Raw genomic sequence first — 72,089 nt, 5'->3', positions numbered from 1 at the left:
CATCACAAGTATGTGACAACCTCCAGCTCTCTCCCCATCACAGGTGTTTGACCGTCCCCATCTCTCTCACCATCACAGGTGTGTGACAGCCCCCAGCTCTCTCCCCATCACAGCTGAGTGACAGCCCCCATCTCTCTCCTCATCACAGGTGTGTGAGAGCCCCCAGCTCTCTCCCCATCACAGGGGAGAGACAGCCCGCAGCTCTCTCCCCATCACAGGTGCCTGACAACCCTAAACTCTCTCCGCATGACAGGTATGTGACAGCCCCCAGCTCTCTCCCCATCACAGGTATGTGACAGCCCCCAGGTTTCTCTGCATCACAGGTGCCTGACAGCCCTCAACTATCTCCGCATTACAGGTATGTGACAGCTCCCAGCTGTCTCCCCATCACAGGTCTGTTACAGGCCCGTGCTCTCTCCCAATTACAGGTGAGTGACAGCCCCCAGCACTCTCCCCATCACAGGTATGTGACAGCCTCCAGCTGTCTCTGCATCACAGGTGCCTGACAGCTCCCAACTCTATCCCCATCACAAGTATGTGACATTTCCCAGCTTTCTCCACAGCACAGGTATGAAACAGCCACCAACTGTCTCCGCATCACAGGTATGTGACAGCCCCCAGCTCTCTCCCCATCACAGGTGTATGACATTCCCCATATCTCTCCCCATCACAGGTGTGTGACAGCCACCAGGTCTCTCCCCATCACTGGTGTGTGACAGCTCCCAACTCTCCCCACATCACAGGTATGTGACAGCCCCCAGCTGTCTCTGCATCAAAGTTATGTTACAGGCCCCATCTTTCTCTGCATCACACGTGCATGACAGCCCCCAACTCTCTCCGCATCAGAGGTATGTGACAGCCCTCAGCTGTCTCCACATCACAGGTATGTCACAGCCAGTAGCTGTCTACGCATCACAGGTATGTCACAGCCCCTAGGTTTCTCCCCATCACGGGTGTTTGACCGTCCCCCTCTCTCTCCCTATCACAGGTATGTGACAGCCCCCAGCTTTCTCCGCATCACAGGTGCCTGACAGCCCCCAGCTCTCTCCCTATCTCAGGTATGTGACAGCCGCCAGCTGTCTCCACTTCTCACGTATGTGACTGCCCCCAGCTCTCTCCCCATCACAGGTGAGTGACAGCCCGCAAGTGTCTCTCCATCACATGTATGTGATAGACCCAAGCACTCTCCCCAACACAGGTATGTGACAGCCTCCAGCTGTCTCTGCATCACAGGTATGTGACAGCCACCAGCTCTCTCTGCTTCACAGGTATGTGACAGCCCCCAGCTCTCCCCCCATCACAGGTGTTTGACAGTCCGCAGCTCTCTCCCCATCACAGGTGTGTGACAGCCCCCAGGTCTCTCCCCATCACTGTTGCATAAAAGTTACCAACTCTCCCCCCATCACAAGTATGTTACAGCACCCAGCTGGTTCCCCATCAAAGGTATGTGTCAACCTCCAACTGTCTCCGCATCAGAGGTGCCTGACAGCCCCCAACTCTCTCCCCATCACAGGTATGTGACTGCCCCCAGCTGTCTCCACATCACAGGTATGTGACAGCCACCAGCTGTTTTCACATCACAGGGCTGTGACAGCCCCCAGCTCTCTCCCTATCACAGGTGTGTGACAGCCCCCAGCTCTCTCCCCATCACAGCTGAGTGACAGCCCCCAGCTCTGTCCCCATCACAGGTGTTTGACAGTCCCCATCTCTCTCCCCATCACATGTGTGTGATCGCCACCAGCTCTCTCCCCATCACAGGTGAGTGAGAGCCCCCAGCTCTCTCCCCATCACAGGTGTGTGACAGCCCCGAGCTCTCTCCCCATCACAGGTGAGTGATAGCCCCCAGCACTCTCCCAATCACAGGTATGTGACAGACTCCAGCTGTCTCTGCATCACAGGTGCCTGACAGCTCCCAACTCTCTCCCCTTCACAAGTATGTGACAGCTCCCAGCTTTCTCCACATCACAGGTAGGTAACAGCCACCAGCTGTCTCCGCATCACAGGTATGTGACAGCCCCCAGCTCTCTCCCCATCATAGGTGTTTCACAGTCCCCATCTGTCTCCCCATCACAGGTGTGTTACAGCCCCCAGCCCTCTCCCCATCACAGGTGAGAGACTGCCCCAACTCTCTCCCCATGATAGGTATGTGACAACCCACAGCTGTCTCCGCCTCACAGGTGCGTGACAGCCTCAAACTCTCTCCCCATTACAGGTATGTCACAGCCCCCAGCTGTCTCCCAATTATAGGTATGTGATAGACCACAGCTGTCTCCATATCACAGGTATGTGACAACCCCAAGCTCTCTCCCCATCATAGGTGTTTGTCCGTCCCCAGCTGTCTCCATATCACAGGTGAGTGACAACGCCCAGCACTCTCCCCTGCACGGGTGGGTGACAGATCTCAGCACTTTCCACATCACAGGTGAGTGACATCCCCAAGCTCTCTCCCAATCACAGGTGAGTAACAACCCCAAGCTCTCTCCCCATCACAGGTATGTGACAGCCCCCAGCTGTCTCCGCATCACAGGTGCCTGAGAGCCCCCACCTCTATCCCCATCACCAGTATTTGACAGTTCCCATCTCTCTCCCCATCACAGGGATGTGACAGCCCTCATCTCTCTCCCCATCACAGGTGAGTGACAGCCCCCAGCTCTCTCCCCATCACAGGTGAGTGACAGCCCCCAGGTGTCTCCCCATCACAGGTATGTGACGTCCCCCAGCACTCTCCCCAACATAGGTATGTGACAGCCTCCAGCTGTCTCTGCTTCACAGGTATGTGACATCCCCCAGCTCTCTCCCCATCACAGGTGTTTGACAGTCCCTAGCTCTCTCCCCATCACAGGTATGTTACAGCACCCAGCTGGTTCCCCATCAAAGGTATGTGACAGCCCCCATCTGTCTCCGCATCAGAGGTGCCTCACAGCCCCCAACTCTCTCCCCATCAGAGGTATGTGACCGCCCCCAGCTGTCTCCACATCACAGGTATGTGACAGCCCGCAGCTGTTTTCACATCACAGGGGTGTGACAGCCCCCAGCTCTCTCCCTATCAAATGTGTGTGCAAGCCCCCAGCTGTCTCCACGTCTCACGTATGTGACAGCCCCCAGCTCTCTCCCCATCACAGCTGAGTGACAGTCCCCAGCTCTCTCCCCATCACAGGTGTGTGGAAGCCCCCAGCTCTCTCCTTATCACAGGGGAGTGACAGCCCCCAGCTCTCTCCCCATCACAGGTATGTGACAGACCCCAGATTTCTCTGCATCACAGGTGCCTGACAGGCTCAACTATCTCCACATCACAGGTATGTGACAGCTCCCAGCTGTCTCACCATCACAGGTGTCTGACAGGCCCCAACTCTCTCCCCATAAAAGGTATGTGACAGCCCCCAGGTCTCTCCCCATCACAGGTATGTGACAGCCCCCAGCTTTCTCTGCATCACGGGTGCCTGTCATCCCCCTACTCTCTCCCCATCACAGGTATGTGACAGAACCCAGTTTTCTCCACATCACAGGTATGTGACAGCCTCCAGCTCTCTCCCCATCACAGGTGTTTGACAGTCCCCATCTCTCTCCCCATCACAGGTGTGTGACAGCCCCAAGCTCTCTCCTCATCACAGGTATGTGACAGTCCCCATCTCTCTCCCCATCACAGGTGAGTGACAGCCCCCAGCTCTCTCCCCATCACAGGTGAGTGCCAGGCCCCAGCACTCTCCCAATGACAGGTGTGTGAGAGACCCCAGCTGTCTCCGCATCACAGGTGCCTGACAGCCCCCAACTCTCTCCCAATCACAGGTATGTGACAGCCCACAACTGTCTCCACAACACAAGTATGCGACAGCAACTAGCTGCCTCCACATCACAGGTATGTGACAGGCCCCAGCACTTCTCCATCAGAAGTGTTTGACAGTCCCCATCTCTTCCCCATCACAGGTGAGTGACAGCCCCAAGCTCTCTCCCCATCACAGGTGTGTGACATAACCCAGCTCTCTCCCCATCACAGGTAAGTGACAGCCCCCAGCTCTCTCCCCATCACAGGTGAGTGATAGCCCCCAGCTCTCTCCCCATCACAGGTGAGTGCCAGCCCCCAGCACTCTCCCAATGACAGGTGTGTGACAGACCCAGCTGTCTACACATCACAGGTAATGACAGCCACTAGCTGTCTCAGCATCCCAGGTATGTGACAGCCACAAGCACTCTCCCCATTACAGGTGTTTGACAGTCCGCATCTCTCTCCCCATCACAGGTGTGTGACAGAACCCAGCACTCTCCCCATCACAGGTGAGTGACATCCCCAAGCTCACTCCCCATCACAGGTGTGTGACAGCCCCCTGTTGTCTCCCCATCACATGTATGTGACAGCCCCCAGCTGTCTCCGCATCACAGGTGCCTGACAGCCCCCATCTCTCTCCCAATCACAGGTATGTGACAGCCCCCAGCTGTCTCAACATCACAAGTATGTTACAGCAGCTAGCTGATTCCGTATCACAGATATGTGACAGGGCCCAGCACTTCCCCATCAGAAGTATTTGACAGTCCCCATCTCTTTCCCCATCACAGGTGAGTGACAGCCCCAAGCTCTCTCCCTATCACAGGTGTGTGACATCCCCCAGCTCTCTCCCCATCACATGTGAGTGACATCCCCCAGCTCTCTCCCCATCACAGGTGAGTGAGACAGCTCCCAGCTCTCTGCCCATCACAGGTGTGTGACAGCCCTCAGCTGTCTCCGCATTACAAGTATGTGACAATCCCCATCTCTTTCCCCATCACAGGTGAGTGACAGCCCCCAGCTCTCTCCCCATCACAGTTATGTGACAGCCCTCAGCTGTCTCCGCATCACAGGTGCCTGACAGGCCCCAACTCTCTCCACATCAGAGGTATGAGACAGCCCCAAGCTGTCTTCACATCACAGGTATGTGACAGCCCCCAGCTGTCTCCACATCACAGGTATGTGACATTCCCATCGCTCTCCCCATCACAGGTGTGTGACAGACGCCAGCTCTCTCCCCATCACAGGTGATTGACAGCCCCAAGCTCTCTCCCCATCACAGGTGTCTGACAGCCCCCAGCTCTCTCCTCATCACTGGTGAGGGACATCCCACAGCTCTCTCCCCTTCACAGGTATGTGACAACCCCCATCTGTCTCTGCATAACAGGTGCCTGACAGCCCCCAACTCTCTCCCCATCACAGGTATGTGAGAGCCCCCAGGTGTCTCCACATCACAGGTATGTGAGAGCAACCAGCTGTCTCTGCATCACAGGTATGTGACAGCCACCAGCTCTATTTCCATCACAGGTGAGTGACAGCCCCCAACTCTGTCCCAATCACAGGTATGTGACAGCCCCTGGCTGTCTCCACATCACAAGTACGTGACAGCAAATAACTGACTCCGCATCACAGATATGTGACAGGCCGCAGCACTCTCCCCATCAGAAGTGTTTGTCAGTCCCCATCTCTTTACCCAACACAGGTGAGTGACAGCCCCAAGCTCTCTCCCCATCACAGGTGTATGACATCTCCCAGCTCTCTCCCCATCACAGATGAGTGACAGCCCCCAGCTCTCTCCCCATCACAGGTGAGTGAGACAGCCCCCAGCTCTCTGCCCATCACAGGTGTGTGACAGCCCTAAGCTGTCTCAGCATTACAAGTACGTGACAATCCCCATCTCTTTCCCCATCACAGGTGTGTGACGACCCCCAGCTCTCTCCCCATCACAGGTGAGTGACAGCCCCAAGCTCTCTCCCCATCACAGTTATGTGACAGCCCCCAGCTGTCTCCGCATCACAGGTGCCTGACAGGCCCTAACTCTCTCCATATCACAGGTATGAGACAGCCCCAAGCTGTCTTCACATCACAGGTATGTGACAGCCCCCAGCTGTCTCCACATCACAGGTATGTGACAGTCCCCATTTCTCTCCCCATCACAGGTGTGTGACAGACGCCAGCTCTCTCCCCATCACAGGTTAGTGACAGCCCCAAGCTCTCTCCCCATCACAGGTGTCTGACAACCCCCAGCTGTCTCCACATCACTGGTGAGTGACATCCCCCAGCTCTCTCCCCTTCACAGGTATGTGACAACCCCCATCTGTCTCCGCATCACAGGTGCCTGACAGCCCCCAACTCTCTCCCCATCACAGGTATGTTAGAGCCCCCAGGTGTCTCCACATCACAGGTATGTGAGAGCAACCAGCTGTCTCTGCATCACAGGTATGTGACAGCCACCAGCTCTATTTCCATCACAGGTGAGGGACAGCCCCCAGCTCTCTCCCAATCACAGGTATGTGACAGCCCCCAGCTGTCTCTGCATCACAGGTGCCTGACAGCCCCCATCTCTCTCCCCATCCCAGGTATGTGACAGCCCACAGCTGTCTCCGCATCACAGGTGTTTGACAGTCCCCATCTCTCTCCCCATCACAGGTGTGTGACAGAACCCAACACTCTCCCCATCACAGTTCAGTGACAGCCCCCAGCTCTCTACCCATCACAGGTGTGTCAAGCCCCCAGCTCTCTTCCCAGCACAGGTGAGTGAGAGCCCCCAGCTCTCTCCCCATCACAGGTATGTGACAGCCCCCAGCTGTCTCCAAATCACAGGTGCCTGACAGGCCCCAACTCTCTCCCCATCACAGGTATGTGACAGCCCCCAGCTGTCTCCACATCACAGGTATGTGACAGCCCCCTGCTGTCTCCACATCACAGGTATGTGACAGTACCCATCTTTCTCCCTATAACACGTGTGTGACAGTCGCCAGCTCTCTCTCCATCACAGTTGAGTGACAGCCCCCAGCTCTCTCCCCATCACAGGTGTGTGACAGCCCCCAGCTCTCTCCCCATCAGAGCTGTTTAACCGTCCCCATCACTCTCTCCATCACAGATGTGTCACCGCCCCCAGCTCTCTCCCCATCCCAGGTGAGTGACAGCCCACAGCTCTCTCCCCATTCCAGGTGTGTGACAGCCCCGAGCTCTCTCCCCATAACAGGTGAGTGACAGCCCCCAGCTCTCTCCTCATTAAAGGATGTGACATCCCCCAGCTGTCTCCGCATTACAGGTGCCCGACAGCCCCCAACTCTCTCCCCATCACAGGTATGTGACAGCCCCAAGCTGTCTCCTCATCACAGGTATGAGACAGCAACCAGTAGTCTCCGCATCAAAGGAATGTGACAGCCCACATCCCTCTCCCCATCACAGGTGCTTGACGGTCCACATCTCTCTCCCCATCGCAGGTGTGTGACAGCCGACAGCACTCTCCCGATCACAGGTGAGTGACAGCCCCTAACTCTCTCCCCACCACAGGTATGTGACAGCCCCCAGCTGTCTCCACATCACAGGTATGTCTGAGCCCCCAACTCTCTCCCCATCACAGGTGTTTGACAGTCCCCATATCTCTCCCCATCACAGGTATGTGACAGCCCCCAGCTGTCTCCGAATCACAGGTGCCTGATAGCCCCCAACTCTCTCCCAATCACAGGTATGTGACAGCACGCAGCTGTCTCCAGAACACTAATATGTGACAGCAACTAGCTGACTCCGCATCACAGGTATGTGACAGGCCCCAGCACTTCCCCATCAGAAGGGTTTGACAGTCCCCATCTCTTTCCCCATCACAGGTGTGTGCTATCCCCCAGCTCTCTCCCCATCACAGGTAAGTGACAGACCCCAGCTCTCTACCCATCACAGCTGTGTGAAGACCCCAGCTCTCTCCCCTTCACAGGTGAGTGACAGCCCCCAGCTCTCTCCTCATCACTGGTGAGTGACAGCCCCCAGCTCTCTCCCCATCACAGTTATGTGATAGCCCCCAGCTGTCTCCACATCACAGGTATGTGACAGCCCCCAGCTGTCTCCACATCACAGGTATGTGACAGTCCCCAATTTTCTCCCTATCACAGGTGTGTGACAGACGCAAGCTCTCTCCCCATTACAGTTGTGTGAGAGTCCCCAGCTCGCTCCCCATCACAGGTGTGAGACAGGCCCCAGCTCTCTCCTCATCACAAGTGAGTGACAGCCCCCAGCTCTCTCCCCATCACAGGTATGTGACAGCCCCCAGCTCTCTCCTCATCACTGGTGAGTAACAGCCCCCAGCTCTCTCCCCTTCACAGGTATGTGACCACCCCCAGTTGTCTCTGCATCACAGGTGCTTGACAGCCCCCAACTCTCTCCCCATCACAGGTATGTGACAGCCCCCAGGTGTCTGCACATCACAGGCATGTGACAGCAACCAGCTGTGTCCGCATCACAGGTATGTGACAGCCCCCAACTCTCTCTCCATCAGAGGTGTTTGACAGTCCCCTTCTCTCTCCCCATCACAGGTGTGTGACAGCCCCCAGCTCTCTCTCCATCACAGGTGAGTGACTGCCCGCAGCTGTCTCCCCATCACAGGTATGTGACAGTACCCATCTTTCTCCCTATCACAGGTGTGTGACAGACGCCCGCTTTCTCCCCATGACAAGTGAGTGACAGCCCCAAGCTCTCTCCCCATCACAGGTGTGTGGGAGCCCCCAGCTCTTTCCCCAGCACAGGGGAGTGACAGCCCACAGCTCTCTCCCCATCACGGGTGCGTGACAGCCCCCAGCTCTCTCCCCATCACAAGTGAGTGACAGCCCCCAGCTCTCTCCCCATCACAGGTATATTACAGCCCTCAGCTCTCTCCTCATCCCTGGTGAGTGACAGCCCCCAGCTCTCTCCCCTTCACAGGTATGTGACAACCCCCAGTTGTCTCAGCATCACAGGTGCCTGACATCCCCCAACTCTCTCCCCATCACAGGTATGTGACAGCCCCCTGGTGTCTCCGCATCTCAGGTATGTGACAGCCCCCAGCTCTCTCTCCATCAGAGGTGTTTGACAGTCCCCATCTCTTCCCCATCACAGGTGAGTGACAGCCCCAAGCTCTCTCCCCATCACAGGTGTGTGACATAACCCAGCTCTCTCCCCATCACAGGTAAGTGACAGCCCCCAGCTCACTCCCCATCACAGGTGTGTGACATAACCCAGCTCTCTCCCCATCACAGGTAAGTGACAGCCCCCAGCTCACTCCCCATCACAGGTGAGTGACAGCCCCCAGCTCTCTCCCCATCACAGGTGTCTGACAGCCCCCAACTCTCTCGCCATCACAGGTGAGTGAAGGCACCCAGCTCTCTCCCCATCACAGGTGTGTGCCAGCCCCCAGCACTCTCCCAATGACAGGTGTGTGACAGACCCCAGCTGTCTACACATCACAGGTATATGACAGTCACTAGCTGTCTCAGCGTCCCAGGTATGTGACAGCCACAAGCACTCTCCCCATGAGAGGTGTTTGACAGTCCCCATCTCTCTCCCCATCACAGGTGTGTGACAGAACCCAGCACTCTCCCCATCACAGGTGAGTGACATCCCCAAGCTCTCTCCCCATCACTGGTGTGTGACAGCCCCCAGTTGTCTCCCCATCACAGGTATGTGACAGCCCCCAGCTGTCTCCGCATCACACGTTTTTGAGAGCCCCCATCTCTCTCCCAATCACAGGTATGTGACAGCCCCCAGCTGTCTCCACATCACAAGTATGTGACAGCAGCTAGCTGATTGTGCATCACAGGTATTTGACAGGGCCCAGCACTTCCCCATCAGAGGTGTTTGACAGCCCCCATCTCTTTCCCCATCACAGGTGTGTGACATCTCCCAGCTCTCTCCCCATCACAGGTGAGTGACAGCCCCCAGCTCTCTCCCCATCACACGTATGTGACAGCCCCCAGCTGTCTCTGCATCAGAAGTGCCTGACAGCCCCCAACTCCCTCCCAATCACAGGTATGAGACAGACCCAAGCTGTCTTCACATCACAGGTATTTGACAGGCCCCAGCTGTCTCCACATCACAGGTATATGACTGTCCCCATCTCTCTCCCCATCACAGGTGTGTGACAGACGCCAGCTCTCTCACAATCACAGGTGAGTGACACCCCCAAGCTCTCTCCCCATCACAGGTGTCTGACAGCCCCCAGCTCTCTCCTCGTCACTGGTGAGTGACAGCCCCCAGCTCTCTCCCCGTCACAGGTATGTGACAACCCCCATCTGTCTCCGCATCACAGGTGCCTGACAGCCCCCAACTCTCTCCCCATCACAGGTATGTGACAGTCACCAGGTGTCTCCACATCACAGTTATGTGACAGCAACCAGCTGTTTCCGCATCACAGGTATGTGACTGCCCCCAGCTCTCTCTCCATCACAGGTGAGTGACAGCCGCTGGCTCTCTTCCAATCACAGGTATGTGACAGCCCCCATCGCTCTCCTCATTACAGGTGTGTGACAGAACCCAGCACTCTCCCCATCACAGGTGAGTGACATCCCCAAGTTATCTCCCCATCACAGGTGTGTGACAGTCCCCATCTCTCTCCCCATTACAGGTGTGTGACAGCCCCCAGCTCTCTCCCATTCACAGGTGAGTGACAGCCCGCAGCTCTCTCCCCATCACATGTGTGTGACAGCCCCCAGCTCTCTCCGCATCACAAGTGTGTGACAGCCCCCAGCTCTCTCCCCATCACACTTATCTGACAGCCCCCAGCTGTCTCCGCATCACAGGTGCCTGATAGCCCCAAACTCTCTCCCAATCACAGGTATTTGACAGCCCGCAGCTGTCTCCACAACACAAGTATGTGACAGCAACTAGCTGACTCCGCATCACAGGTATGTTACAGGCCCCAGCACTTCCCCAAGAGAAGTGTTTGACACTCCCCATCTCTTTCCCCATCACAGGTGAGTGACAGCCCCAAGCTCTCTCCGCATCACACTTACCTGACAGCCCCCAGCCGTCTCCACATCACAGGTATGTGACTGCCCCCAGCTGTCTCGCCATCACTGGTATGTGACAGCCCCCAGCTATCTTCCCGTCACAGGGGTGTGACAGCCCCCAGCTCTCTCCCTATCACAGGTGTGTGACAGCCCCCCTTCTCTTCTGGCCACCCCTCCCCCATTTGGCCACAGCCTCCTCCTTCCCGATGCCCCACAAAATCCTCACATCTATTCACTTTACCCTGGGAACCAAACTTCCCCAATGTAAGGCATAGTCACAGCCAAGCCTTGTTCTCGAGAACAGAGGGTTCGCTAGGCTGCTAAGCTCCGTGCTCTTCTACAGAACATATCTTCCATGGATTCTGTCTCTACATGGCTTTGTGTCCTTGATCCTGTCACTAGATCCCTTAGGATCTCAGACCGCTGACCTACAAAACTAGACCAGACCCAATGCCCTCTAAAGCCCCTTCTATTTCTGAGACCATGATTCTATGTGTTTTCTCCACAGTAGTCTCCCGCGGTCCTCTCTGTGACCCTTTTGTGTACCGTGTGAAGGTTCAGGGTCATACAGGTGTTCTGTTGTTCCTCCCTCTGCATCTTCAGGTGAGGCCACACACCTGTGTCTTGTCGACACCTCCCCCGAAAGGTTTCACTGTATTTGTCCTCTCCTATATGAAGGTCATGAATGAATCACCAATCCCCAAATTCCCTGGCAAATGCCGGTGCTATCAGACAGAGCCTGTGAAAACAGCCTAAATCAAGCCTGTCCTTTGCAGAAGAGATTTCCGACTTCACCATGCAGATTGCGGAAATGAGCAAGAATCTTCAGGAATTGGAGGAGACCAGGAAGCAAGTGCAGCAAGAAAAGTCGGACCTCCAGGCTGCCCTGGAAGAGGTGGAGGCAGGTGTCTGGAATGTGAAGGAGGGCGGGGCGCTGAGGAAGGGGACTAGACCACCCCCAGGGGCCCTTCCTGCAGGAGGCACTGGGGCTCCAATGGGAAGAATCCAGCCCCACCCCCGCCCTGGGGGGGACCAGCTGCTCTCTGCTGCCTCGCCTCATGAGTGTTCTCTAGTCCATCGTATTTCTCCTATTGAATAAATAAACTTGTTCATTATGTCCTCAACGTCTTCCTCTCAGAAAGCAAGAATGCAATCACCAAACATCCTGAGAGCCAGCTCAGAATCCCTTAGTTTTAACAGAGAGTTATACATGGTCATCTTTGGCTGCTGGGAATTCTGTGTGGTCCAAAGAGTGCAGGATCCTGATGCTATCACCAGCTGTGGCCAGTGAGGGGCGGATGCTTAAGAGGGTCTAGGGAAATTTGCACTATGCAGGATAACAGGAGAGCAATTCCTCTGTCTTTCTCTGTCTTTTTTGAGAAGAGGTTGGCTCCTGACTTATGGTCACTATTTAAAAAGACACAGTAGTCAAAATTTTTTACTAATTGAAAATGATGCTCTGTCCTCCTCAAGACATAAGATTGTTAACAACAAAGCTTCAGTTCTAGTTTCATTACTAGTAACAATTTGGGAGAAAACTGTTTGACCTTTTTGAGTACTGTTCTATTTATTTGTAAAATGAGCCTAATAATATCCTTTTTATCATAATGGGGGTGAAAAACCTCATTCAAGAAGGTCGCTGCCCCCGGCAATCCCAATCACTCCTTTATTTTTATCAGGGTTCCTTGAAGCATGAAGAGGGCAAGATTTTGCGTGTCCAGCTAGAGTTGAACCAGCTGAAATCTGAGCTTCACCGCAAGATCACGGAGAAGGAAGAAGAAATCGAGCAGCTGAAAAGAAACAGCCAGCGGGCAGCAAAGGCCATGCAAAGCGTGCTGGATGCTGAGATCCAGAGCCGGAATGTTGCTCTGAGGCTGAAGAAGAAGATGGAGAGAGACCTCAGTGAGATGGAGATTCAGCTGGGCCACTCCAACCGCCAGGTGGCAGAGACCCAGAAACACCTGTGCTCAGTCCAGAGCCAGCTCAAGGTGAGTGCACGGCCCCTGGAGGACCTGGCGGGACCTCAGCCTGCCCTGGGCTCCGGTCTCACCCCCGGTTTCTCGTGAAGGGCTCCCAGCTGCATCTGGATGACGCCCTGAGGAGCAACGAGGACCTCAAGGAGCAGCTGGCCCTCGTGGAGCACAGGAATGGCCTCTCGCTGGAGGAGCCGGAGGAGAGGAAGGTGGCCCTGGCGCGGACGGAGCGCACCCGCAAGCTGGCGGAGCACGAGCTGCTGGAGGCCAGCGACCGCGTGCAGCTCCTTCACCCCCACGTGTGTCCGTCCTCACTCCACTCTGGGTCCACCGTGGAGGGAGGCACGACCCAGGCTTGATGGAGAGGAGTTCCCACCGCTCCTTCCAGGCTAGTGGTCAAGACAAACTTTCATTAGGCCTAGTTCTTGGAATAACTTGGTCTCTAGATGGACAGATTGCTGAGCTTTCTTTTATCTGAAGATAAAAGATCATGGGGAAATCAGAGCAAGGCATGACAAATTATTGCATAAAAGGGCTGGAAAAGGCTTCACAGAGGCAGTAACATTTAAGGTGCAAGCTTAGAAAATTAGGATTATCTTTTGAAATAATTACTTTTAGTAAAATTAAAGAATTCCTTGTTTCATTTTTTATTTTTTTGGACCACACCACATGGCATACGGGATCTTAGTTCCCCAACCAGGGATCGAACCCGCGCCCTGCGCGGTGGAAACACAAAGCCCTAATCACTGGACCGCCAGGGAATTCCCCCCAAATTCCTTGCTTTAAAAACTATTTTTTGAATTAGCCAAAAAACTAGAAAAATACCAACCATATTGTTAGCATTTTGGAATCTCCTATTCTAGGCTCTTGTTTCTATGATATTTTCTGTAAACGTGATCAATCCTTTTGCAACTTTTTTTTCATTTAACAACGTGTTGTGAACATATTTCTATATTTTAAAATAGTTTTCTATGATACAGTTTTTTAATGGCAGAAAAGCAGTCCATTTTAGTTGTCTATTATGGCACATTTATTTAATCAGTCTTCTACGGTTGGATATTTTTAGACTGTTCCCAATAAAAATGTTTATGATTAGAAGATTGTATGACTAACATCTTCATAACTAAATTTTCACATATATCCATGATTACTATTTCCTTAATATTCCTAAAAGTAAGTAAATTCCTGGAAGTATATATTCATGGTCAAAACAGCAAAGACATTTATGATATGTTGTAAACTGTTCTTTAACAAAGTTGTCCCAATTTTCACTCCCATGGGGAAAATAAGTGAGAGTGCTTAGCTATTATTTTTTTTGATCTTCACCGATTTTATGGTTGAAAATGCCTCATTTTAAAAATTCTTATTTCTTTGATTACTAATGAGGTGGAACATTTTGTCGTATTTGTTGGCTATTTGTATTTCTTCTGGTGTGTCTTAGCTATTTGTACTTTTGCCCTTTTTTCTTAATGATTTGTCTTTTTTACATATTAAGGAAGGAAATATTTTTTCAGTAATGCACATTGCAAATGTTTTCTCGTTTGTCATCATCCTAACAACTCTGCACAATGTTTTGATCATGAGAATTATTTTTCATTTCACATAGTTATGTCAACTATTTCCTTGTTCCAGCACCTTTAAATAATTTATCCTTCCTCAAATATTTGAATGTCCACATTTATCATTTACTCACTTCTTTTATGTACAATTCTCGGGCCTGTTTTGGGATATCTGTCCTATCAAAAATGAAAGTCTTTTTAATTTTTTTTCACCTGTGTGAAAAATAAGAAATGGAACGTTCTCAAGCTTGACTTCTTTCCCCACCCAACCCTCTCCCTTCCAATCGTTGTAAGTGTCCAAATGTAGCCCGAACCTCTTATCTAATTTTTCTTGTAGAACACGTGCCTGATAAATACCAAGAAAAAACTGGAAGCTGACATAGCCCAATGCCAGGCAGAGGTGGAGAAGTCTATCCAGGAGTCCAAAAATGCAGAGGAGAAGGCCAAGAAGGCCGTCACGGATGTGCGCTCCATTCTTTCTTATCAGAGATGCTGTCTGGAGATAAGAAAGGGGCTTCTACGCCGCCCCTTTGGGACCTGCAAGTAGGTTTCCTCTCCTCACCCCTGCATTCAGTCAGTGGTGGCTTCCCGGAGAGACGGAAGGAGACGGAGCCTCAGCAGAGGCAAAGTGGGAGGGGAACCATGCAGCATCAGTGGTGGCTGCGGTAAGGAGGAAAGCATCAGCGTGCCTAGTGCCAGCCTCACAGCACCCTCCGTGTGCCCGCATAGGAGGGGTGGGTGGCCCACTGATGCCTCTTGTGAACTTAACCAGGCGGCCATGATGACCGAGGAGCTGACAGAGAAGGAGCAGGACACCAGCGCCCACCTGGAGCGGACGAAGAAGAACCTGGAGCAGACGGTGAAGGACCTGCAGCACCGCCTGGACGAGGCTGAGCAGCTGGCCCTGAAGGGCGGCAAGAAGCACATCCAGAAGCTGGAGGCCAGGGTGGGTCTCTCAATCTCTCTGAATCCGGGAAGTGAAAACGGCACTCCCTGATCCTTCTCTCTTCTTGTATATTGACTCCCATCCTTATCCTGTGGCTGGGACAGCCACCCAATATCGTCAGTAGGTCCTGAGTTAATTAACATCCCCCAAGAGTGACTATATAAGTATCTTTCTTGATTGTAGGTACGTGAGCTTGAAGGAGAGGTTGAAAGTGAGCAGAAAACGTAATGCTGAGGCTGTTAAAGGTTTGCGGAAACACGAGAGAAGAGTAAAGGAACTCACCTACCAGGTAAGGGGAAGAGCTTTCTAGAATATCCAGACTTCCTGCACAAAGGGAAATTGAAAACCTGGTGACTATGTGGTACTCACAAATAGCTACATGTTAACTTGATGTACATAAGGGGCAAATGACACAATCACCTATCACAGACCCTTTCCTAAGCTAGGAAAATCAGGAAGGCCTTTAGAAAATCGTGTAAGTGAGGAAAGAATACAGGTTTCAAAGACAGATAAACTGGTGTTAGTCCTACTTTGGCCTCTTACTTTTTAAACTCGGATAGGTTACCTAACACTCTCAACCTTAATTCATCACCTGTAAAATAGAATAAAAACATCTACTTACCAGAGTAGGGAGGTAAGGATTAGAGACGCGTATAACTCTCCAATATAGTGCCTGCGCACAGTGGACATTTAACAAGAGTGGCTACTGTTAATACTATGAAGGAAGCCTCAGAGTTGACCACATTTACCCCAGGCCCACCTGCCATCATATCAAAGTGATTTACTTCACCACCTGTAGTGGGTTGATTTTGTTGGATTCAATGCAGACCATTTTTTTCAAACTTCCAGACTGAGGAAGACCGCAAGAATGTTCTCAGGCTGCAAGACCTGGTAGATAAATTACAGGCAAAGGTGAAATCATATAAGAGACAAGCTGAGGAGGCTGTAAGTATCTTTAAGCCCTTGAGGGAAGAAGGAAACTTCGTTGGGGGTAGAAAGTATATTAAGAGAATGTGTTAATGAGAAAGAAAGAGACCAAGTAAGAATATGTCATTCTTATTTTAAGAGAGATGATATAAATATGAATTTACCCCCAAATCCTAATTATAGAATAAGACCTCAAGACGAGATATTTTTATTATTAAGCAATTTGTAGGGATTGGGGGAAAAAAAGAAAATTCCAAATAACCCACCTTACTTGATAGCTGCAAAGAATATCCAGCAGAAAATCTAACACCATGATAAATATTCCTCTCCCTCTAGAAATGCACAAAATCAATTGTTCCCAAAAGCCAAACAGAAATCTTTTACCCCAGCTGACTCCTTCCCTCACTACCACTGTCATCAGCAGGGACTTATCCCTGCACATTCGCTGTAGCAAATTAGGATGTGTTGGAAGATTCTCCAGCTTCACTTTTCCTGGTTGTTCCCCACTCTTCCAGACACAATGTAGTGGGTAAGAGGTAAGAAAAGGGAACACGAAAGGGAGAGGCACGAATGGTAGTAAGTGCAACCAACAAAGGGCATACTTTCTTCCTATCCCCATCCCCCCACCCGCAGCGTCTCTGTATACCAGAGTCAAAATATATGGCAAAAACATTTCAACTGGGATTTTCCCGAAGTTAGAATTTGACCTTACATTTACTGTCTAACCTCTGTGAGCGAGCGCACGTGGGTCTCTTCCTCCTTTCCACTCAGTCCATACATCGTAAATAGACTTCACGTATACATGGGTTTGACATAATGAGCTCGTCTCTTCCATTTCAAAACTATTTCTTCTTTCATTCTTTAGAGTAAAAAATGTAATTGAAGTTACAAGTTCTGTCTGGATTTGAAATCAGATATGACAAACAAACCGTAAGAAGGAAATATCTGAGTTGAGGAAATAATCCTGTTTGTGACAAGTGCAATGAGAACCACAAAGTCTAACTCTCACAACTTTATTCTTAGGAGGAGCAATCCAATGCTAATCTTGCCAAATTCCACAAGCTCCAGCAGGAGCTGGAGGAGGCCGAGGAACGGGCTGACATTGCCCAGTCCCAGGTCAACAAGCTGCGGGTGAAGAGCCGGGAGATTCACACACAAGTCAGTGCAGAGTGAACACATCTGCCTGATGCTGCCAAGGGGCTGAAGAAATGCACAACATGTGCTATTTTGGGTCACTTGCTTTGTGAAGTTTTTCTCTTCATGTTGAATAAATAAAAACTACAGTGAACTGATAAACTGAACCAGACTCATTTACTTCCAAAATTACTTATTCTCAAACACAGTTCTCACCTAGCTATTATTATTCTAACATTATATATGGCTTTGTGGAACATTCAATATCTGTACCTCCCTCACCACCCCGCATCCCCGTTCCCATCTCCAGCTCCACCACACACACACACAATTACCTTTTACTGGACTTAATTTTATTAAATCTCTCTAGACCGTTACAAATGACTAAGGAAACCACTCACTGAGGTTACCCCTTCAGACAGGACACACTCATGCACCCACTCCACAGGTGGTTACTGAGCATCTACTATGCGCCGGGCACTGCTCTCAGTACTATGGGAATAGCAGTGAACAAAGCATAGTTCCCTCCTTCTGGGAACTTATATTCTGCAAGGAAAGAAAGGCAGTCAACAAATAAGAAGCTGTGTCTACTATATTTAAAATAGATAATCAACAAGAACCTAGTGTATAGCACAGGGAACTCGGCTCAGTATTCTGTAATAACCTAAACGGGAAAAGAATTTGAAAAAGAATGGATACTTGTATGGGTATAAATGAATCACTCTGCTGTACACCTGTAACTAACACATCATTGTTAATCAACTACACTCCAACATAAAATTTTTGTAAAAAGATCTACAAAAAAAATAACCTGTGTAATGTGTCAGGTAAGTGCTCATGAGAAATAAAAAAAAGTAAGAGGGAGGCAGTTAGTACTTTGTAGAGAGGAGTCAAGCAAGGCCTCTCTAAGAAAAATACATTTGAGCTGAGACCTAAAGGAAGCAAGAATATTCCAGGCAGAGGGAACAAAAGAAAATGCAAAGGCCCTGAGGCAGGGGCAGTTTGGCATGTCCCAGGGACAGGAAGGAGGCCAGCAGGGCTAGAGGAGCATGAGCAAGACAGTTACGGCATAAGAGAGGAACCTGGGACCCCAGGGATCATGTAGGGCTTCAGGGTCACCTGAGGACTTTTTTCTTTACTCAGAGTGAGATGGGAAATCTTTGGAGTGTTTTGAGCAGAGGAGTGATATTAACACACATTTTAAAAGAATCACTCTGGGGACTTCCCTGGTGGCGCAGTGGTTGAGAATCTGCCTGCCAATGCAGGGGACACGGGTTCGAGCCCTGGTCCTGGAAGATCCCACATGCCGTGGAGCAACTAAGTCCATGCACCACAACTACTAAGCCTGTGCTCTAGAGCCCGCAAACCACAACTACTGAGCCCGCATGCTGCAACTACTGAAGCCCTCACACCTAGAGCCTGTGCTCCGCAACAAGAGAAGCCACCGCAATGAGAAGCCTCTGCACCGCAAGGGAGAGTAGCCCCCTCTCGCCGCAACTAGAGAAAGCCCGTGCGCAACAAAGAAGACCCAACACAGCCAAAATGAATAAATAAATAAGTCTTTAAAAAAAAAAAAAAGAATCACTCTGCTGCATTGAGAATACACTGAAGGGGGCAGAGGTAGAAACTGTGAGACCAGTTAGGAGCCTACTGCAAAATAAAAGATAAAAAATGACAGTGGCTTAGACCAGAGAGATAGGCACTGGGAGATGACGAGAAGCAGATGGATTCTAGATGTACTGTGAAGGTAGCGCACATAGGGTTTTCTGACAGATTGGATGGATGAGTGGGTGAGAGAGAGAGAGAGAGAAAGGACTTATGAAAAGAGGAAGAATAAAACAAGAAAGATTTAGTGCAGTATAAACATGAGGAGTTTGGTATCTAGAAAGAGAGGAAGCAGTAGAACAAAAATGCAATCTAGACAAAAATTGTACTTTATGCACTCCTGTCCCTCTTCCACCTTCTACCATCCACACTCCCTTGCCTCCCAACCCCTATCAGCCTCACTCTTTTACAGTATAAACTGCACAGGTCTCAATCGCAAAAATGTCTAAAATTAATAACAGTTTAAAACAAAAAAATTCAAAATACTCTCCTAAATTAAATTTTGGATCAAAGAGGAAACCAAAAGTAGAATCACAAAAACTTCTAGAAGTAAACATAAGAGTAAATCTTTGTGACCTTGGTTTACACAAAGATTTCTTAGATGCCAACACCAAAAGCACAAGCCATGAGAGAAAAACTTGATAAACTGCATTTCATCAAAATTCAGTTTCTGCACTTTGAAAAACACTGTTAAACAGAATGAAAGGACAAGCCACCGACTGAGAAAAAGTATTTGCAAATTATACCCCTGATAAAGGACTTGTGTCCAGAATACATACAGAAATCTATATCTTCACTAAAAAGAAAACAAATCACCCAATTTTTAAAGAGCCAAAAGATTTAAACATTTCACCAAAGAAGATATACACAGAGCACATGAAAAATGCTCATCATGAATCATTAGGGGACTAATAATTAAAACATAATGAGATATCACAACACACCTATTACAATGACTAAAAGTCCAAGTGTTGGCCAAGAGGTGGAGGTACTGGACCTCTCACACCGGCTAGTGGTCATGTAAAACAGCATAACCATTTTGGAAAATAGTTTGGCAGCATCGTAAAAAGTTAAGAAATTACCCATTTGTTCCAGTCGTTCCACTTCTAGGTATTTACTCAAGAGAAATGAAAACGTATGTCCACACAAGTATTCACAGCATATTTATCTGTAATAGCCCCAAACTGAAAACCACCCAAATGGCCATTAACAGGTGAATGGATAAACACATTGTGGTAAATCCATATAATGTAATACTACAAAATGATAAAAATAAACTATTGGGCTTCCCTGGTGGTGCAGTGGTTAAGAATCCGCCTGCCAATGTAGGGGACACGGGTTCGAGCCCTGGTCCAGGAAGATCCCACATGCCGTGGAGCAACTAAGTCCATGCACCACAACTACTGAGCCTGCGCTCTAGAGCCCGAGAGCCACAACTACTGAAGCCCACGCACCTAGAGCCCGTGCTCCACAACAAGAGAAGCCACTGCAATGAGAAGCCCGCACACCGCAATGAAGAGTAGCCTCCGCTCGCCGCAACCAGAGAAAAGCCCGCCCGCGGCAACGAAGACCCAACGCAGCCAGAAACAATAAATAAATAAAATAATAAAATAAATAATTTTTTTAAAAAAAATGATAAAAATAAACTATTAACACACACAAAAACATGGATGGATCTCAAAATAATAATGCTGATGGAAAGTAGCCAGACCAAAAAAGTGTAGACTCTATTATTCCATTTATATAAAATTCTAGGGAAAAAAAATGAATCTATAGTGACTGAAAGCTGACTAGTGGTTGCCTAAGGATAGAGAGGCAGGATTTATGGGAGGCACAGAAGGACAGTAGGATGTATTACAAAGGACCAGGAGGAAACTTTGCGGGTGATGGACATGTTCATTATCTTGATTCAGATGATGGTGTCACAGTGTCTACATATGTCGAGACTCTTTAAATATGTACAGTTCGTTATACATCAATTATATCCCCATAAAGCTGTTAAAATTTTTCATTGGGGGAAATACTACAATTATAGTGCTTTGGGAAAATAATAATTAGGATACTGTATGTCCAACTTTAAAGCCAGAGTTATAATTTTTGATAGGCATTACATTAAATCTATTTACCAGTTTGGGGAAAATTAGCTTACTTACTATGTTGATTCTTCCAATTCGTGAATAAAGTATGTTTTTCCATTTATTCAGATCCACTTCAATTTCTGTCTTCCTTGTTTTACAGTTTCCAGCATACAAGTCCTGTACATGTTTTGTTAGATTTACACCTAAATTCTTCTTTTTCTTTCTTTTTGTTTTTAAGTAATTGTATATTGCATTGTATTTCTTTGTTTTTTTTTTTTTTTTTTTTTTTTTTGGCTGCATTGGGCCTTTGTTGCTGCACGCAGGCTTTCTCTAGTTGCAGCGAGCGGGGGCTACTCTTCATTGCGATGCGCAGGCTTCTCACTGCGGTGGCTTCTCTTGTTGTGGAGCACGGGCTCTAGGCACACGGGCTTCAGTAGTTGTGGCTCTCGGGCTCTAGAGCATAGGCTCAGTTGTTGTGGTGCACGACCTGAGTTGCTCCATGGCATGTGGGATCTTCCCAGACCAGGGATCAAACCTGTGTCCCCTGCATTGGCAGGCAGATTTTTAACCACTGCGCCACCAGGGAAGTCCCTGTATTTCTAATTTTGGTGTCCACATGTTCACTGCTAGCATACAGCCTAAAGAAATACAACTGATTTTTGTATGTTTATGTTATACCCTGAAACCCTACTGAGCTCACTTCACAGTTCTGAGTTTGGGGGGAAATTCTTTGGGATTTTCTACATCAACAATCATGTACCTCAGAAAACAACCACTTAAGGTGAATCTAAATTAATTAAAATGAAGTCCAAAATTACACAGTAAATTGTGGGGGAAAAGTCTGATTGGGATTTTATCATAAAAATCAAGCCAGAACTACTGAAATAAATTTATTTTCTCTTATACTTCACAAGATTTACGTTATAACTGCATCTCTGTTAATTCTTAGAACAAAGAATGAATCAATGTTGGAGTTGGGAGGAAAGGAACATCCTTCTCACAATCTTGTATGATGTGGCACCCTTTATGTTTAACTTTTGCAATGCAATCATAAAGAATGTCCTTTTTTGCAAAAACTGTATGATGTCTTCATTGATATTTTAAGGGTCTTCCTAATCCTTTGATCCTAAACTCACTCCCTTGAAGCACTTATTGGATCATCATTGTCCATGTTCAGAGTTTTATAATTATTAACTAGTTCAGTGCTGCTGCATCACCCTGGCCAGTGGCTTTGCAAAATTCAAGCAGGTTTCTAATACCACTTTCATCAACTTCATTAAATTCTGAAAATTTTGCAGTATTTGCCATTTTATTTTGCAGTCATGTTGCACTGACTATTGCATATTTACAACACCTGATAATCAGTATGCTCATGTACTAGGGAATAACAAAACCGACTCCATATCAGATCTGTTTCTTTTACTTTAACCTTTGTACTTTGTTTTTGCTACAACTTAATGTTGCCTATAGCCTGAAATATACAGGATAGCCAATTCTCAAGGCTCTGGCCTTTACAGGTGTAACACTTTTCCATTCATAGAGAGATAAAAAGTTGCAGAACAGGGAATAACGTTTGTCTTGTTGGAGGTTTACAGGAACACCATGACCTGACCTAAGTGGACAGCTACAAGAACAAAGGATTCCGACACCAAGTTTGCAACAGCTAACAACACTCCCTCCCCTTTTAGTATAAAAAAAGCCTGAATTCTACCTCGGGGAAGATGGTTCTAGCCCACCTTACCTGAGGACCCTAGCCCACCATCTTCTCGGTCTGCTGGCTTTCCGAATAAAGTCACTATTCCTTGCCCCAACCACTTGTCTCTCGATTTGTTGACCTGTTGTGCGGCAAGCAATATGAGCTTGGGCTCCGTAACGATCATTAGAGAATACTTATTGTTTTCTTATGCCACATCACTACTGTGGAGACTCTAATAACAGGCATTGTACTACTGCAAACCTTAAAACAGTCATACCCTTTGCCCAGAAAGTCTATTCTATAAATATCGTCAAGATATGCATAAACATATGCACACATATGTTTACAGGAATATTTAAAAGAAAAAAAAATTAGCGCACCCTAAGTGCCCCAAAATAGAAAACTGAGTACAGTCATAGGATGGAACGATATGTAACTATTAAAAATCATGATGTAGAAGAAGAGTTAATATCATGGTAAAATTTCCCATACTCTGTTAAGTTGCAAAGGCAGAATACAAAACCATGCTTACAGGCTGATACCCTAATTGTGTATTTGTTTAAAGCATGTGTTTAAAAAAACAAAACAAAACTGTGTATGTGTTTACAAACATAAAAAAAAGTGTAAAAGGACTTAATCCAAATTCCGGTAGAGATTACTTCTATGCTAAAATCTTAGGAGTGATTTAAATTTTTCCTTCAGTATGTTTGATTATGTTTTTCAATCTTTCTACAATGTGTACCTCACTTTGGGAATTTTTTTAAAGGCTCGTATTTTTTAAATACAATAAATACAAGGAACGTGCTTCTTAAGAGGACTTCATATCCAATTCTCATCAAAGACATGGGTATAACTGACAAGAGAAAGGTGAAGAGGAGAGGGTCATTTGATGGACGAGACCATTAGCACAACTACTAAAAGCTGTTGCCTTTCAGCCAAGTTTTCCGTAAGCATTACCATTCCAGGGCTAACACAGCAGCTGTCGGTGAGCAAACTTAAATTCTGCCTCCTGGCTGTGACAGAGGTTTGGGCACATGTTACGTTGACACCAGTGTCCCCAGGCACCTTCACTGCGGACTTAGTCGGTCCCATTTTCCTAAGTTGGAGGCTGAAGAATCAGCTGTGGGCAGATGCAAAGAACCTTACTTCCTTAAGGATGGAATTTACCAGCCTGATTCCTCCCTCCTGGCTCCAAGCGCCACCAAGATGCTGCTTCCGGAGCCCACGAGAGAAAAAGAAAGCCTCTTCGCTGATGAAGGAGAAAAACATTCCCCTTGGGGAACACACCCAAAACAGGGCTTTTCTTATATTATAGTTGCCTGACCTTCCCAAGAGGGCAGGCTATTTTCTCAGCTCCTCACAGAAACAACGGTTTATGGCTCTCTCTCGGGGAAACTGAGGTACAACACAGGGGGAGCCCTCAAATTATGAAAAATGTTGTTAAGAGGATGGATGGGAAAGGTGGTATCTTTGGAGCAACAGAATCATATTTTTTTCCGGTATATTCTGAAAAATAATTCTATTGATACCCACAGTTTTTAGTACCCAAAAATGGATTTATATATTACATAAGTATATGTATATGCAATGTAATAAAATGCCTATAAACATACTGAAAAACTTCAAATGGAATTTGGCGACTTGAGACTTTTCAGAAATTTCCTTGCGGCCCAGTCACGTCAAGAGCCGGGGGTTCGAATTCCCTCGCCACTTCCAGCTTCACACCCTCCCACCACACGCACAGTTAAGCTCTGGAATCGCGGAGCTGACGAGAAACGCCTGCCTCTCTCACAAACTCCAAACGTACACTCACCGGCCAGGGCCCCTCACCGTCTCCAGGTTGGTCCCAACCCTGGCGGCATCACTTCCAGCCTTTCCTTCCCCGGTGGCGCACTCCTCCCATGATGCCCCGGGGCGCACCCCTCCCATGATGCCCCGGGGCGCACCGGAAGCAACTCCTCACCTCTCTGGGAAATTGAAACCACCTTTCTTCTCGGTAGTTACCGGCTGTTTCCTTGGAAGTCCACGGCTGCTGATTTTTTCACGTGTTTTCAATACTGTGATCCACCCACCCTCCCCGAACTAGATGGTAAGCTGTTTGAGAGAACCAACTTCTAATCCCCAATGCCTGGAACGGTGTCTTTATAAGCCATTTGCTAAATGAAGAGCAGCTAAACGTTTTGTTTGACAGAGTGAAGCAAAGCTGAGTAGAAAAACAGCAGATAACAGAGCCAACGCTCAGCAGAGAATATGGAAGAATAGCGTTACCTTTATAATAACAGCTGGCATTTAAAACCCTAAATCCTTACCTTAGTTTGCAAGGCTCTAAGCATCTGGCCCCTAGCCGCTTCTGCCACTTCATTCCTTGCTACTGTATCCCTGGCTCCTTTCATCCCTGCCCTACTGGCCTTTATTCTGTTCCTGTGCAGGCAAGTTCCCCTCCCAGAGCCTTTGCATTTGTTTCCTCTGCCTGGAATACTGTGCCCCGTTGATATTCTCCTGGCTTGCTCTTCCTCTAAGTGCTCAAATACCATCTCTTTAGAGAAACTTATCCTGATTGATCCATTTCAAACCCACACAGCCACTGTTTCCTTATCCTAATTTTCCTTTCCTTCAGAGAATTTATCACTAATTGACATTTGATATCTGTTTGTTTGTTGTCTGTCCCCACATACACACACACTAGAATAGAGTTTCCATGAGGGCAGAGACTTTGCCTGTTCTGTTCCCTAGTGCTTAAAATCTTCCCAGCATGTAGTAAGCCCTCAATGAATGTTTGATGAATAAACAATTGAATACGTGCATGCTCCCTGTTACCGGCTCTGTGCATTACAGCTTCAAAATTAGCAATTCCATATGTGAATTTCATCACCATCCTGGTTTTGTGAGAGATCTCAAGCTGGTTCCATCTAGCCCCATCTTGGTCAAGTTTGAGGATTTTGCCATCATACCCCCAACCACCTTTTGGGTAGGGTGATAAATTTATCTGGGTTTGCCCAGGATTGTCCTGATTTTAAAACTGAAGTCTCAGGAATCTCTTCAATTCCAAGCAAATTAGGAAGGTTGGTCACCCTGCTTTGAGGTATCTAGGCTCCATCTTCCTCGTCTTGTTTTATTGTTGTGAGTGTGTGGAATGAGGGGGTGGGGGGTGGGGGGTGGCGGTGACTTAAGAGTGTTCTGGGCCATCTGGAGAGGAAATTGGCTATATGTAGTGGGTAGAATGGGAGGGCTGGATGGCCAGTAGTGAGGCTGTGGTCAGCTGATGGGCCTTACCAAACAGCAACAAAAAAGAGATGAAAGAACAACATAGAAGATGCTGTCCTGGCTTCCAGAGCCCTCTGGCACAGGCAATGGTTGGTACATTCTCTAGAGAAAGTTCCTGGCTTCTAAGTCTCAGGCTCTGCTGTTGACATGGCCTCACCCACTCCATGTCACTTTCAAAAAGTAGCCTATCATGCATTTATTAACTCAGTTGTCACAAGAACCCCATGAGTTAGGTATTGTTATTATCCCCATTTTACAGATGAAGAAACTGAGGCTCAGAAAAGTAGAATAAGTTGCGCAAATTCAAATAGTTTAAATAGTGAAGTCAGGATTTGAACCCCAGTATTCTGACTCTCAAAGTCCACTCTTAGTCACTACATTATCATGCAGCTCTTAACAATGTAAATATGCATTTGGGCTATGCCTAGCCAAGGGCATAAAATCTTTTTTTTTTTTTTAGGCTATGTTGTTTCATACCCCAACAGTTGAAATTAAAAGTAATTGATCACGCGTTTCTTAGTTCTAATGAGGCTTTAAGCACTGAAGAAACCAACAAAAAAAATACAACTACTAGACAAAAAAGGGCAAATGACATGGACCCTAAGTCTCACAGGCATCAGTCAAGATTATGAGTCCAGATAAGAAAGTCTCCAGTTTACTGGACAGACCTAACTGGTAGAATTTCTTCTCTGAACACAATGTTCCCAGGCCATGCACACACTCTCTCCATGATATTTTCAGAGAAGGATGCCTCGTTTGCGTGTAATTCTGAGAAGCATGTATAATTCTGAGAGCGTTAGTGTCTTAACAGGACCTTGCAAAGCCAGAAACAGCTGTCTTGTAGTGAAAACACAAACTGGGCTTGGATTCAAACCAGACTTGTTCTAGCTCCCATTCTGCCACTTACTAGCTGTATGACTAGTCACTTAATCTTGCCAAGCCTCAGTTTTCCAACCTGTAAAACTGATAAATCTATGTCCTCACTGATTGAAGGAAAATCAGTTTAAATATTTCTCTGGATAATCCCCCATCAACTTTTTGCTTTGCAAAATTGTAGTGTAGAAATGCCAGCAGTATGGAAGTTTATGTATTGCACTTGAAAGAGTTCTGAACTAGCGCTCTTGGATCTGAGAGTAGAATGGGAAGGGGGTCTGTCTAATTAATTAGCATTAATTAGGTAACCTGTCCAGAACCTCAGTTTCTGATTCTGTAACATCAGGGTTAGATTAGGTAATATTCAAGGTTCCCCTCTAGTTCTGGATCTAATATTCTCACTCAATATTTTTAATTAGGCGATTAAATATAAATTTGTATCATTCACTAATATACCTGTCCTGTGACTTTTGCCCAGAAATTTCTGTTTCTGGCTGGGGAACTTCTTGCTGCTTTTGGAAATTTCATCTGTTACATAGCTCTTAGATAGTTGTAACGGGTAAGGGATGATCCTCCTATCAGCACAATTAACTGCCCTTTCTTCTCAAGTAGCCCTCTGCGGAATGAACTTGATTACACTTGTTTCCTGGGCCTCTCTATTTGGCCCTGCTGCTGCTTTCTCCATCCAAATCTGCATTTCCTCTGAATGCGCCTTATATAGTGATTGGTGGAGAGATTTGCTCCCGGGGAAATCAGGAAAACGTTTTCCTCCTCCTTAACACCTGCTCACTCCTTAATCCTTGGCTTCAAAGCTTCCACCCCCACCATCCTGCTGACATTAATGTCAGGATCACCTCTCTGACCCAATGCCCTTTTCATGGTCCTCCTTTTCTCCATCTTCTCTGTAGAGCTTTTTACTATATCCTCTCTCTTGAAAATACCACCCTCTCGAAAATACCACCTCCCTTGACTTCTCCTGACACTAATAATGAAGTTCCCATCACTTTAGAGTTGACAAAATGATTTTGTAACAAGACTGGAGAAAACCCTCATCGACAGAACTCCTCTCAGGGTTGGGAGAGATGGAATGATGGTGTGGGGTGTGAGCTGGGGACTACAGGGCATAGTGGTGGGATACAGATGAAGCTCCCAAAGGGAATATGTGAGTAAAAATAGGTGATCACCAAACTTTCTAAGGATAAAAGTGGTGTTCTTTACTTGAGGACTTTTATTTTGTTGAGTAACCAGATGAGTAAGCATGCAGGTCAATGGCAGAGCTAAAGGGCCCCATGTAACAGAGGAACAACTGAGTACCTGTAGGGGTCGGGCAGACACCTCAGGGGAAGAAAGGAAATCAACCACCTGCATCAGTGTGACGGAAAATGGACTTCGTGGAAGTCATTGCTGATGGAAACTGAATACTTTAGGGGATGTAATATAATCCTCTTCTAGTCTGCTCTACAAAATCTTCAGGAAAGCCTGCATTGCTCACTTATGTTTTTTGTGCTAGTGGATTATTTGCCAAGGTCTGTGTCAAGGTTGATACAGATTGAAGCATACTGTTTGGCACTGGCTGGAAAGAGACTGCCTGCGGAGACAGCCACATCTTGACAGTATCTCATTTGATCCCCACACTATCCTCATGACTTGGGCAGAAACAGAATTATGTTTCTGATTTTGCAGCGGAAGGAGAAAACATCACAGCTGCGAAGAGAGGTGATGGGACTTGCCATTTATGGCAGTAAATGACAGAAGTAAAATATGGATCCACGTGGCTCTTTTGACTCCAGCAAGATCTCACTCAGGTATTTGTTTACCTGAAGAATAACCTTTTTTTTTCCCACTCTTTTTGTCTTCATTTCCGCCTCTCACCTCCTCAACATGCAGCCTTTCTCTGAGAACCCAGCTTCCTTAATAAGTTCAACTATCAACTGCATACAGGTGACACCCTCATACTCACAGACCTACATCTTCAGTCTTAATGTCTCCTGTATGTAAACTTTGAATCCTTATCTCTACCTACTTAGCTGGATATCACCATCATCTCAATCTCAATCTGTCCAAAATCGAAATTCATATTTCCCCCCCTTCACTATTTCTCCTGAGCAGGTATCATGCCCCTAGATTTCTAGGCTGCAATGAGGGCTGGATGAAAGGTAGGATCCTCTGATTCCTTTTTCCTCCTCAAACTTGGCATCATCAAAGTCTTGTGGATCCTGCCTTCAGGGTGTCCCTTGGGTTTTCTCTTTCCTTTTACATCTCATTTCTGTACTGCTTAATCAAGGCCCTCTTCTTTTACACCATGATTATTTTTATATTCAATGCAAATAGATATTACTTGCATGTTTAATATTATGTTGAGAGGATTGTAATATATTAATGTGGGATAGGGCCTCGAAAAATAAGTCTAGAGGACTTCCCAGTGGTCCAGTGGGTAAGACTCCACGCTCCCAATGCAGGGGGCCTGGGTTCGATCCCTGGTCGGGGAACTAGATCCCACGTGCATGCCACAACTAAAGATCCCGCATGCCACAACGAAGATCTCACATGCCACAACTAAGACCTGGAGCAGCCTAAATAAATAAATAAATGTTAAAAATAATAAGTCTAGAGCTCAGAGAGGTCTTAAATGAGAGAAACATATTCCTTTCACCTCCTGGGGTTCTCTTTTTGCCAGGCCTAAACGGGACAGTGAGGCAGACAACTTCAAGCCCACACAATACTCTTCTTGAACCTACGGGATGGACCCGGAGATACCAGGGGACAATCACTGGGAAAGCCAGCCCTCTGGTGCTATGGAGAATTTTAACACACATCTGAATTTATAGGGTCATCCAGGGGTTAATTCTAACTGCCCACCTACTCCCATAAATCATATCAGAGCCTGTATAATCATCTTGGCAAGTTGTACACCAAGATTTTCTAAATAGTTGCTAAGTGGTTCTAGGACCTCAGGTTCTCCCTCTCCATTATATCCCACCATCAGTTCTATACTAATCTTCAGATATATGTGTGTGTCTACACACACACACACACACACACGTTCACTTTTCTGCTTAAAACCTTGAAAGGTTCCCCAATGATCTCAGAATAATGTCCTGACTCCTTCCATGGGCATTGGGAGCCCATCACAGACAAGCCCAGCCCACTTCTCCAGCCTCACCTCCGTGTTACCCCCAACCCTTCCATCCAGGCTTGCCCATTCCACCTTCCTGAAACACACCCTGGAAAGTCTTGTTTCTAACCACAATCCCTACGTTCCCTAAGCCTGGAACCTCCTCCCTGTACTCTTAAAATCTGCCTCCTTTAAGAGAGAGTAGAGGATAGAGGAAAAGGCCAGGCTTTGGAATCAGCAACCTGGGATTCCAATTCTGGCTCCATTGTCTACTAGCTGTGGGGCCTTTTGGTCAATCACTTAACTCCCTTAGGCCTCAGTTCCCCATATGGACAATGGGAATAATAAGAATATAAACAGTATAACCCCCTAAGGCTTGCAGAGAAAAATAAACATAATAAAATATACAAAAGTGCTATGTAAACTGGAAAGAACTACAAAAAGCATTATTATTATTATTTATTATTATTATTATTATCTCCACAGTCACCATCCCCTTCAGATCTCTTCTCTCCTCCAAAGCAGTATCATTATCATTAATAACAATTCTGAGAATATTTTACATACACAACATACCTTACGGGTTTTAAATACCTTGTCCATACATCTAGTCCACTGTGCATCTCACTCATCTTGGCACTTAACCTTGGAAAAGTAATTTATCTTTCCGTGTCTATGTACTCTCTTCCCATGTCCATTATCTCCTCCTTTGGAGCAATGTCCCTATTTCATATCTCCTTTCCCCATTGCCAGCACTCAAAAGTGATGGGCTTGCAAAAGTGAAAGGTTATAGGCATTGGCTCTAGAGCCAGAGAGGATTTGAATCCCATTTCTGCCACTTACTAGTTGTGTGGCCTTAGGCAGTTTATTTAAACTCTCAGTGGCCCAAATTTCTTCAGCCATAAAATGGGAATGATGTTAGCACCTACCCCACAAAACTATTATGATGCTTAAGTGAGCCAATATGGATAAAGCCTGGCACGTAGTGAGTTCTTAATAAATATAAACTATTACTATTAAGTGAGACTGAGTCTGATTCCATTCTTTTCTGCCTTATCACTTCAGCCCTCTTTCAACACAGATTCCCCATGAATCGTCCTTATTCATTTATACACAGGAACAAAATCTACTGAGCATCTGTTACATACAAAAGACTGTCCCTTGGATAAAAGCAGCTGTGTTTATGCCTGATCACTCTCTGTTGCTTTCTTCTGGGCCAAATGGTACTAAGAATGAGACAAGTTCTCTGTGGATTGCAGCCTTCAGCCTTCTCCTCTTGTTTTCTCAAGCAGGGAGTAAGATGGTGTTCCAACATCGGATCACCAGGTACAAAAAAGTTCTTCATATTTTTTTACTGAAAGGCTTCTCAGGCCCCTTAACATGCTAGTATTTATGGTGAATCTCCAGCAACAGGGAATAGAGTTGGCCACATTTCCTGAACTCATTTAGCCACGGGACCTTTTATTTCACAGTTTCTCTCAGAATCAGCATTCTGTCAAATCTACTTTGGAAAATGCTACGTGGAAGTCCTATTCCTATCTGTTTCTCCTTTGTCCACAATTTCATTTTGACTAATGCAAACTGTCCTTGGAAATGCCTCACCTATATGAGACTACCCACTGGAAGACTAGAGAATCTTTTTTTCTTTTTAATTGAAGTATAGTTGATTTACAATATTGTGTTAGTTTCAGGTGTACGGAAAAGTGACTCAGTTATATTGTTTTCAGATTATATTCCATTATAGGTTATTACAAAATATTGAGTATAATTCAGTACACATTGATCATATACAACATAAACAAGTCAGGCTGTATTGCTGTAAATGGCTCTAACTTCTAAAATGTATGGTAATTCCTACATAGTCAAACATTGCTTATGTTTCAGCCAAAAAACAACCCCGAGCAACCATAAGAGTTGTCACAAAGACCATGTATTTCCATTAGAACTTCTAGAACTTCCCATGGAACTTATGACTCCTTTTTTTTGTTTGTTTTTTCCTTTAGCTTGCTCCTCTGTTTCCCATTCTATAGCAGATTAGAAAAAGGAAGATTGGGCTCACAGAGGCAAACACACTAACCACAGACAGAATACAGCTGAGTACCTTGCCATGAAGGTGTAGATATAAAAACTAGAAAGGTGACACAAAAATTCATTGCAACCTAGGAGCAATTAGTGCAGGGTAAAATCCGCGAAGAAACTATAATATCCCTGACAACTTTATTACATCACCTCCCAGGCCCCTGAGTGATCAAGGAAAAGTTGAAGTCTATTCAAGATACTAGATTAAATAAATCAAGATAATATATAATACATTTTAGAAAGTTTTCCATCTACAAAGGATTTTTTAACAAAATAAATTAATGGATAAGAATAGATGGGTTAGATGGACCTAGAGATTACCACACTAAGTGAAGTAAGCCAGACAAAGACAAATATATGATATCGCTTATATGTGGAATCTAAAAAAAAAAAAATGATACAAATGAACTTATTTACAAAACAGAAGTAGACCTACACATACAGAAAACAAATTTATGGTTACCTAAGGGGAAAGGGAGGTGGGGGATAAATTAGGAGTTTGGGATTAACACATACACACTACTATATATAAAATAGAAAAACAACAAGAAACTACTGTATAGCACAGGGAACTATATACTCAGTATTTTGTAATAACCTATAAGGGAAATGAATCTGAAAAAGAATATATAGATATATGTGTGTGTGTGTGTGTGTGTGTGTGTGTGTGTATATATATATATATATACATGAATCTCTTTGCTGTACACCTGAAACTAACACAACATTGTAAATCAAATATACTTCAATTAAAAAATAACGTTTAAAAAAAAAGAATGGATGTGTTAAATGGCCAATCTTATGTTTTCCGGAGATTTCTGAGAAGAGGCGCACACCACTTCATGTTTACGATGCTGGGTAAAGGAGACGTACTTAGTATCCATGCTATTGATCATCCATCGCTTGACAATTCACCCTGTGGCTCTGCCCTTCACTGACCTTCTTAGCACACTCTGCCCCAGTTCTGCTCGGCCTCTAGGACTCTCTAAGTCTCAAAGATCTGTGTCCAACATCAAAATCCCTATGCAGCTGACTTGGCATTATACAGCCTCCGCTGGTCATTTATCCAAGTAACTTAACAAGAGTGAAAGATCAGGGCTACGATGCATTTACATCTAAGGAGTAAATGGTGATCCCCCAATACAGCCACATTAGAGTGCTGGGCTTGCGCATTTGGGAGTATAGAGGGAGCTGGGGGGCCACACTTTCGAAACTGCTTCGACCACAGCATCGCAAGGTAAGTGCTCACAAGTGCCCGCTTTTTTGCTCCATGTAGCTGTGATTATACCTGATCAGGTTACCTGGAGAGGAGAGAAGGCAACACAGCAGCCTTTGCTGAGGGCCTACTAAGCGTAAAGAACTGTGTTAAGGGCAATATGGGAGACAAGATGGCGAGGCCTTTCAAGAAGCTTCTACAAAGAGTAAAAAGACAAGAATATAAGCAATTATGACACCAAATAAAAAAACTAACCTGCAGGATATAAAGCTGAATATAATACGTACTTACCCCTCTAATTGTTTAGGTCAGTATTATAATTGCAGTTAACAAATAAACATGCTAATTTGTGATATCTCTTCTGTGATTGCCTTGAAGTATTATTTGAAATTTTTGTGGTTGGTTATGTAAATTTTTTTCTTATGTCAGGATTTCTGGGAGATGATTGCGGGAAGAAATTCTCCCATGCATTTTATCCATCTCAGAATGCATCCTAGTTTGCTTATTAATGACCAGTTTCCAGACTGCTCATGCATGGCATGCCTTGTGGACTTTGGGCTGGGTCATGTCTGACACTGCAGGAGCATCCCTCAGAGGGATTCTATAGCTTTAGGAGCTTGCGATGCTTTGATTTCTGGCCACCATCTTCACCAGAATACCTTCTGTCATACATTCACAGGGTTAAGAGAAATCTTGGGGATTTTCTGGTCCATCTGTCTCATTTACAGAAGGAAACCAAAGCTCAAGGAAATTACAACAGCTACTTTACAGAGCTGGCATTAGAAAACCGAGGTTCTGCCTCCAAGTGTGATTTCGTTTGAACCAAGGATTCAGAATATGATACTTAATCATTTAATCTTTTCCTGAGAATTTTAGGATATAGCTGGAGATTATTAGAGACTCATAAAAGGAAGAGACCAAGAGTACACGACCAAAGTAGGAAAGCAAGTGTTGAAATGTCTCTTCCAGCCTAAATGGTATTTCACGACATGTTCCCCAGGTTCCATAAAAGTACTGTGTGGTAAATAGGAAGTTTAAGTTAAATTTGATATTGAAAATTATTCAGACTCTTATGGTATCCTGAGATCTTCATGTAGGTTATAAACTTCTGGACTGAGATTCCTTAGTCCCAAGTAAGTTATCAGCTACCCTACCTTCATCTTCTCCAAGAAAATATAGGATATTTAAGAGAGTGCCCTTCCTAGACCTCTTAAAGAAGTCTTGGGCTTCCCTGGTGGCGCAGTGGTTGAGAATCTGCCTGCTAATGCAGGGGACGCGAGTTCGAGCCCTGGTCTGGGAAGATCCCACATGCCGCGGAGCAGCTGGGCCCGTGAGCCACAATTACTGAGCCTGCATGTCTGGAGCCTGTGCTCCGCAACAAGAGAGGCCGCGATAGTGAGAGGCCCGCGCACAGCGATGAAGAGTGGCTCCCACTTGCCACAACTAGAGAAAGCCCTCGCACAGAAACGAAGACCCAACATAGCCATAAATTAAAAATAAATAAATAAATAAATTTAAAAAAAGAAAAAAAAAGAAGTCTTGCCCATAATTCACAACTTTTCTCTCATTGCCAAAGAATTCAACTTCTGGTCTAAAAGCATCCAAGTTACAATCCAGATCATTCCCCTCTCTCCTTCCTTTCTTTTTTGACCCCTCACAGCCCCCTACCCTCAGCCGGAAGCATCATCTCTCTACGTCCCCATAACACTTCATTTAGACTCTTACAGAATTTGTATTATTCTTCCTTGTTCAAAGATTTATTTGAGCATTTCTCTTAACTGTTCCTAAATTTTGCATTCCTTTAGGGTAGAGACTGTCTTTATCCTTTTTTATACCCCCTTAAGGAGCTGACATGGTACTTTGCACACACAGAAGATACTCAAAAAAATTGTTAATCAGTGCTGTAATTACCCAATTATTTAAAGAATGATGATTTAACCGAAGGGAAAAATGGAAAATGTATTTCCATCCCACACCATCCACTGTGTACTATTTAAATGTAGCTAAACTTAGAAAAGTACAATTTCTAGATTTATTTAAACTCTTCATAGTTCATTTGTTCTTTGTTTTGTTTAGTTTTGATTTCTGGAATCACTCTCTCAGAAGCCACTTCATTCCTGAAGGACACTAACCATTGCTTTGGAAACCAAGAAGGTAAGAGTCACTTTCATCTTGATTGGGAATACAATAATTGAAATTAGCAAACAGTGTTTTACACATTCTCATTCTTGCCACACTCATAGGAATCTGAAACTGATGAAATTAAAATCCATTACTTAAGTATTTCTAAAGGCAGATTACAAAATATGCAGCTAAGGAAGCAGGGCTTCCCAAATTTGCTCATCACACTAACAGGAATAAAACACACTGCAGAACTTTGACACACAAGCTCCAGGTCAATATACTTAGGTTGGCCCCAAACATGATGTTCGTAGGCTCAAGATTCAGTCTTCACACAAGTCTAACTTTGCCGTTTTTTGAGCAGAGGCCGCACCCATGAATCCCCTCAGCTGTGTCTTTACTCACAAATGATGCTGAGAGAATAAGGAGAAATGGATTCAAACCTATGTCCACTGTAGTAATAAAAAAAAATCACTCCCCCACCTCAAGATTTGTGTTTATTGGAAGTAATTCTAGATGAATTAGGACCAAGGAAACCAAAGTATAATTAAGTCATGACCACACCATTGCTGACAAGATGCAGTAGCTGAGAAATTCCCAGGAGAGGGCTGAAAGTTGAGAGCAGTGTCATAGCGCACTGACAGCAGTAAGAGGGGTTGGGGAGCACTCAGAAGGTGGTGCTGGAGGTCAGGGAGACTGGGATGGCCATCCCCATTGGAAGACCCCTAAAGACAGGAACAGAGGGGATGGTTGGAGGGACACAGCTGTGTAGGGCTGGAAGCAGGTCAAGCTCTCAAAACCAAGAAGCAGATAATTAGGGGACTTTCTGGGGGTAGAGTTTCCAGGGACACCATGAGTCATGCCAAGAGAGTTGGATGAGACCTAACAAGGGAAAGTTTTATCAGCCAAGAATACATGGTTTTAGCCCTGGGTCCCAGAGTACAGTTGTATAAATATGGGGACAAGATCTGACTTAGCAACCGGACGCACACAGCGTGCGTTGAGGGGCTTTGCTTGACAGTGAGTGGTGAGCCATCGGTGTGAGGAGGCTGCCAGAGGGCATGACACCTAGGTCAGGAGAGGTGAAGGCACATGCTGATGGAGGACAACATGTGGTCTGGATGTCACACTTAAGAGATTAACAGGAGTGAGCTCACTGTGATGGTAAAGGAGATGCAGAAGCACATCACGGAAGAAACAGATGAAGACAGCACTGGGGCTACTTAGCCTGGAAAAGAAAAAGCTAAGGAGGGACTTCCCTGGAGGTCCAGTGGTTAAGACTTCGCCTTCCAGGCTCAATCCCTGGTCTGGGAGCTAAGATCCTACATGCCTTGCAGCCAAAAAACCAAAACATAAAACAGAAGCAATACTGTAACAAATTCAATAAAGACTTGAAAAATGGTCCGCATTAAAAAAAAAAAAAAAAAGCTAAGGAGAACCCAGAGCAGCCATCAAATGGGTGAAGAGTTGTCTTGTGGGGAGAAGGTTTGAACTCTTTCTGTTGTTACCAAGAGCCGAAAGGAGGATCAAACATCCTGAAGTCACAGAGAGCCAGATTTCAGTTTAAAGCAAGAAGTATCTTTGGCCTGCAGAAACTACCCCAAATGATTTTCCAATATTTTCAAAAGGGAAAAAGAGTCATCTTGAAGGCATTTGAGTAGGCTGGACAACACATTTGCAAGAATATCGCTGAGACAACTCATGCATCATCTAGGCAGTAAAAGTAGGAGATACTGGATTCTGAGTCATGGTTAGAGCTGTGGGTGGAAGAAGAAAAATCTTCACCTCAACACACGCAGTGACTTAAATCCCAGACGGAAAGTCTTGTTTTTCTAAGAGACCTAAAGGTATAGTTTGACCATGAGTCATTGTAGTCTTTCTCCAACTTCAGACTTCATTCTTATACTACTATCACAAATTTTGCAATACCCATTTAAGACCAGTACTGCTAATTCACTTAATATTTTGATTTACCTTGATTCCTTTTTCTTCTTAGATGTGTTTTTCAAAGTTACCCTATATGCTTGCTATGAAAGTCTGGACCGTCTATCTCAGCATCAGCTGAGACATTTAGATATTCAAAATCTCAAACTCTACTCCAGATCTGCTGAATCAGAATATCTATTTCAACAAGATTCCCAGTTGGATTCCTATGCCCACAAAAGTTTGAGAAACACTGCATTATATCACTACTATAAACAGATATTTCACTGTCTCTAAGTCGTTAGCACATATTATTCTACTTTATTCTAACTTTCTTCACATTTTCACAAAATATTATCTCTAAACTTGGGATGCATCTTATAATCAATGAAAGGAGTACTGTAATTAGCAGGGTGTTTTCCTTTATTAGTGGGACACAAAATAAGTTATCTTACAATCGATGGCATCTTACATTTTGCTAAAATAAGGTAATAGACTTTAATATAACTATTAAAATTAAGAAATAGTTGCCTAAAATCATTTTGTATTTGACCATTGGGACTATGCCATGGTTTTGGAAAGAGTGGCTTTATAAAAGCAAAATAATGCTCCCAAACATCACTGTGTTTGAGGCCCTTGAGAACAATTCAGTTTCCTCAGTCCCAACCACAGAGATTCTGTTGCAGATGATTTTGATGTGGATCAACTTTCAACACTTTGGGTAGCAGGCTGAACACTAAGTCAAGCTAAATGACATCAGATCATAAACTTGTAGCCTGATGAGATTCCCTCACACTATAGTGCAACCATTCTCAAACTGTGGCCCATGGATCCTTGGAGATTCCTAAGAACTTTTCAAGAGGTACATGAGGTCAAAACAATTTTCATAATACTCAGATGCCATGTGCTTTCTTCACTGTGTTGACTTAATGATGCAAAAGCAAGGATGGATAGACGATCTGACACTTTATTACAAATCAAGACATGGCACCAAGCTGTACTAATAGTCATAGTATTCTTCACAGCCATACACTGACAGTGAAAAAGAATTTTTTTTTAATTTAAAAAGCCAGCTTCAGGACTTCCCTGGTGGCACAGTGGCTAAGAATCCGCCTGCCAATGCAGGGGACACGGGTTCAAGCCCTGGTCCGGGAAGATCCCACATGCTGCAGAGCAACTAAGCCCGTGAGCCACAACCACTGAGCCCGTGTGCCACAACTACCGAAGCCCGCACGCCTAGAGCCCGTGCTGCGCAACAAGAGAAGCCACCGCAATTAGAAGCCCGTGCACCGCAACAAAGAGTAGTGCTCGCCGCAACTAGAGAAAGCCTGCACGCAGCAACAAAGACCCAACGCAGCCAAAAATAAATATAAATAAATAAATAATTTTTTAAAAAAGCCAGCTTCATTGAAAAACGACCTAAAATTTGCAGCAGTGGAGAGTATTAATTTGATTACATCACAATTTTATCCACATCTTTATAATATTCTACATGATCAAACAGGAAGTCCATGAAAAGCACTCCTTTTGCACACTGGACTTTGACATTTGTCTCAAGGAAAAACACATGTGCAGTTGTCTGAGTTGCAAGATGAACCAGCCACCTGATTCATGAAACACCATTTTTACTTGAAAGTATGACTAGAGGACAAACTATTGTTTCTCAGACTTGTATATCTGGCACACGGTTTCTCAAAAAGCAGTGAAGTGTGTTTATCCTTTCAAGGAAAACGGCTGACAGTATTTTTTACTAATGATATAGTTGAGTTTTCAAGCAAAAATTAAAACTTTGGAAGACTTGTATCTACTATCATTAGGTTGACAACGTCCTAATATTTGAATTTTCTAATGAGATCAGTACTGATATTAATGATTGTGATTTTTATACTGTATAATGAAACGTGCCAATATTTGGAAGTTCTGTATAATTCAGTGAACAATATTTTCCAAATGATCAATGTATGATGTTTACACATGGGTAAAAGTTTCATTCAAAGTTCAACACAGACCACCAGATCATAATGTTTGTTGATATGGTTTCAGATTCCACATTGCAACTAGCCTTTAAGGAACTACCACAGAAACTACCACGTGTCAAGGTTTGGTATAGTATCTAAAAAGAATATCCGCAATTATTTGAAAGGGTAATTAAAATACTCTTTCCTTTTCCAAATTATATATCTGTGAAAGATTTTCTATATCTACTTTAACCAAAAAAGAAAAAACCATACAGCAACAGACAGAGTACAGAAGCAGGCATGAAAATCCATCCATCTTCTACTCAGCAGACATTAAAGTGAGTTGCAAAAATGAAAAACAATGGTACTCTTGCCACTAATTTTTCTGTTTTGGAAAATATAGTCATTTTCATAAAAATATGTCATTAATGTTAACATGCAATGAATTTGATAGGAACTGTAAATGAATTAGATTTTCTCAATTTTGACTTCTAATACCATAAATATTGGTAGATATGACCTGCATAAACCAAACTCACTGGGTTCTCAATGGTTTTTAAGAGTGTGAAGGGGTTCTGAGAAAACAAAGCTTGAGAACTGCTGCTGTCGTAAAACTCACTTAAGCCACAAAAGTAGGGACTATCTTCACAGATGAGGAAACAATATGGATGAATTCTTCCTCTCCACCAGGCAGTAACTGAGAAAATTTAAACCGCATGAAGCCTGCAAGCCAGAGGTCCTCTTTGTGGTGCTATATTGAGTTCCAATCTCTTAACTATGAAAACTTAACTGCGAGCACACAGATGGTTCAGCAGAGCCGCTGGCCAAAGTAAAATCGAAATGCAACTTATCCTGAATAAGATCCAGAGGGAAGCAGTTGCTCCTCTTTCTGTAGGACTAGATCCCCCCAGAATCTCAAGGAGGGATATTGAAACAACAGTCAGTTACCAATGAAGAGTAATTTCATAAAGTGTAAGATTGAGGGCGGGGGAAGTTCCAAGAGACAACCATAAAATGTTCAATTTTCCCACTTTTAATAGGAAACATAAAAGGCTTTATTCAAAACATATGACCTATTTCTTAAGAGAGATATGGGGATACATGTGTGTAATTGAACTCCATTTTATGGTCACTTACAGAAGAATGTATGGAAAAGAAAAAGCAGAGAAAGAAAGGGAGAAGGGGAAGAGTTGTGGGGAAAAGAAGTAGAGGGTCAGGAAGGATACGGGAAGAGGTCCAGAGGGAACAGGAAAAGCAAATGCAGATGAGGAAAAGGAACCAGAAAAGACACACAACCTGCAGGGGCCTTAGAAATGAGCTAGGCTTGCTTCTTCATTTTAAGTGAAATTAGTGGCCCAAAGAAGTTAAGTGGTTTGACCAAGTTCAGTGCCGGGACTTTAAGCCAAATTTTCTAGCTTCTAAGCAAGGAAAACACATAAAGAGAAGGTCTGTGAAAGGGGATGGTTTGGAAAGAAGTGACGGGGGGGGGGTGGGATGAGCGGGAGGGTGGACAGAGAGAGAGAGGCAGAAAGATACATAAACACACCATACACGCACATGCACACACACACACACGCTAAGCGGTGAGTTCTAAAGCAGGTATTTAATTAAACACTGTTTGTCACACCCCGACACTGCTACACATAACTAAAGTTTGGAGACCCCTGCCTTAAGCCCAGTACTTCTCAACTCTACTATGCCTAGAAATCACCTGGAGATCTTGTTAAAGTGCAGATTCTGGTTTTGTAATGCGGGGTGGTTCTGAGATTCTGAATGTCTAACAACTCCTCGGTGATGCTGATGCAACGTGTTCAAAGACCACTCTTGGAGTCAGAAGGCCCTACACCAGAAGTTCTCAGAGTGTGGTCCCTGGACCACAATGATGAATTCACCATCAGCTGATGAATGCACCACCAGCATTGCCTAAGAACTTGCTAGAAATGCATATTCTCAGGCCCCATCCCATACCTACTGAATCAGAAGCTCTGGGGGTGAGGCCCAGAAATCTGTGTTTTAACAAGCTCTCCCGGTAATTCTGGTGCATATTAAAGTTTGGAACCATTACACTAGGCCATAATGTCTCCTATCACCTTGTTGCCTGTAATTGGCTAAACAAGTGTGGCAGTACTTTATGTTCAAGTCATTACTTTTCACTGGGCTATCTGAACTTTCTACTGGGAATTATCAACATTCCAGTAATTCTTTTCAGACACCCTTAAGATTTGGGAATGACACCGAGATCATGAGGCTCAAATGTGATGTGTAATTAAGGAAGTATTTTCTGAGGCCTCCTTTATTAGGCTTAGCTTGGCTTCCTCTAATTGGTTTAGACTTCCACACCTGGAGGTGGACTAAGAGATGTCCCCTCAAACTTTTTTCTTGGAGTAAAATATCTCCTTTAGCTCACCCCCACTTGCCCACTCTAGGCCCCTATACCAGGTCCTTGATTCCTCAGAACGTAGGTTAATCCCAGGAACTTTTGAATCTGGCCCCCTGTCTGAATGGAAATAACAGGATGGAGCTCCCCAAAGTTCCAGACTCAGCAGCCCTGGTCTTCCCAGCCCCTGCGGTCATGAGCTGTGATGCAGAGATGGCCATTTTTGGAGAAGCAGCTCCCTACCTGTGGAAATCAGAGAAGGAGAGAATCGAGGCTCAAAATCGCCCATTTGATTCTAAGAAAGCTTGCTTTGCAGTGGATGATAAGGAATTTTATGTGAAAGGTATGATCCAGAGCAAGGAAAATGACAAAGTCACAGTCGAGACCCTCGACAACCGGGTAAGTGTTGATCTCAGATGTCCTTGCTAACATGGGCATCCCCCTTTGCCTTTGGAGTAGAATAGTAGAAATTGCATGCTGGCCCATAGGAATCTGAAGATAGAACAAGACTCACATTGATCTACTCTGAGTGAAGTCGCAGGTAAAAACTGCCATGGCACATACCTTTCCTCGGGCTCTTTCCTTCGAGGACTTGGGCTTTGAGAGTTTTTATGATGTTTGCTTTGGAGAAAGGGGAAGGTGGTGGTGGAAGAGTTTGGACTGTTTAAGGGAGAGATTGATACAGATTGCTGCTGGATGGGCGAATATACCAAATAGAACTCTCTAGGCTGCAGAGTGACTTACAGAGGGAGCTCCAGAGGCAATGCCTAATTTAATGCAGAGAATTACAGAGCACCATTCAATTCAATCCTTACTGGACACGCACCATGTCTAGGTCACAGTGTCTATCACTCTGCAAATATGAGCAAATCTCAGTCCCGCTTCCCCAAAGTTTATCATCTAGTGTAGGAATCAAGAGTACATGGTGGGTATGGGGACTTCCCTGGTGGCATAGAGGTTAAGAATCCGCCTGCCGATGCAGGGGACACGGGGTCAATCCCCGGTCCCAGAAGATCCCACATGCCGTGGAGCAACTAAGCCCGTGCGCCACAACTACTGAGCCTGCACTCTAGAGCCCGCGAGCCACAACTACTCAGCCCGTGCGCTACAACTACTGAAGCCCGTGTGCCTAGAGCCTGTGCTCTGCAACAAGAGAAGCCATGACAATGAGAAGACCGTGCACCGCAACGAAGAGTAGCCCCCACTCGCCACAACTAGAGAAAAGCCCGTGTGCAGTAAGGAAGACCCAACGCAGCCAAAAATAAATAAATAAAATAATTTTTTAAAAAAAGAGTACATGGTAGGTATGAATCGCAGTTCACAAATTCAAGCATACAAGACAGATGATGATGACGATGATGATGATGATGATTGTTATTATTAAACTTAACCTCGGGTGTCAGCCTCTTTTCACAGGGCCGGAAATAAATTTTCTGGAGTTACTATTGGGGTCCCCTCCCCAGAGCCATGCCACATTTTCAGTAATACCACATGGGGTGTCACTGCCCCCCTGAAGGATTGCTAAGAAACAAGCCCCAGTTTCTTTTTTTTTTTGGAAAAGATTTTTTTATCCAGTGTTTAAGTAAGATTAAAAACTATAAGATTTTGCTTGCAGCTGATGAGCAAGAAGAGAAAAGTTAAACCCAAATTATCATCTGATTGGCTAGTTAAAACGCTCTGACTCAAGATCAAATTATTCAGTGACACACCAGTTACTTTGTGTGGGCTGAGGAGTTCTGGAGCAAAACAGCCCTAAACAAAACATAACATCTGAGAGCACAGGGCTAATGGGCATATGAAATACTAAACAAGAAAGCTGATAAAGGGAGGCTGTCGCAGACCTTTTGCTATTTTAGGCTTCTAGCAGTTGGTTACCATATACAAGGACTTAGCAGCCAGTTATTTTATCTCTTGACTTATCTGAGGTTAAACAACTTTAACCCACTAAGCAGGAATAAAGAGACACTTTGTAGATGAGTTGGAAAACATAAAGCAGTCCCACTTCTCCAGTAGAATTTTAGTTGAATTAAATCATAAGAGAAACAATGATTACTGCACATATTGTCCTTGTCACACTGCATCTGTTGAGTAGAATTTCCATTCCAAGTGTTGTTTTCATCTTCACCATCGTCTTGAGTCCTCAATCTGTATATCTTGCCCTCCTTTTTAAAGTCTTCCCCCCGTTTCTCCAGCACTCTTTTTCTGACTGGTTCCCTTTTTTCTGAGTTGCTAGAGGATGCAAGGTTTGAGGATTACAATGATGCTGCTCTCACCGAGGCCTGTGCAGGAGGAGGATTACTAAATAAGAAGTTGCTAATCAATCTCCAGATGGCAAGGAATGGGTAAAGTACTGTCCCCAAGAATGTCCAAAAGTCGCCACTGGAAGAATGTACCATGGATGTAGTTGGTCTTCCTGCTGGCAAGAGTACCACTGAAGCACTTGGGGCAAGTTCCAAATCCAGTAATTTCTTTTTATAATCTTCTTTGGTAAATTCCCTCCTGGGAAACATTGTTGCTAATGAAAAATTACCGTAAGTGTTGCCAACAGTCTGTGCAGCAAACTTTCTTGCTTCTTCTAGAGGAGCATCAGAAGGGAACTGATTTGTGAAGGAAGAACCATCAGGAAGACGGAATTGAATTCTCACAACACTGCTTCTTTCTGTTGTGGAAGAGTCTCTCTTGACTTCCATTTCTGCCTGTTTGGCCAGCAGGGCAGCAGCTTTAGCAGCTTCTACTTCTTCCTTTGTCTTTGCAAAACGAGCAGCTCTCTCTGCACGGTCCAGTGCAATCTTCTGTTTTATATGCTCTCGAGCTGCCCTATCGTCTGCCTTTTCTCTGTTCCTTTCCTCTAACACTCTTTTTGTTCATTCTTCTTCTTGCTTTCTTTTATAATCCAACATTTCTTTTCCAGTTTTCCTCCTCTCAATTTCCTCCTTAATCTCTCTCTGTTCTTCCTCTTTCCTTTTCTCTTCTCTCTTTTCTTCAAGTTTTTTGGTTAGTCTTTCCACTCTGACGGTGAGCTCCTCTGTAGGTCTCTGATTTGAACATCCACCAGGCTCTGGAGACACAGTGGCCTGGCCTGAAATTTCTCCTCCTGTTGCAGAATCTGACTTTGTGTCAGAAGTGGGTGGTGTCTCACAGAGCTCTACATTTCTGGACTGACAGTTTTCAGAAGTGTTGTTCTGATCAAATGAGGTGGATGGAGTAGAGACTGAACTTTCTCACTGGCCACTATTTGCCACTGATATTTCACCTTTTAACGAGTGCATCTGCCGGACTTTGTGGATTCTGGTAACAAGTTCATCTGCAGGAACACTTCCTGCTATTACTTCCAAGGGAATTCCACTGTCTCCAATAAAGAAACTGGATGGAACACACACTACAGGATAGATCTGTGAAAACTGTAGGCAGGCTTCACTTTTGGTATCGATTTTCACAGCAACAAAACTGTTTGAAGATGCTTCTGTCACTTTCTCATCTTCCCAACTTGCAGCCATCTGTGTAGCCTGTTCATCATCACCTGCCACGAACACCACGAAGACCGCGCCGCTCCTCTTGGCCGACGCGATGGCGGCCGGAATGGCGCCCTGGAACCACAGCATCACTGCCCTCGGGCACAGGCGCTCGCTCGGCGTGTTGCTGCCTCGGTCTCGGAGCTGGCACCGCCCTCTCCGTCGTTGGGCCCCCGCGGCCCGCCTCCAGCTCCGCACTGGCGCGCAGGCCCGTCAGCGGCCCCCAGGACGCGTGCAAGCGCGCAGGCCGAGGCGCGCCCCGCGACGCATGACACCACGCGTCGCCGTTGGCAGCGCGCCCCCGTCCTTTGTCTCGTTGGCAAGTCGGTGCGTGCGGGAGCCCGGGAGACCGCAGGCCCTGCAGTCCCGGAAGTGGAAGGAGCTCCCCAGTTTCTGAACCTTCAGGACACACAGATTTTTCCATCTTCCTTATGCTATTTTGGATGTCCCTCTCTCTCTAGTTTAGGGCGGTGGGGCAGAAGGGCTTCCTTTCCTCAAGAGATTTGGTCTATATCAACAAATCTCCTCCCTTTTATCTTTTTGGTAAAACCCTCAAAGCTCTTCTGAGGATTCGGGCTTTTGGAAAACAAACGCTAGAAAGGCTTACAGGCTCTCTCGCTTTTATGCCCTATTTTCTACCTTTCCTGAGTAATGGAGTGCCAGTTGTATGCTTAAAGGGGAGGGAAAACAGAGAGGGGAAAATTAGGTAATAGTCTCAAAATACTGTTCAGGCATGGACCATGCTTCAAGTCCAAATGTTTTAACTATTAGGGCAGCGGTGCAAGGAATTCTGGAAGCCTTGAAAAGACAGGGGAGAGCAGAAACAGGTCATGGAAGAGGTGGCACTTCAGAAGAGCTTTGAAGGTTGCTAGATGTAATTTCAATGTAGATATATTCCAGACAAAGGGACCCACATGAGCAGAGGTATTGAGGTGGAGATGTACAGAATACACTGGAAGAGTTTTTTCCAATCTTCCAAGCTTGATCTCATTGCAGCACTCATAGCAAATGGGGTAAACAGAGGCAAGCTGCTGTGGCCTTGGCCATCCTGAGTTCCACCTGGCCACCCTGAGGCTGAAGGGCTCTATAACTTTGCACACCTGTAACCCTCTTCTGGCACACAGAATGGCATGCTGACTTATGGGCATCAGACCAGAATTGGTTATACAGTTTGACCAGTCTTAGATTTATCAAGAACAGTTATTTACGGATCATCTCTGGGCACAGAAATGATCCATAAAGTTAACCACAGTAATGGGGTAATCTCACCACAATATCTCACCATTTTCACCCCACTGGTAGGTCACCACATCGGCTCTCCCACTCATCATGTGATTTTCCTCTCAGTATCCAGACACTCACTCCGAACAGTGACCAAGTCTTCCCCATGAACCCTCCCAAATTTGACAAGATCGAGGACATGGCCATGATGACCCACCTACACGAGCCAGGAGTGCTGTACAACCTCAAAGAGCGTTACGCAGCCTGGATGATCTACGTGAGTACCCTTCAACCTCTCTTTATTCCATTTCCTTCTCTTAGTAAAGTCAAGATCCATAGGTTGAATTTTCTGATTTTCTCAGACCTACTCAGGCCTCTTCTGTGTCACCGTCAACCCCTACCAGTGGCTGCCGGTGTACAACCCTGAGGTGGTGACGGCCTACAGAGGCAAAAAGCACCAGGAGGCCCCGCCCCACATCTTCTCCATCTCTGACAACGCCTATCAGTTCATGTTGACTGGTGAGTAATTTCTTTAATCCATATTTAAAAAAATAGTTTTAGTGAAGTATTCAAGTCCTTTAACTGCACTGGTTCTTAGTTAATTACTCGAGCCCTTCACAGGCTTTGGTCATCCAAACGGTGCAATGACCAAAGTGACCTCAGTAGATTCAGAGGATGTCAGGATGGAAAGCCAGGGGCGCAGTATCTTCCATTACCAGTCACGGTTCTTAAGCCAGAGCTTGGGACTGAAGCCACACTAAGTACATGCTTCTCTGGGGGTGGATGTGAAGCACAAGGAGATGCACTGCCCCCACCTCCAAAGAAACCCCCAACAGGAACACACTTGGAAGAGAGACTATATTAGTAGCCACTTAGGAATGCAAAGTTGGAGAAATGGGCACAGCAACTTCCCTTCACCTGTTTTCTCAGGCTCCCTCTTTCTCCTCCTTAAATTTCCAGAATAGCAGATGAAATAGCAGAGATGTGGTAATACTGTCACCCTTGTCATGCCTAACATCACTTCGGTCTGTTCAACTTTCACCTGATTTGACTTGGTGCAGAGAGAAGAAGTAGAAGCAAGCATCTGAGATCTGAAGATGCTTAAAAGTCATCCAGGACAATGTTGCCCAAACTTCAGCCATTCCAATGTCACATTCGCAATCCTGGCCATTTCTGCATATTTAAAATCTTTCCTTATAGTGACTGAAGTTCCGTCCATTTCAAAAAGGAAGAATAGGGAATTCCCTGGCGGTCCAATGGTTAAGACTCTGTGCTTCCACTGCAGGGGACATGGATTCGATACCTGGTCAGGGAACTAAGATCCCACATGCCACGTGGCGTGGCCAAAAATAAAAATAAAATAGGAACCGAACAAATCTGCCCTTTGATCTGGAGGAAAACTATTTTTTAAAAAAAGGAAGAATAATATCACTATTAGTATTAGTTTCTTAGGACTGCCGTAACCAAGTACTACACACTGGGTGGCCTAAGCAACAGAAATGCATTGTGTCACAGCTCTGGAGCCTGGAAGTCTGAGATCAAGGTGTCAGCAGGGTTGGTTCCCTCTGAGGGCCGAGAGGGAGAATGTGGTCCAGGCCACTCTCCCAGCTTCCGGTGGTTTGCTGGCCATCCTTGCCATCCCTTGGCTTATAGAATCATCACCTTGATCTGCACTTTCATCTTCACATTGTGTTCTCATCTGTCTCCAAATTTCTCTTTTTATAAGGACACCAGTCATATTGGATTAGGGGCCCACCTCCTCCAGTATGACCTCATCTTCACTAATTACATCTGCAATGACCCTATTTCCAAATAAGGTCACATTTTGAGGTACTGGGGGTTAGTTAGGGCCTCAACATATTAGTTTGTTGGGGGGAACACAATTCAACCTATAACACTCTTGTAAATGGAAAATCACGGTCACTGTCCACAAGTAGAAAGTAAAGGTGAAAGAAAAAGGCAATGACAACAAATCAGTGTCCATAAATTCTAATTAGAAGCTGTGGCTTCTTACAAGTTCTAAGTCTGAGACTTGCTTTCTTTGTTGAAAAGGGAGATAAGAAAGCGCTATTGAGGAGGTAAAGATCTGTGAACATGAATAACTTCCACACTGTGGGACTCACCGTTCACTTCCCATGCTGCCCACGTTACACATCCAGCATTTGGGAAATCTGCACAAATTGTCTCAAAGAAGATTCGATATGCCCAAATCATCACACCACTAGTTAATGGCAAAGCCAGAACTAGAACTCATGGGCTCTGTCTACCCCCAATGTTGCCTGATTTGTATATCCTGCCTGTATGTTGTTTATTTATTCTGTCCTGCTTCCTTCTGCATTTCTAGATCGAGACAACCAGTCCGTCCTCATTGCGTGAGTAACCTGTGTTGTTGCCATGATGACTTGGAAGGGGCTGTCCATTCCTTCTGCTCTCCTTTAGCTCACTTACTTTTTAAAAAGAAATTATTTTATTGAAGTATACTTGATTTACAATGTTGTATTAATGTCTGCTGTACAGCAAAGTGATTCAGTTATACATATATATTCCTTTTCATATTCTTTTCCATTTTGTTTTATCACAAGGTATTGAATATAGTTCCCTGTGCAATGCAGTAGGACCTTGTTGGTTATGCATTCTATATCTAATAGTTTGCATCTACTCATCCCAAACTCTCAATCCATTTGTCCTCCATTCCCCCTTTCCTTGGTCCCCTTGGCAATTACAAGTCTCTTCTCTATGTCTGTGTATCTCACTTTATTTTATTTTATTTTACTTTATTATATTTTATTTATTTTTGGGTGCGTCGGGTCTTAGTTGCAGCACTCGGGATCTTTTGTTGGGGTGCGCGGGCTCTTCGCTGTGGTGTACAGGCTTCTCTCTAGTTGTGGCAGGCGGGTTTTCTCTTCTCTAGTTGTGGCACACAGGCTCCAGAGTGCGTGGGCTCTGTAGTTGTGGCACGCGGGCACCAGAGCACGTGGGCTCTGTAGTTTGTGGCACATGGGCTCTAATTGAGGCGCGCAAGCTCAGTAGTTATGGCGTGCGGGCTCGGTTGCCCCGCGGCATGTGGGATCTTAGTTCCCTGACCAGGGATTGAACCCGCGTCCCTTGCATTGCAAGGCGGGTTCTTTACCACTGGACCACCAGGGAAGTCCCTCTCACTTACTTTTAAATCAACAGTGGAGAATCCGGGGCTGGGAAGACAGTGAACACCAAGCATGTGATCCAGTACTTTGCAGCAATTGCGGTCACTGGGGAGAAGAGGAAGGCGCAGTGGCCGGGCAAGATGCAGGTGAGCAGCTTCCTGCACCTGGAAGGCTTGCTGGTATGAGTATAACTGAAACCCCAGGTGAGCCCCAAGTGTCCGCAGGGCTTTGTGCTCAGCAGAGATGCACAGCACGAGGTCCTGCCCCAGGGGGTGTTTACGGGGCAAGGCAGGAAATGGCTCCACCTTGTGGACTCGGGCTCTAGCACCAGCTCCATCAGCAACAGCCGAGTGACCTTGAACAACTCCACATCCTCCTTTGGCTAAGGAATGGTTTAGGCCAGTGGTTCTCAAACTGGAGTGCACGTCAGAATCACCAGGAGGGTTCGTTAACAACGGATTGCTGGTCCCCAGGCCCAGAATTTCTGACTGAAATTCCTGTCTCACATTCAAAATCCTGGCATGTTGCATTTCTGTCATGTTCCCATTGTTCATGCCCTGTCCAGGGATCACACTTTGAGAACCACTGGGCTGGACAGTAGTTTCCAAACAGCCCTGAAGTCAGAAAGGCAAGCAATCATGTGGGGAAGGGGAAAAGGTAAAAACTCTGCTTTCTATAAGTGGATTTCTACGTAATAATTCTCACAAAATATTTTATGCAACTTAAACATTTTTTTGAGAACCACTGTTTCTATCATATGGGTCACTTTCATTGCTCACAGTCTGTTTCTACTTCTGAACCCGAATATCTGTATAAATGGGTCCTGGTGCATGCAGGAACAGAGGTCTATATTTTACAAATCCATAATTTATAATAAAATGTTATCAGAGAAGAAAGGCCATCTGGGAGATTGAGAGGTAGCAGGTAGGGCTCCAACCTGGAATCTGGTGTGGCCAGAAGCCACTTTGATGCTGTGCTAAGACTCCTTCTACGATGGGACCTTGAAGCCTCCTTGGGTGGGGTGGGGATGGGCCTGTGGGTACTCAGCACAACTGTACCTGCCACCAGCCTGAGCTGGGCGACATCTCTCCCTGGGACCTTTCCAGAGCATCCACACTTTTGAGTCACTGGGAAGTTACTTTGAAGACGTCCAAAGTCCTCTCTTTTCCTCTTCTCACATATTATTAGGGAACCCTGGAAGACCAGATCATCCAGGCCAACCCCCTCCTGGAGGCCTTTGGAAATGCCAAGACCGTGAGGAATGACAACTCTTTGAGATTCGTTAAGACTCAGTCCAATTGTCAATGACCCCCAGAAAGAAAACCCTCTCCTCCAATGCTGAATATGAAAAATGGCCACATAAACTAGGATATACCTGGCCTTAGTCTACCCCCAAGCGCTTCAGATCAAGCTGCCCAACCGGGATATTCTGATAACCCTTCAAAGAACATTTTGTCTTATTCCCAGCCGAAGGAAGATTTAGCTGTCCTTCCCTAACTAATCAGCATCACCTCAGAGCCTCCTGAAGTCACAAGGATTCAAGATTCAAATTCCACAAGTACAAAATGACTTCTCTATGCTAAAATTGGTCTCTTCAGGTGGAAGCATTTTAAAAGACATAAGTCCATTGAACAGTATCCACTGACTTATTAGCCATGAAAACCTTAGTGTGAAGTTAGTTAGCAGATCTGACCTTCTCCAAGTCAGGAGGTGCTGGGAGGAGGGAAAACCTGGTGGAGGCAGCAGAGCTCAAAAATTGGGAAGAAGTTGAAACTGAAGATACTGAAGGATATGTCCCATCCTTCAATGTTTCACTTAGGATTAGCTCAACCAAAGAGGCATTTACTTCCGACACTGGCAAATAAACAAGTATCCAGTCTCCTATCTAATTTCACTGGCCAGTAGAGCAAGTACCCAGAGGCACTTGCATTCAGCAGCTAGAACTCCTGAAGAACGAAAACATAATTCACATAAACCTACACTGGTCCTTCATTAACTCTTCTTAGGCTTCATTCAGAGAATACTGAGAATACTACTGAGGATGTACTACATTCCAGGGTCTGTGGGTGAACAAGCAAGGCAATATTTTTGCCCTCCAATTGGCTCACAGAGTGGTAGCGACCAATTAAGCAGATGATGTAAGAAGGGAGTATACACACACACATATATACTATATATAATTTCACCCCTCACTCCCCAAGATTGGGGGAACCCAAGTGCTGAGTGGGTCTTTGGGGAGCCAGGAGGCCTGGCCTGGGAGCTAGGTTTGCATGTAGTAAGTAGTAAGGAAAACTGAGGCAAGAAATCTCAGAAGTAACATCCAGAGGCAAAAAAGAAGTCAGATAGTCCAACCAGGTTATCAGTTCAAAGGTGTTACAAAGAGTTTGAGCAGGATAAAGACCAAGGAGACAGTCAGGTGTGAGGTGGTCCCAAACAGAGACTTGAGAGGGAGCCTGCAGGCATCCCCAGAGCTGTGGGAACAGGGCCAGGTGCTTTGGGCAGAGCTACCTGAGTCTTGGCTGAGCCAGCGTGGGGACCAGATGCCAAGCAAACAGAGAGGAGGAAGGTCCTCATGCTTCTGGCATCACCTCCTCCGTGAGCCTACACAGCCCACCCATCCTCAGTAGTACCTAACAGAAGCTGGCTACAGTACCATAGAAAGAAAATAACTGTGTTTTTCAATCTGTCTTTGGACAGGGGACGTTCATTCGCATTCACTTTGGAGCCACAGGAAAGCTGGTGTCAGCGGACATTGAAACCTGTGAGTCCAAACACTCTATCTGGCACCTTGGATTTGGCCACAGAGGCATCTCCTGGGGACCCTAAAATCACATCGTTTTTTGTTATCTTAGATCTCTTAGAAAAATCCAGGGTGGCATTTCAGTTATCCCGTGAGAGAGGCTATCATATTTTTTACCAAATCATGTCAAACAAGAAGCCGGAACTTATGGGTAAGTTCCTTGGTTATCATTCTCATCTTCCAAATCGATCACATTGGAAAAAAAACTCAGAGTCAGTTGTGCATAAGATGCTAAAGGGATCCTTCTGCTTCACAGACCTGCTTCTCATTTCAACCAACCCCTTTGACTTCCCCTTTGTGAGCCAAGGAGAGGTCACCGTGGCCAGTATTGATGACAGTGAGGAATTGTTGGCCACTGATGTAAGTATTTTGTGTGTTTATTTACTTAAGTAAGGAATTGTTGAATTTATGAACTGAGAGGTACCCATGATCTCAGGAGGAAGGTGGGATGCAGGGATGCTCAGTGATTAGACCCAAGAGCTCAGAGAATTAGTACAGATCACACCCCTCCCCCACTTGGTTCCATTTCAGAAGATTCCAGGAAATGGGAATACAGAAAGTTCTCCAAAATAGGCCTTCAGTTCCATTCTCCAGCTTTTTAGAGTAAATGTTTGCATGGATAAGGTCTTTAAAGTTTTTGTTGGAAGTTTTCAGGGTACAAAACCATCTACATGGTTCTTTTAAGAAAATCTAGAAAATACAGAAAAGTCTAAAGCAGGAGAAAACAGTCCCGCTCTGCAGCAGCCGTTCCATTCCTCTGGCTACCTGCCACCTCGGGCTCACAGTAGGCACCCACCTCCTCAACACACCTGTCAGGCCTCTGGCCTTTAGCTTTGGGGAGTATCTCCAGGGTCAATAACCATAATATTAACTGAGTGCATTGAGCACTCACGCATGCTAGGAACTGAGAAAAGAGCTTTGCCTCAACAAAACCTCTGGGATCAGCACCACTGCTACCCCCGTTTCATAAAGGTAGAAGCTGAGTCTTAGGAAAAAAACACACGATTTGCACGAAGACAGTTTGTAAACGACGGTCTGAACCCAGATCTGCCCAACCCCAGAACTTGCATTTTTAACCCTAACCTTAAGACCCTGACCCTGACCCTGACCCTGACCCTGGCCCTGGCCCTAACCCTAACCCTAACCTCATAGTGTTGCTGACCCTTCCATTGATATAATTGTATGTAATTGAACTTATTCAATAAACCTATTAAACACCTGCCGTCTGCCCAACACCCTCCCAGGTGTTGGAAATGCAATGAAAATACTCCAAAAGATGCGCACCTGGTGGGCACATTGTTAACAAAAGGCTTTTACATTTTCACCAGTAGTTTCTCCTTAAGGTCATCACTTGCCAATTAATGACCATGCTGTTTAGGAAGCTCATTAAAAACCCAGGAGTCACGGTTCCCAGCAGGCTCTCCCGTTCTCCCTCGGGCACTCTTCCACCCTCTCTAGGTTTCAGTTTCCAGGAACTCGAGCCTATTGAGAGAGTGAGGAAATAGCTAATCTGGTTTTTGGATGATAGACCATAAACCAGATTTAAAGAAAAATATGTCATTGCTGGTTTTCATTCAAACAGACAGGTATAATGAAGGAAGGAATCCCTCTGGCCCTCCAGGAGTTGCCTGGGAACCTAGTCTGCGAAATACTTATACATCAAGAGATGGCTCTGAGCTGGAATTCTACCAAAGAAGAGTAGAGCAACCCAGTACAGCTTTATACCCCCTCAGCCGCAGGAGGAGAATGGCTGCAGGCTACTGAAAGCCAGCAGCATTGACAAATTAACTCCCCCCAGCCTTTGCCAAACTACAGTGGTACCTCTGAGTTCTCTGTTTCCTTCTCTATTCTGACTCTTTTCTCAATAAATCCACATTTCTTAATATAGTGTCACAGTGGAAGCAAAACAGACCTTCAATTTTCAGACCTCAATTTATAAAGCAAAGGTTCTAGGGGTTTTGTTTTTAAATTAAAGGACCACATAATTTGAAAATTGTACAGGTTCTAATTCTTCAGTTCCAAGACACCAAACACACTGCATGCGGTCCCCATGGAAAGGCCCCTCTCAGCAGAAGCGCCACCGATTCCACAATGAAAGGGCAGCAAGATGCCCTTCTCCCTTCTCTGCTGCCTGGATGGCCCCCATGTTTTTCAATCCATGCCCCCTGCCAAGTTTCTAAGGTGCAATTCTGAGACCCTTCCCTTTCCCATCCCAGCAGGTGGCCAAGGGCCGGCCCGGGCTGGAGACGTGCAGGAAGCAGAGCTGGGCCAGCTGGCCAGAGTGGGGTTTGGGGGTTCTCAGCAGGAGAAATCACCATGCAGGATAAATCCCTTGGCCTTGCCATAAGCCAAGGGCAAGTCTCTCAGGACTACGGGCCCTCTCAGGTTCTCCTTGCAGAGACCTCGCGTGGGGCACTTGGCTACTTGGGAAAACCACGCGGGAGCGAGCTTTACACCAGCAGATGTTTTGTAAAATTGGACGGGGTAGGCTCGGGCCTGTCCTCAAAGCCTCTACTCAAAGGCGAGCCCTTCCTGCGGCCGCCAGGTTAGGGGGCTCCGCGACTGTGCCGAACAGCTCTGGTGTGAGTCGTGGTTCCCTCCTCCACCCACCCCCACGAGCCCCCGTCCCCTTACCTGCGGCCCGCGGCCCTCCGCTCCGCGCTCGGATGCCGCTGGGGTGACAGGGACCCACGGGAGGGGTCGTTCCCGGCCGCCGCGCGCTGGCTCCCTGGACCCGCGCCGGCTCGCCAGGGACCGACGGCGAGGACCCCCAGGACGACCCGCGCCAGGTGCGCTCTGGCCGGGACGCCCACTTCCGGGAGAGGCGCGCGGACCACCGGCGCGCTCAGGTGAGCCGCAGCCAATGCCGAGCGAGACCCGCCCCGCCGGCGCCGCGTCCGCGCGGCACAGCACGGTCTCGGCACTCCGGGCACGGGCGCCTGGGGCCGGGCGTCCCCTCTCCTGCGAGCGCGAGGCAGGAAGCGGCGCCCCTGCAAGACCGCTAGCGATGCCCCGGCGCGCGGGCCCCTGCGGCGCGGAGACCGCTCCAGGCTGGACTCAGCGAGGCCAAGGCCGCCAGGACGATCGCTTGCCGGGACCCGGCTCGGGCGGCGGAGCTGCAGGCCCCCGCAAACAACCCAGGTTTTTAAATGGAAAAAGGACTTGAAAAGACCCTTCTCCAGATAAGACATACAAATGGTCAACAAACACCTGAAGAGATGTTAAACATCGTTAGTCACGATGGAAATGCACATTAATACCACAACGCCATACCCCTCCACAAACACTAGAAGGCCTATAATCAAGAGAATTAAAAATAACAAATTTTGGCAAAAATGTAGAGACATTGATACAGAGTTTCCCATGGGGAAAATGAATCGGTCCAGGAGATGGATGGTGAGAATATTTGTACAACAATGTGAATGTAGTTAATGCCACAGAACTGTATACTCAAAATGGTTTAAATGGTAAATGTTACTTTTAATCACAATGAAAAAAATGAATGAAGCACTGATGATACATGTTAGAACACGGATGAACACTGAAAACATTCTAAGTCAAAGAGGTCATGCAGAAAAGGTCACCCAGATCATACTTAGCTCGTGTGTTTTAAATCCATAAAGGTTTTGAAAATGAGGGAAAGTCTCAATAATGGTTTCAGAAAAAGAAAACTGGATCAGCATGGGAAAAGACATTTCCATAGAGTTGCGGAGATGGTGAATGTTGAAGTGGGCCCGTGGATAGGATTATAAGGTGGAACCATAAAATTTCGTCTTTGGGTCTTTATGTTCTGGTTCCCTGGGAGAGGACCCCAGTATTGCATAAAACACACTGGAGTAGTTTATGTGAGGTGGTGTATTTTGTACTGCTACTTACAGTTTTTTAATACACTTGAAATTACTGGGGAGTACATTACTTTTCAAAAGAACCAGGTCAAAACCATGCCCCCAAAAAGCAGAGAAGACATCAAACTTCATAATACAGGCCAAGCCTTAACCAGATGCGGTTCACCTAAAGTGGTGACGCTCATCATTCCTGTAGGGTCCACGCGTTATTAACAGGCACCATGGGAAGGTTATATTAGGAGCCACTGTGTCTTGGGTGCTGTGGATGACCTGGCTGTAGTAGAAACAGTGGGATTTCTGACTTCTAGTTTCCCACATCAAACCACCAAAACCCTGTTAGAACTAATAAACGAATTCAGTAAAGCTGTAGCGTAAAAAATCAGTACACAAAAATCACTTCTCTTTCTTTTTTTTTTTTTATAAATTTTTAAAAAAATATTTATTTCTTTATTTATCTTTGGCTGCATTGGGTCTTCGTTGCTGTGCACGGACTTTCTCTACCTGCGGCAAGCAGGGGCTACTCTTCGTTGCGGTGCACGGGCTTCTCATTGCAGTGGCTTCTCTTGTTGTGGAGCACGGGCTGTAAGACAGCAGGCTTCAGTAGTTGTGGCACACGACCTCAGCAGTTGTCGCTCGCGGGCTCCAGATCACAGGCTCAGTAGTTGTGGCGCACGGGCTTAGTTGTTCCGAAGCATGTGGGATCTTCCCAGACCAGGGCTCGAACCCGTGTTCCCTGTATTGGCAGGCAGATTCTTAACCACTGAGCCACAAAGGAAGCCCTAAAAATCACTTGTCTTTCTATACACTAATAATGTGCCATCAGAAAGAGAAATGAAGAAAACAATCCCATTTACAATTGCATCTAAAAAATACCTGGGAATAAATTGAACCAAGGATGTGAAAGCACACTGAAAACTGTAAAACACTGATAAAAGAAACTGAACAGACACAAATGAATGGAAAACTATCCCATGCTCATGGATGCAAAGAACACTGTTAAAATGTCCATTCTACCAAAAGCAATGTTCAAATGCAAAGCAAGCCTGGTCAGAACTCCAATGGCATTCTTCACAGAAATATAGCAATCGTTCCTATCATTTGTGTGGGAACACAAAGGCCCCCTGAATAGCCAAAGGGAGTCTGAGAAAGGAGAACAGGTTGGAGGCATCTCCCTCCCTGACTTCACACTACATTACGAAGCTACAGTCACCAAAAAGTGTGCAATTGGCACAAAAACAGGCACGCAGACCAGAGGAACAGGACAGAGACCCAAGAAATAAACCTATGGTTATGCGGTAAGTTAATTCACAAGAAAGGAGCCAAGAACATACACTGGGGAAACAACAGTCCCCTCAATAAATGGTGCTGGCAAAACTGGACACCACACACCAAAGAACACTGCAGTCTGTCTACACCACACAAAAACTGGCTAAAAACCCAGTGTTCCAAATGAAGCCCTTCCTCTCCTGGGTCCTCTGAAGACAGACACCCTCATCACTCAACTAGACACAAGAACCTTCTCCCCCACTTTTCCTCACCTTTTCCTTTAGCAGCGTCACCTCCCAGCAGGTCCAGAGGAGACCTGGCTCCTGTCAGCGTGAACCAGACCCCCCAGTGTCCCAAAGCCCCAGTGGGTCCTGAGGAGACCCGGCTTCTGCTACATCCATTCTGCTGTGGAAATTCAAATTGAAATAGAGCCAAATGACCCATGAATTCTCCAAAATAGTTAAGGAGCAATTAACTAGAAACCGTAAGAAATGAAATGATTATAGACACAGACTTTACTTATTTTTTTTTTTTTAATATTTATTTATTTATCTTCGCTGGGTCTTAGCTGTGTCACACGGGACCTTTTTCTTTTTTAAGTTGCAGCATGCGAACTCTTAGTCGAGGCACGTGGGATCTAGTTCCCTAACCAGGGATGGAACCCAGGCCCCCTGCACTGGGAGCACGGAGCCTTAGCCACAGGACCACCAGGGAAGTCCCTAGACACGAACTTTAAAACTTATGCCAAATTCACACAAATTTATTCACCGACATTTCAAATGCAAGGCTATGAAAATTACAGAGAAACATAGAAGAAAATCTACATGACCTTGGGTTTCGTCTATAGATCACGAGCTTTGAGTTTTAACATACAAGGCCAATCACAAAAGAAAAAAATATAGTGGACTTTATAAAATTAAAGATTTCTACTCTCAAAGACCTTATTCACAAAGTCAAAATGAGGCAGGAGATAAATGGTCTCCAGCCTATGCATTTACAACTGGCCTCCGGTTCACACTTCCTGGGGTGAGAAAAAAATGGGCTCCAGGCTGGACATTCATTACCAACCCCCTGTTTACATTTCCTGAAGCAAGAGACAAACGGGCTCTAGGACTACATATTTATGACCGGACTCCTGTCTATATTTCGGGGTCTGCACCTCGATATGAAAACCAGCAACAGAAATAGGGTAAATAACCAGACATTGGACATTTTTATGGGAGGGACAGAGTGGGACTAAACCCTGTTAAAAGATCAAGAGGTCATACATTTCTCATCCTTCGGGCAAGGGAAACATTGCACATGTGCAGAAAGGTTCCTTGGGGGTCAAAAAGGAAGGGGCACCACCCCAAAATAGGTGATGCTAAGGTCGTCCCACAGGCCTCTGGGTGGTAATCCATGTTGGAAAAAAGTTGCGCACGCATGTTGGGGAGGGTCCTAGGGCAGGGCAGGTGTGGAAAAAGAAACCAGATAATTGGCCAGAGGTGAACAGAGACCCGGAAGAACTGCCCTGGTTAAGTGACTTAACCGCCTCTCTACTGCACTCCTCCTCATTAGGCAGGGTGTCCACACCCTTTCTCTCCGGGTGTGCATCTCTGCCTTGCTTCTGTCTTAACTAAACAAACTGTTTCTCTGTGTGCTCTCCCACTTGTTGCTGTGCTATGTCTCTAATAATAAATTTTGTACCTGTTTTTACAGTTTTTACCTCTATGACAAATGCATTTTTCACTGGGGGCAAGAGCTAGCGGGGGTGGTGGCTAGGATTCCTGGTTTTCATCCAGGCTCCCCAGGTTCAATTCCTGGGCAGGGAATGAAGATCTCGCTTCATGCCACCACTCACTGCTGCCTCTCCAAGATAAAAAAGACAAGCCACAAACTGGGAGAGAAATACTTGTAAACCACATATCCAGTAAACGACTTGGACTCAAAATGGACAAAGACCTCTAGAACAACCCCATTTTAAAAATGGGTAAGGATTTGAACACACACCTGGCCAAAAAAGATATACAGCTAATAAAAATAATACAAAAATTATACAAAAAATCATATACTATTAGGGATTTCCAAATTAAAATCGTGAGCCATCACAGCACACCTACCAGGATGGCTAAACTCCAACAAAACTATGGCAACACCGACTGCTGGAGGGTGAGGAGCAACCCCTCCTCATGGCTGGGGTGCAGGCACAGCCACGAGGCAAGACAGTTCCGCAGCTTTTTTCCACAACAAATCAAGCCTCCCCTCGGGGTCCAACAATTATGCGTCCAGTATATAGGCAACTGCTTTGAAAATCTATGTCTAAAAGCAGACAAGGATGCAATTATGCACAGCAGCACTATTCATAATGGCTAAAAACCTGAAGAAATCAGGATATCCTTCACTAGATGACTGCATAAGCAAAGTGGAGTACATCCATGTCAAGGCGAGCAGAATACACCACGCCAATATATGTCTCTCTGGCATAAGGATTATTTCAGTCTCATTCAAAAAAAGAAAGATAGAAAAAACTGAGTAGAGACTGACCTTTTATGAAGGACATTTATAAGGAAATCTCAATTTGTAACGGAGTGTCCCTTTTTGCACCAGAAATAGAAGGATGATTAAATCTCAAGTCACTCTTATCAACGGAGAAGCCCCGACTTAAATCTGCATACAATACCTTTGTTTACTGTGCTTTGCATGATAACCTGCCACTATTGGCTTCCCCCTTCCCCAAGGTCTTTTGTTTTTATCTGAAGATGGTATTTGGTATTTAAGGTGATGGCTTTGGCCATTTCAGGGACTGACTCAATTTTTCTGGGTAGCTCCCCTGTATACGGGAGGTATACATGCTGTTAAACTTCTGTTTTTCTACTGTTAATCTGGCTTTTATTAGACGGCGGGGGTGGGACTCAACCAAGAACCTAGAAGGACAGAGTGAAAATTGTTTTTCCTCCCATACACATGCAATGGAATACTACTCAGCAGCAGAAAGGAATGCACCATCAACCCATGGAAAGACATGGATAAACCCCCAGTATATATTGTTAAGTGAAAGCATCCAGGCTGAGGAGGCTGCACACAGTATGACCCCATTGGTGACATTCTGGGAAAGGCAAAGCTACATAGATGATAAGCAGATCATGGGGTGGGGGATTTGAAGTATTCCATGTGACACTCTAGGATGGATACCTGTCACTATGCATTTGTCTAAGCCCATAGTTGTGTATAGCCCAAGGGGTCAATCAAACTCTATTCAAATTTAGTTATTTACAGTGTAGGGGTATTACAGGATGGAATACTCAAGGTGACTGAATCTAACTGTATTAGAAATGCATGGAAAAATCTCACTGTAGGGGATGGGATAAAAGGTGCTGACCTAAGTTAACTGTGGAAATGAACGCAATCTCTAAACTAAATACAAAATGTACACAAACAGTGGACTTTATTTTATGGAGTTCTTTCCAGGGTGTAGCAGCTAACAATTCTGAAACCTCTGCACATGTAATCTGGAAAGGAGCAATGCATAGGTAAATGGCAGATAGTGGGCACCAAGCTCCTCACTGTGGGAGTGGGAAGTTACAGATAAGCAAGGGGAGAGCCTCTGCCCTCATAATACTTGGCTGAGCTTCCTGGGAGGATGGTGTGGGGAGTTCACTGGCCATAGGACATGCACAGATCTTTACACTGGGAAGGCTGTGAAGACATAGGAAACTCACACCCCATCTTTCCAACCATACCTGCTGCAAACACTCAGCCCTCTGTAATCAGCCAGTTGCACCTTTTTAGACATTCTTGCCCCCAGGCACATAAAGGAGCGTGAGGGTCTTGCATTACCTCTAAGCTGTCCCAGAATCCAGGCCCTGGGGGATGCAGCCAGGATGGGGGTGCCTGGGCTCCTGACCAGCAGGTGAGAGGAAGGAGGAAGACCAGTCCGGAGGACAGAGGTTCCCTCAAGTCTGTGAGCCCTGGAGCCCTGATCGGATTCACCCCCAGTGGGGACATGGGTGGGGCCTGCAGTGGTTCTGTTTTCCACCCGGGCCCCTTTGATGAAACCATGGCAGCAATGGGCCCAGAAGTCTCCTGGTGGTGTTTCAAACTGACACAGCAGTTTTACAAAGGAACAGGAGGATGAAGCTGAGCTCCTGACGGCCACTTCTTCTGGCTCTGAGTTGCTTCTGTCAGGCCCACAGACACATCCGTGGAGTCTGCTGTAACCCACCTTCCCCAGCCTGGTCTTTCCTCTCCCCCCCTGCGATGAGTCCCGTGACATTTCCACCCCGGACCCCTCTCCCAGGCCAGACGCCTCTGTCCAGTCACTGCACCCCCATCTCACCTTGGGGGCTAACAGGGCCCTCAGGGGACCGGGATCCTGCAGCTCCCCACACCCAGGAGCAGCCCCACCTTCCCTGGTTGCTGAGCCCAGACACCGGGTGTAACCGAGCAGGACCCTACGGGGCCTTCCCAGGACAGACCCACCCCCCCATATCCTCTGCTGTAGCTCCTCTCTGAAGTACCTGGATAACAGCATCTGATGCACGCTTCCTGAGTTGTTTTACAGACTTCTACCAGATGGAAGACATTAACTACTGTACTTGATGATCAAGAGCCCCCAGAACTACTGGCACCTAAGGATTGATACTGTTCACCACCCTGTTACCTCACCATCAACCAACCAGAGAATTGTGCACCAGCTGATCTCATACCCTGCGACCCCCTCCTCCAAATTCACACTAATTCCCCTCTACACCCACAGCCCTGGCCCAAGCCCGATCTAGTGCCTGGTTCCTCCATCAGGTCCTGACAAATCTCCCTGCCCCCACGGTGCGTCTCACATCCCACCCCAACATGGTCTTTCTGAAGCATAAACGAGACTGTGACTCTCTCCCACATGTAATCCCCAAATGTTTCCCCACTTTCGCTAGAGTATCTGCTGGGAGAAACATCTGCCAAGGCCCTGAGAGTCCCCGGCATCCCTACTAGGCTGGTGGCTCTTGGGTTCCCTGATACTGAGCGCCTCAGCAGGCCAGGAGACACGGCAGGAAACCCCAGAACTGCTCACCTCAGGATGGGGCTGGCACTGCCGCTGCCTGATCAAAGAGAGCAGAGAAGGGTTCCCCAACTGGGACACAAACAATGCGCGAGTGGCCTCTCCCTTAGCTATCGCATGATACCCATGGGACTTGAGGGAAGGAAGGACCCAGGCACGTTAGTTCCTAAGCAGGATGCTGTGGGCTAAGTTGTGTCCCCCCAAAATCACATGCTGAATCCCTAACCCCCAGGACCCCAGGATGTGGCTGTATTTGGAGATGGGGTTTTTAAAGAGGTGATCAAGGTAAAATGAGGTCACTAGGGTGGATCCTAATCCAATAAGACTGATGTCCTACCAGAAGAGATTAGGACACAGAAGATCATGTGAGAAGATGGCTGTCTACACACCAAGAAGAGAAGCCTCAAGGAAAAACCAGCCTGCAGACACCTTGATCTCAGACGGCATGCAGGACTAGGAGGTAGGTCTGTTGTTCAAGCTCCCCGGTCTGTGGTGTTTGTTATGGCAGCCCCGAGCAGACTCACACACAGGGTAAAGAAGGTCTCACACTAGATAGCCCACTCTCCATTCCCCTGTATGTGAGTTACAGTAGCCTCAGGAACTGAGGAAGGTGTGCCCGAGGAAAGGCACAAGATATGAGATTTTAGGCATAACACGACTGCACTGATATTTTTTTTTTCCTTTTTTAAAGATTTTTTAAATCTTTATTTATTTATTTTTGGCTGCGTTAGGTCTTCATTGCTGCACACGGGATTCCTCTAGTTGCGGCGAGGGGGGCTTCTCTTCACTGCGGTGCGTGGGCTTCTCATTGCGGTGGCTTCTCTTGTTGCGGAGCATGGGCTCTAGGCATGGGGGCTCAGTAGTTGTGGCACACGGGCATAGCTGCTCTGCGGCATGTGGGATTTTCCCGGACCAGGTCTCGAACCCGTGTGCCCTGCATCAGCAGGCAGATTATCAACCACTACACCATCAGGGAAGCCCCATGACTGCACTGATCTTAAACGAGCCTGATCTACATTCACACGAGATGGTTTTGTCCTGTATATACACCCACATTAGCACCTTCAGTCTCAAGGGCAGACCTTTGTCTTCACCACCTCCACTGAGAGCATTACCTTAATCTGCTCTGAACCACCTCCTATAGGATTTCCAGAACCACAAAGCATCAGAGACTGCATGCTGCTGTGTAATCATGTTTCACAGGACCAGAGGCTGTGCGCCAGCTTCCGGGTGACTCTGCCACAGCAGAGCCGCCCAGCTGTCCACCAGAACCCACGTCCCTTTTTCCTGTTCACAGCCAGCCTGCACCTCCCAGCTTTCCCACCCACTGCAGCTCCAAATGGAAGTGCTGGAGGTGGTGAGGGCCTTGGCCAGCCTGTGTCCTAGGACGGAGGGCATGGTGCCATGTGGTCACCCCATCCCCTGCTGGTGGGAGCCCTCCACCTGAAAGCAGGGAAGAGAAACAAGGAGGACAGAGCCTGGGCCCCGACCCCCACCTGCCCTGAACTATCACATGAAGGGAACACAGACATCTTGAGCATCAGACTATTTTGGGGGGACACTTTGTTCCAGTAACAAACCTTTGCTTTAAAAACCAAGGTGCTTTACAGATCCCTCCCCAACAGTAACAGAAAGTGAGGCTTAATTTCATCATAGAATAAAGTTATGAGGAATTTACAGGCCAAAGAAACTTAGGTTTGGGATACTCAATTAGTGAAGAATCTAAACAGAGTTTGGGCTTGGAGCAGTAAATTAAAGAAGTACCAAGTGTTGTTCATATAGGCTTCTGCACCTTTCACATGAGAGACTTATTTCCTGCTTTCAAGGAGATAGATAGTCAGAGTGTCCCTCTTGCATCAGCCATTTATTAAGGAACTGTAATTCAAAATAATTGATATGCCATTGTGGAGCACCCCTCCCTGAGACCCAACAATACACAGAGGTGGGAATACATGCATATATTTCCTTGCATTATCAGCTGAGCACTTTTAGCTCCTATATGTAACTTTTTCATAACATTCTCTAGTAAAAGGAACCAGAGCTCTTTGAAATAATGGCTGACACTAGGACTGACACAGTAAATATATGAGCCAGGACAATCTTGAATCTTATATCAGAAAATAAGGAAGTATCAAGAAAAAAAATCCACAGAGTGGAATGATGTCAAAGGAAAACAGGAGCCAATGGAAAGAGCTCTCAATAGCCAAAGTAGGAATGAACTTAGCAACAAAATCTGGACTGCTGGATTATAAGAAAAAGTTAAAAAAACAAAGAAAACAAACAAAAAAACTGTCCACAGGTGTCCATGCTGGTAAAAATAAGTAACTGCATAGGGTTTTGTTTGTTTGTTTGTTTGTTTTAATCAATAAGGTTGAATAGAAATCTCCTATGTGGAAGTCCAAATAATTGATGTGGACACTCAGCCATCCATGGATTGTGGAGGTGGAGATAACTCCTGTCTCCATAAGTTCTGGTTCCCAAAGTAGCTTCCTCCTGAAGAAGACACACAGCAGGGAAATGGGAAAAACTTAACTTCATTGTGGGGAAATCTGACAAACTACCTCAGCCAGGTGACCAAAGTTAATAGTAACAGTGATAAGTTGCCTTGAGAGCCTGTTCCCTTGATATAAAGTGATGAGAAAGCACTTTACCTCTGTGATCTGCTTACTCAAAACCCATAACTCAAGCCTAATCCTGAGAAAAACACCAAGTAAATTCCAATGCGGGACAGTCAACAAAGTATCTGACCAGTACTCCTCACCAATGTCAAGGTCATAGAAACAAGGACAGTCTGAGAAACTGTGAAAGCCCAGAAGAGCCTAAACAGACATGATGACTAAATGTCACATGATACACTGGATGGCATCCTGGAAAAGAAAAACTTAGAATGAAGGAAACCCAAATGAAATATGGATGTCAGTTAATAAGTGACAATTCAGATGAAAACTAGAATGAGAAACCTATTGCATCACACTAGAAATCTAGAGGAAATGGGTAACTTCCCAGTAAAAACACACATTAACAAAACGGAACATAACAAAGGAAAATACAAACACAACAGTTAAGCCACCAAAAGACCTCTTCCCCATTTTGCTTCTCCTTTCATTGTTTCCTGATTTCGCTCTCCTGGGACAGGGAAGGAACAGAGACACAGCAGTCTGGCAGTTCCCCTAAATTCGGACCCTACTCAGTGTCTTCATCTCTCCCAGCCATGCCCCATCCAGTAGGGCACCCAAGGGAGTCTCAGGGCTTATTCGTTCTGATGTATCAGCTATGACTTTTTTGATTCCAATGGACTGGACACACTTACTAAAGTAAAATAAAACATTATTTTTAAACGATAGAAATAAATTAATAACTGCAAGAGACAGGTTTAAGAGTGGATTTGGACCTGGCAGTTCTGGTGGCTCACTCTCTTGCAGTGTGATCTGTTCTCTCTCCAATCCTTTGTCCTGCTAAATGCCTTTGGGTGGCCGCATTCACAGGAACACTCTCTCTCACTGCATCCAGGGCTTCCAGAAACTCCAGGCGACACCCACTCAATGTCCATTTTAACAGAAAAGAAGAGGTTCAGTTAAGGTCAGTGACTGTGGTCACCCATCCAGGGCTCTTGCTGTCCTCCCTTGATGGCAGGAAGCTCTTCCACTTGCTAAAATAGCAACTTCGCTGTTGGTGGTAAACTCAAGACTCTTGCTTTGGGCATCGGGGCCTCACATCAGAGGCTGGCCCTGATTGCCAGTGTACCTCAAAAGGCACACAGACTTCATTCGTGTCCCTGGGAGGTGGGAGCCCAGGAGTCACACCTGCCCTCTGACTATATTAATCACCCATCTCCACAGAACACATTTGCTCATTTCCCAGTCTCTGCTCTGTCCTTTACAGAGAACGGAAACCAAACGGTAGGTGGTAAGGAAACTGTTACTCAGCGGAGCAGTGTCTCAAGGGTGATTCTGTACCGTGGAATCCACAGTTGGCTGGCTTTCCGGAGGCCGCAGGGACTGGGCCCGGATGCACGTGGCTCCTGGAGACCACGTGGCCTCAGAGTGAGAACACCAGCTGGGAAGCCACTTGCTCCCATACCTTTGATTTTTAATGAGTATGAATGTCAAAGGTTTGCAACAACCCGAAGGCCAGAGGATTGCAGGGCCACGGTCCGCTGTATGCTGGTTGTGGCCAGGGCCACACTCAATGTCTGGAGGGTTACGTCCTCTCGGAAGGCTGAGAGGCTATGAGGGAGGAGGCCCTTTCTCAATCACATGGATGTAGGGAACTGAAACATCCCAAGGGGCCGTCTACGCTGCCCAGGTAGCTGTTCAATTGCCCAGCAGCAAGGTCAGCTCAGTGATTGGCCACAGGGGCTTGACAGGGCCCAGGCAGGCCTGAGCTGGAGGACCACAGATGCCTGCCTGGATGGTCAGGGGTCAAGGGATATTCTGAGATTTTATTATCTACTACTGCCCACTCAAATGGGACGAAGGATGCAGCCAGTCCTGAAGGGCACCGCCAGCCCTCAAGAAGGCAGCATATGGGGGCTGGCAGCGCTACAGCCTTGCATACATGCCAACATGTCCCACTGAGCGCACTGCGTGTCAGGGCTGGGCTGGAACCTGGGTCCGGCCCCACCCTCCCCATGTTGGTGGCGGGGGACCTTCCTGACTTCTGAGGCCCTCCACAACCACAGACTGAGTCCCGTCCATCGTGGAGGCTCAGATAGAAGAGAGAGGGGAAGGCGAAGCAGGCCCATTAGATCGTGAACACTAGGTGTGTAAAGTATGAGTACTTTCTGGTTTTCTTTATATTTACAGGAATTTCTATTTTTCAATCATTAAGATACACTATTAGTAAAATAAAAAGATTAAAATTGTGTACACTTTTTCACACGCCCCTCACTAAATGTGAATTCTGTAGAAGGTACACATCTTCTGAAATCTCTTCTTACAAGAGTCACGGATTTACTTACTAAAAGCTGGCTGGAATCAACACAGGTGACTTTGCAGTTTTAGGATTGCCTGGGTCCGTGGCTTGCCGGGCTGCAGTTCCTACTTTCCACCTCTGTGAGATGCAGGTGGAGAAGCAAGGGTGAGACCTGTCTCTCTATGAGCTGTTCAGCTAGGACTCTGAGGTACCTGCCTTGTGCAGCACGTGGTAGCAGAAGCACGGGTCACAGCAGGAACAGAGTACTTGGTCTCGGCCCTTAGATGACCCAGAGCAGACATTACATACTCAGCCAACAACCAGAAAAGAGAGTCCCTTTATTAAAAAAAAGAAAAAAAATTACATTCAGCCAGCACCTTGGGTTCACCCAGGCCTGCTCTGACCTTCTGTTCCCCCTCTAACACAGGCCAACGAGATAGCTCTTGGCAAAACTGTGTTCCCACTGACCTCCCACCCACCTCAGTCAGGTCTTGCTGAACCCAGAGCACCAGGAATGCTGACCATCCTTGCAGTTTGGGGCCCCAAGGCTGTAAGCTCACCCCAGTGGGCCAGCTCTCTGGGGTCCTTCCGGCACACTCCCGAGGGTAGTGATGGGGACGCAGCTGGAATCTGAGTCGCACAGTCTGCTCATTTCACCTTCATTCGTTACGAAAAAGGTCTTTACCCATGAAACATTCACCCCACTTTTGGTCCTTTAAAAAAACAAATTTTCTTAGGAACTATTACACCAAAGTATCTTCCGGAAAGCAAACGTTCAGCAATAAGATTTACTTCAGTACAATTTCATTTTATGTACATACAAGTGTACTTAAAGAGGACCATGTATAAAATGAGATGCCTAGTTTGCCATTTCTTTGAAGTCTGAGGCACCTGAGGTTTATGATTGTTCCTTTCATAGAGTACTGTATTCCCGCCTTTATCTCCAGACCCAAGGATGGGGAACAAAGGTGAAACAGGTCTGCACACTGCAAAATGTCTTCAGAAATCTGCAAACCCAGCTTCTTACAGGAGTTAAAGGTTAAGGACCAGGACAATGAAAGGGTGTGTGGGGGAAGGAATAGCAAGTAACCAAAACAAGGTGTCTGCGACCAGCCCACCTTCTCTGTCAGGAGTGTGCACCTGGAGCTGGTCTCTGTGTTTGGGGAGCCCTTGTGCTTCACAGAAGCAGTGCTGAGCCAGGGCGGAGCAGCTGGCCACAGACACCACCTGCCAAGTACCCACTCTCAGTCCTGAGCTAAGCTTAAACCATAATTACATTTATTTGCTTATTTACTGTGACAGGCAATGTGTTCAGTACTTGGAGTGACTATATTCCCCCCCATTTTATTTTTTTAAACCACTTTATGAAGGTATCAATGACATACAGAAAGCTGTACATGATTAATACATGCAACTTTGTGAGTATGGAGACAGATTACACCCATGAAACCATCACCACAATCTACTCCGTAAACATATGTGTCACTCCAAAGGTGTCCTCCCGACCTGTTCGTTCCTTTATTTATTATTATTCCTATTATCATCATTCTTTGTGTGTATGGTAAGAACACTTAAGATAGGAGCCATCCTCAGTAAATTTTAAGCACACAATACAGTATTGTTAACTACAGGCACCATATTATACAGCAGAACTCCAGAACTTGTTCATCTGGCATAACTGAAACTTTGTGCCCTTGGACTAGCACCTCCCAATTTCTCAGGGACTCAGAAGGGGTGACCTGTTGCCTCGGGCCTTGACAGCTGGGAGGAGGCAGAGCCTTGGCGTCTTCCTGCTCTGTCCAGACCTGCGCGCGGCCTGCAAATGCTCTGCCCCTGGCCGCAGCCCCTTTCTCACACGCCCTGGTGTAAAACCCCAAGTTTGAACCCCAGGCCACCCATGCATGAGTGGCAGAAACCCTTCCCCAGGGACCTCCCTCTGCCTCCTTTTTCTAGTCTTCTCCCTCCCTCCCTCCCATGCCTCTCCTTGCTTCCCCGTGAAGAAGGAGCTGGTGGAAAAAAGCGAAGCCCGGAGGCTACAATGACACACACACACACACACACACACACACACACACACACACACACACACACACACACACAGTGCTCCCTGCGGTGAAGGCTGCTCTGAGTGGTCGGTGCGTTCACACATTAAGCCTCATGACGACCTCGGGAGGGCAGTCCTCACTGTTCCCTCATTTCACAGATGAGGGCCCGAGGCAGAGGACAGCAGTAGCGCATCCACCCTCACACAGGATGAGGCCCAGACGCCCCTAACCTGTGGCTCACCTGGCTCCAGCCACAGCCGCCTCGGGTTCTCGCAGACTCTGCTGGGTCTTTTCCACAAATCCCTTCGACACCTACAGGCTCTTAACTAATCTACGAGGGCAAGTTACTCAAGTTCTTCTGAAAAACACCCCCCCGCAGGTTTCTAACCAGCTATGAGCACGGGAAAAACTGAAGACAGATGGGAGAGCCCAGGTTACAGAAGAGGTTGAAGCAGCTGCTTCGTTGGCACAGTAGGAGAAGGGAGAGCTTGGCAAGGAAAAGAAGGTGCGTGACTGGGAAGGAGGGGCATGTGGACCCTCTCAAAGCCCCATCCTCCACTCAAGCACAGACTTGGACCAAGCCCAAAGCAATGTGAGGACTCTGCAGTCAACAGGTTGAAGAAGGCGTACACCCTGGACCAAGGCCAAGTGCCAGCCAATGTCTTCAGAAGGGAAGAAAAATATAAAGTAGGTAGCTCTGCTTGGAGTCTTTGAGATTGAGCTGCGAGGGGCAGACCCCAGCATCATGCCACTCCAGCACATGTCCATGCCCAGAGGTACCTTCTCCACGGGGAACTGTGGACATTTGTAGAACATATCTACCCTTTTTCTCCACAGAAGAAGAACCTGAGAGTCAGAGAACTGAGGTATCCCATGGAGGAGCACACACCGTTTACAGGTTGTAAATAGCTTCAGGAGGTCACCACTGCTCACCAAGCCCCCAGCTGCATGCGCATTTAGGCACACAGGTGGGTCAAGAGTCAGGCAGGATCCTTTTGCAAAGCTGCCCCGCTAAGCTTCCACTCTAATAAGGTTTTGGTTACAGAAATGCATACGCATAGCAGAAGTTTTTAAAATGCAGAAGATAACTGAGAAGTAAAAATTCCCTGTGCTTCCCTCCCAAGAGATACCGCCACTAACCTACTGACCCATCCATCTCCTTTCAGCCTCAGGCTGAGCCCCTCTGACCTGGACTTCAGTCTGGCGTGGACACCACACCCCGCACTACCCCTAGATGTCCAGTACAGAGTGGCCAGTATGCTGGGGCTTGGGGATGGGGTGGTCTGCGCCTGGGAGAGCCCTCTGAAGAGGGCAACTCCGAAAGGCCCAGGCCGTGGGGCACGGTGTGAGGCTGCGTCTTCCTCACACCTCTGCTGCTGACCAGCGGGTCCCAGAGCCTCGCGACTCAGGGGCGCTCCCCACAGCTGCCGCCACTTCGCTACTAATCGGCCTGATGTGTCTCTTTCTACCCCAAATATCACCCTGTACATTACCAGTGACGCCAACACCAAGCCTGCTAGCGCCAAATCCAGCAATCCCTCCTCCTGGCTTTGCAGACCCTGCTCTACAACAGCGGGGAGCGCGGGGGTGAAGCGCACTCTGCGTGCACAGAATTCGGGGAGCTAACGAGGCCCTCAGGCCCCGACTCCTAAAGCCAGGGCACCGGGTCACTCACCAACAGCGGACAGCAAAAAGTCCTTAAATTGGAGCAAGCTACAGGAGAGGACCATCGCCCCCTTGTGGGCAGGAAGAGGGCTGGGCTGTCTCCTGAGCTTCTCCTGGAGGCCAGAATTGCCACATGCATAGGTTTCTCATCCTAAGCAATGACATTCTGGGCTGAATCTCTCCCTGTGGTGGGCTTTGTCCTGGGCATTGTAGTGGGTTTAGCAGCGTCCCTGGCGACCTGCCACTAGCCCACCCTCCAGACGTTGCTAGGTGTCTCTGGGGAAGGAGGGTAAACAGTTCTGTTCAAGGACCCCTGCACTCATCCTGCCTGTGTAGCCAGAGAAAATTCATTTTCTTCCCAGACCCATGCCTACAGTGGCCAGGGGCCTGTAAAGAGCAAAGAATTTCAGGGAGCTTCACGGCAGCAAGAATGGAGCTTTCCAAATGGAAAGCAAGGCTAGTCCCATCATGCCCCCATTTCCATGGGCACAGGCAGCATACATCTCTGTGGTTTTTAACAAGTCAAAAGAGACACAGAGTACACACTTGTTGCTTCCCTGAATCAACTTCTCGAGGCATGGTGTTCTGCATCTACTGAACGGCCTCACCAAGGAACGCCCTAGCCAGGCCACTGGGCCAGTGGCCTCACCAAGGAACGTCCTAGGCAGGCTTCTGGGCCCGTGCCTCTTCAAAAGCCTGCAGTGCTACAGGAAATACTGTGCTTTAGTTGCAATAGGAACGCAAGCCGTCTTTCTCCTGGAGGCAGGGTGACTTCAGTTAGGAGGTCCTGATTGGAAGGAGAAGCCTAGTGTTTTTCTCTGTGCAGCTCAGACTAGGGACTGAGTGCGATTTCCACGGCATGTTGGAACTTGCTAGAACGTTGCTCTTGAACCTGTGCGAGTGCTCTGAATCAAGATATCACAAGAGAGAGTGCAGTATGTTGCCCATGACTCAGCAGACACAGAGGACCTCCGAGGGACCAATGGGCCTCGTTGTTGCTCAGCAGGCCTACAGGGGTGTGGAGATACTCAGAGATCTTGGGACAGAAATGATGCTCACCCG

The 72,089-nt window shown here is 46.5% G+C and overlaps 1 protein-coding gene and 1 pseudogene across 1 annotated transcript; one reads left to right on the top strand and one right to left on the bottom strand.

Annotated features, from left to right (window-relative positions):
* The first annotated feature begins 41,782 nt into the window (after positions 1-41,782).
* Positions 41,783-54,813, top strand: LOC137769156 (myosin-13-like). The gene is made up of 11 exons (XM_068550852.1): positions 41,783-41,986; positions 46,454-46,597; positions 46,683-46,839; positions 48,665-48,692; positions 49,498-49,609; positions 50,652-50,744; positions 52,161-52,224; positions 52,316-52,414; positions 52,520-52,623; positions 54,483-54,549; positions 54,662-54,813. The coding sequence occupies exons 1-11, from the start codon at positions 41,783-41,785 to the stop codon at positions 54,811-54,813; spliced, it is 1,224 nt and encodes a 407-aa protein (XP_068406953.1).
* Positions 42,500-45,203, bottom strand: LOC137769701 (UBX domain-containing protein 4 pseudogene; annotated as a pseudogene).
* Positions 54,814-72,089: the final 17,276 nt, after the last annotated feature.

Source organism: Eschrichtius robustus, chromosome 9 (assembly GCF_028021215.1).
Source record: "Eschrichtius robustus isolate mEscRob2 chromosome 9, mEscRob2.pri, whole genome shotgun sequence".
Taxonomy (NCBI): Eukaryota; Metazoa; Chordata; class Mammalia; order Artiodactyla; family Eschrichtiidae; genus Eschrichtius; species Eschrichtius robustus.
The sequence above is the reverse complement of the archived record's forward strand: the minus strand, read 5'-3'. Positions and strand labels throughout refer to the sequence as shown.

Bases quoted from the DNA above. Each gene is read 5' to 3' on its own strand.
- LOC137769156 (XM_068550852.1), top strand. From the start codon at position 41,783: ATGAGCTGTGATGCAGAGATGGCCATTTTTGGAGAAGCAGCTCCCTAC. The intron at 41,987-46,453 runs GTAAGTGTTGAT...CTCAGTATCCAG, and splicing joins TCGAGACCCTCGACAACCGG to ACACTCACTCCGAACAGTGA. The intron at 46,840-48,664 runs GTGAGTAATTTC...CTGCATTTCTAG, and splicing joins CTATCAGTTCATGTTGACTG to ATCGAGACAACCAGTCCGTC.